General features: G+C 35.1%; 4 protein-coding genes across 4 annotated transcripts; all 4 read left to right on the top strand.

The window, feature by feature from the left end:
- Positions 1 to 13,359: 13,359 nt before the first annotated feature.
- LOC131907788 (olfactory receptor 5D13-like) lies at positions 13,360 to 16,634 on the top strand. Its single transcript, XM_059258880.1, has 2 exons — positions 13,360 to 13,388; positions 15,707 to 16,634. The coding sequence occupies exons 1-2, from the start codon at positions 13,360 to 13,362 to the stop codon at positions 16,632 to 16,634; spliced, it is 957 nt and encodes a 318-aa protein (XP_059114863.1).
- A 15,573-nt stretch (positions 16,635 to 32,207) lies between these two features.
- Positions 32,208 to 35,474, top strand: LOC131907787 (olfactory receptor 5D13-like). Its single transcript, XM_059258879.1, is given in 3 exon segments — positions 32,208 to 32,236; positions 34,555 to 34,698; positions 34,700 to 35,474. Coding segments are annotated over 3 exon segments (948 nt in total).
- Positions 35,475 to 49,869: 14,395 nt separating this feature from the next.
- LOC131907785 (olfactory receptor 5D13-like) lies at positions 49,870 to 53,317 on the top strand. Its single transcript, XM_059258878.1, has 2 exons — positions 49,870 to 49,898; positions 52,384 to 53,317. Exons 1-2 carry the CDS (start codon positions 49,870 to 49,872, stop codon positions 53,315 to 53,317), a joined length of 963 nt encoding a protein of 320 aa, XP_059114861.1.
- Positions 53,318 to 62,271: 8,954 nt separating this feature from the next.
- On the top strand, positions 62,272 to 63,222 carry LOC131908288 (olfactory receptor 1165-like). Its single transcript, XM_059259339.1, has one exon. It carries the CDS (start codon positions 62,272 to 62,274, stop codon positions 63,220 to 63,222), a length of 951 nt encoding a protein of 316 aa, XP_059115322.1.
- The last annotated feature ends 8,867 nt before the right edge of the window (positions 63,223 to 72,089 follow it).

The following is a 72,089-nucleotide window of genomic DNA, read 5'->3' as shown; positions in this document are numbered from 1 at the left end:
TATGGAGCCACCCTAGGTGTCCAGCAACAGGTATATAGATAAAGAAATTGTAGTGCATATATACAATTAAATTTGATTCATCTGTGAATAATAAATTTATGGAACTAACAGAAAAGTGGGTGAAATTCAAAACAGCATACTGAGAGAAGTGACGTAGGTCCAGATTAACAAAGGTTGGGTGTTCTCCAGAGTATAAACATCCTTTCTTTCTTCCAATGTTTAGACTAATTTTTAAAATTTGGAGTGCCTATAAAGTCTAGGAAAAGAAACAGAGGTCCCTAGATGAAGAAGGGTAGAACTGGCTTAAAGGTAGGGGGATAGCAAACCACATGTGATATGAAAGTAGTGGGGAAGAATCCCAGGATTAGAAGGCTTAGCTGGGCATGGTCTGGGCAGGAAGGAGAGGGTCAAGTGTGGAGTTAGAATTTACCAAAGCTAAGAACATAGGAAAAGGCTTGTGGAAACCTATTTTATAATATATTTAAACATCAATAAAAACGCTGATTTACTAAAATGATTTTAAGGGGAGGCACAATAAATGGCTAAGTAACATGATGGCCAGAAGCCAATAGTTATTAAATGAAAATTTCAGGATCAAATGTTGGATACCTGTATGTGAGCTTGTGGTCAGGAAGGATCACACAGGGTCCCCCTCAGTAGCACAGCATTTGGTTCCCACCAAAAATACATCTTAGGATGCTATTGCTAAAGATACCAGACATGTGGGTTTTAGGACAGTGAGAAATCAAGCTGTTACTTTGCACTTTCCACAGTCCTGGCTGATTTTCACATGCTGGAAATCTCTAAGCAGACAGGGAGAAAAGTCATCGGGGCTCTTACACAACTGTGGACCACATGAGGCAAAATAATGACTTTCCTCACAAGATGTGTTCACTAGTACAACACGAACATGGTGCTTATGGTGTGAACCAAGAATGTTCTGCTTTGTTTTAAAAACTGCTTTACAGAAGAAATTCATGGTTAATTTTGGAAAATGAGTCAGGAGTATATGGTTGGCGAGATCATGAGCCAGAGAGAAGAATTTAGTACTTTTTTTTTTTTTGCTAAATAATCATGTTGTTGTATCCTCTTAGAATATGTATCCTTATACCAGTAGATTAGTGTGACTCTCAGCCTTTATAAGTGAAGAGTCTTTTGGGAGTGGGTAACAGTGATTACAAAAACTCCTGTGTAAATGTAGATAATGTAACTGTGGACTAGTCATCACTAAACAGGACATCATCCCTCCCAAGGCACAAGGAACATTTTGGAAGAAGAATCAGGAAGAATGTAAAGCTGAGAGTTTTTGAGAAGAATCCTGTGATCCCATGCCTTCTGGACATGATGTAGAATTTGTACTCATGAACACACTGTATCTTTGTTTATCTGAGAAGACCAGTATTAGATTTAAACCTTCACTCTTTAAGTATGCAAGAGTGAAAATCTCATGAGACCCACCCCTTAGTGCAGGATCATAGATAGATAAAGGATACTGAGGTGAAATACATCATTTTCTTCAATACAGTGCCCGTGATCCACTAAATAATTGCTCACTGTTGCTCCCACAAGTGGCTGTAATTTAGCTCAGAGAGTCAAAAAAAAAAAAAAAAAAAAAAAAAAGGAATCCAAGTAGGAGTTGGTTAAGAACATGTTTTTAGTAGACATGCTCTTTGACTTTTGTCAGCTTGACACATGAAGTCACATTGGAAGAGGGAACCTCCCTAACGAGTTGTTGCCATTCGATTTGCCAAAAGCACTTTAAACTATTGATTGATGTGGGACAGCCCAGCCCACTGTGGAGGAAACCACACTTGGTTATGTGGTATTGACTGGTATAAGAGAGCAGGCTGAGTGTGCCAGTAAGCATAGTAAGCAGCCTTTCTCCTTGGCCTCTGCTGCAGCACTTGCCTCCAGATCCCTGTCTGATTCAGTATGTAGATAGACATGAAATTTACCAACAACAACAACAACAAAGAATGTTTCTTATTGTAAATTTCAATAAAATATGTAAATTGGTGTTTTCAAATATATGACAAGATTCTCGATATTTAGATACAATATGGGAATAATAATGAGGAATGTATTTTACCTAATTAATAATGGTAATATTTTCAAATTTTAATTTTTAAATTAAATTAGTTACACTTAATGTTTACTACAATATATTACACACATAGTGACAGGTTTCTTTATGACAGTTTGAGCGTGCAGATAACATATTTTGATATATTAACACTCTATTACTTCCCTTCTTGCTTTTTCAATCAAACTGATTCCCTCCTTTTTTTCAAAATAATTTGCCATTCACATCTTATTTGGTAGTCACATCCTTTCAATTATAGTCAAACCCATATCCTAAATGATGGCATATGTTTTACTTTAAAATAAATGAAAACAATGTTTTCAGGTTTTGTTCTACATGCTTTTAGATTAAACTTGGGGACTGAAAAAATCATAAAATATCTTTACAAAACTATTTTCTTATGTAACAGCATTATTTTCTGTTTTCTCCTTAAAAGCTTTTGACAGTAAACACAAATTACATAAACAATTGCATTTTCTTTTGTTTTATGACTGAAATCATTTGATGGCTTTCTTTAAAACAGTTTTAATTGTCTTTGTTGAAGTTTTTGGACCATTATATTTGATTCAAGGTCACATGAGATCAAGAATTATGATCTTTCTTATTTGAAGTTCTCTTTATAATTGAGATATACAATGAAGTAAGTAGGATCAAATCTACCTCCCATTGCACCCTAAACATACCACTTCCAAACTTCACCTCTTTGTATTACAAACTCCCAAGTTCAGTTAGTACTATTCCTTACCTACATACCATGGGACTTTTTCCCGAACATAGGAACCCTAGCTAATAAAAGTACTCTTGATATATTGCTCTGATTTTGTCTTGTATTTAAACAATTGTTAATTTATTATTTTTTCAGGAATATAAATCTTGTTGACATAACTTCTGTGTATGAGACCCTGAGGGGAACACAGTAATTTATTGGAATGGTGTGTATTCTAAAAACAAAAGAATTTTCTTCGAATAACCTGTTTGTAGTCCAAGAAACTCATCAATGAGGATTCTCTAGGACATGTTTCCCAAAGACATGATGTTGGCTCATCATAAATAATGCCATCATAGAATACAGATTGAAAACCCAAATCCTTTTCAAGATTTTCTATGTTTCATCCAAGAAAGTTTTGCTCTTCCCTCCTTTATTTAATTCCATTTTGAAATGATTTGAGACACTTAAAATATTTTAATTTTGTAGGATGTTGTACATCTTTATTAACAAGAAATTACGTCATCTCAAATGCATAGTAGAAAAACCTTGCTTTTGGTTAGTTAGTTGCTTGGCATCTTTTGAGTATATATCTTTTAAGAAGATATATAAAAATTCTTAATAATGACCATATCTCCTGTGGATCCCAAAGCTCATCCCCTTCCAAGCTCCCTCCACTCACACATTGCTATCTCTCAGCCTCCATATCCAGCAGGCACCTCCTGCTCACCACAGACCTTGTCTGACAGAAAGCCAGCCTTCAACACCAACAGCATTCCCTGTATACAAAAGAGCTGAGAAAACCAGGAAAACAGGTAACACACAACCATTATGCTCTCTGAAAATACAGGGAGTAAACAGGAATCTGGGAAGAAACTAGAGGAACTTTAGAAATGCAAAATTTAGCAATTTCAGCAGGAACAACAAAGTCAATATTCAATGACAGATTAAAAGGGATGGATGATAGACTCTCAGGTACTGAAAATATGACAGAATAAGTGGATACACAAGTCAAAGAAAATGTTAAATTTAAAATATTCCTGACACAAAAAAAAAACCATCAAGGCAATGTGGATCTTTATTAAAATATCAAACCTAAAACTAGTAGGGATAGAGGAAGGAGAAGAATCAAAGCTTAAAAGCCCATAATGTTTTCAACAAAAGCATAGAAAAATTTACCTAAACTAAAGAAAGAGTGTGATTGTGAGTCTAGCCTTTAATAGGTCAGCCATTTCTCCATCTTCAGCTGAGAGGTATTGCATGAGAGAAGAATAAACATAGCTCAGGGAATCCTGCGCAAAAGGGTCAGGAAGTGTTGTAGGAGACAGAGAGGTCAAGGATTCCACAAGAAACCCCACAAGACCTAGGTCTTTAGGGGCACACAGAGACTGAATGGACAACCAGGGAACCTACATGGAACCACTCTAGGTCCTCTGCATATGTATTACAGCTGTGTAGAATGTTCTTCTTGTAGGACTCCTAACGATGGGAACAGGGGCTATCTCTGACTGTTTTGACACTTTTGGGACCTTTTTCATTATACTAGGTTGCCTCATCCAGACTTAATATAAGGAAAAGTGCCTAGTCTTACTGCAACTTGATATGTCATGCTTGGTTGGTATCCACTTGAGGCCTGAACTTTTCTGAAGAGAAATGGAGGAGGAGGAGATGGAGGCAGGAGGAGACATGGAGGGAGAAAATGGGAGGGAAAATTCCAGTTTGATGCAATATATGAGAGAGTAAACTTTAAAAAATTAAAAATAAAAAGAAGATGCCTATACAGATATAAGAATCGTACAGAATACCAATAGATGGAACTAGAGTAGAAAGTAATCTTGCCACACTATAATCAAAACACTAAACATAGAGAACAGAAAAATAATATAAACAGCTTCAAGGGAAGAAGATCAAGTAACATATAAAGGCAGCCCTATTAGAATTATGTCTGGTTTCCCAATGGAGAGTCTAAAGCCAGATGTACTGCAGACTCTAGGAGACCATAGAATCGAAGCCAGACACTATACCCATCAAAATTTTAATAACCAAAGGTGAAAAAAATATAATATTCCATGAAAAATTAAAATTTAAACACTAAGTATCTGAATAAATCCAGCCCTCCAGAAAGTGTTAGTAGGAAAACTCCAACCTAAGGAGGTTAATTACTCCCACACAAACATAGGAAATAATTTCATAGTAGCAAGACCAAAAGAAAGGAAATGAATCTCCCCTGCAAGCACAAGCGCTCTCTCTCTCTCTCTCTCTCTCTCTCTCTCTCTCTCTCTCTCTCTCACACACACACACACACACACACACACACACACACCCCACTACCACAACCACCACCACCAACACCAACAACAACAACAACAAATAACAGCTATAAACTATCCTTTGTCATTGATATATCTCAATATCGAAGGTCTCAATTACCCTGAAAAATACTCCAGGATCCGTCATTCTGCTGCTTTCACAAAACACACCTCCACATCAAGGGTAGACCTCAGGATAAAGTGTTGGAAAAAATATAGCAAACAAATGGACCTAAAAGGAAAGTAGTGTAGCCACCTTAATATATAACAAAACAGATTTTAGACCAAAACTAATCAAAGAAGATGAGGGAGGGGTTGCTACATACTCATCAATGGAAAAATCCAGCGATATGACATTTCAATTCTTAACATCTATGCACCAAACATATTCTGTGAAATAAACTTTTCGAATACTGTAAAGATTTGTCACTCAGATGGGTTTAATAAAAAGCTAAATGGCCAATAGCTAGGTAGGATTTTTAGAGCAGAGAGGATGCTGGAAAGAAGAAAGTTGGAGATGAGAGATCACCAACCAGATGCAGAGGATACAGGAGATAAACATGTAGTGCTGAAAAAAATGTACTGCCAGGTGGTAGAGGCTAGACTAGAAATATGGGTTAATTTAAAATGAAAGACCTAGTTAGTAACAACCCCAAGCTATTGACTGAGCATTTATAATTAATAATAAGTCTTTGTGTAGGTATATGGGGAATTAGCTGGCAGGACAGAGCTGACTGGCAGTCCTGATGAAATACCCGACCTATACATATGGACACCAAGGTTTGTAAAAGAAACACTTCTGCAGCTTAAATCACAAATCGACCTTCACACATTGATAGTAGAAGACTTTAAAAGTATGCTACTCTCACCAATGGACTAGTCATCCAGACAAAAACTAAACAGAAATACTGGAGCAAACAGATACTATAAAGCAAATGATCCTAAAAGTTTACAGAACATTTCATTTAAACACAAAATAATATACCACATATTCAAACATGAAGTAAGTTTCAATAAATACAAGAAAATTGAAATAACTCCCTGTTTATTATCAGGCCATCATGGATTAATGCAGGCTAATCATCAAAAGAGGCAACAGATTACAAACTCATGGAAACTGAACAACTGTGTACTATAAAAAGTATATCAAGGGGTTGAGGATTTAACTCAGTGGTAGAGAGCTTGCCTAGCAAGTGCAAGGCCCTGGGTTTGGTCATCATCTCCGGAAAAAAAAAATGTATCAAGACAGAAATAAAGAAAAACATTAAAGACTGTTTAGAATTACAGAAAAATGAATAGAATGCCTACCCAAAATTATGCTACACAATGATAAAGGTGCTAAGAGGAATTTTCATAGCACTACTTGCCTACATAAAGAAATTGGAGTCATCTGATACTAGCAACATAACAGCATATCTGAATGCTCTAGAACAAAAAGAAGTAAGCACACCCAAGAGGAGTAGATGGCAAAAAAAAATCAAACTGAGATATGAAGTCAATAAAATAGAAACAAAAGAATAATACAAAAAAATCAATGAAACAAATAGTTGACACTTTGAGAGAAAAAACAAACACACAAGTTACCAAACTTTTATCAAACAAAGTAAAAGAATGAAAGAGAATATCCAAATTAATAAAATCAGAAACAAAAAGGGGACATAATGACAAATATCAATGAAATCTAGAGAATAATGAGGCCATACTTCAAAAACCCTGTCCTCCACACAATCAAAAAATCTAGAAGAAATGGATAATTTTCTCAAAAAAAAAGTACTACCAGGTGGTAGAGGCTAGATTAGAAATATGGGTTAATTTAAAATGTAAGAGCTACTTAGTAACAACCCCAAGCTATTGACTGAGGATTTATAATTAATAATAAGTCTCTGTGTGGGTATATGGGGCGTCAGCTGGCAGGACAGAGCTGACTGGCAGTCCTGATGAAATAACTGACCTACACCAAGGTTGGTAAAGGAAACACTTCTGCAGCTTAAATCAAAAAATTGACACCCCCCCCCCACACTGATAGTAAAAGACTTTGATATGCTACTCTCACCAATGGACTAGTCCTCCAGCAAAAACTAAACAGAAATACTGAAGCTAACAGATGCTGTAAAGCATATGATTCTAAAAGTTTACAGAACATTTCACCTAAACACAAAATAATATACCTTCACACCTTATGGAAGTCTCTCCAATATTGACCACATATTCAAACATGAAGAAAGTCTCAATAAATACAAGAAAATTGAAATAACTCCCTGCATGTTGTCAGGCCACCATAGATTCATGAAGGCTAATCATCAAAAAAGGAAACAACAGACAGATTACAAACTCACAGAAGCTGAACAACTCTCTCCTATAAAAAGTGCCACAAGACAGAAATAAAGAAAAACACTAAAGGCTCTTTAGAATTTCAGAAAAAAATGAATAGACTGCCTAACTAAAAGAAGAATCAAGAAAGAAAGAGAAGTACAGACAATTTTCCCTTATGAATATAAGTGTAAAGATTCTTAATAGAATATATGTAAAATGATTCCAATAACACACCAAAATTATCATCCACTGTAATTGATGTTTTCCTGTGTTCACCAGGCTCCTGCAGCCACTCAGACCCAAGTAAACATACCAAGACTTATATTACTTATAAAGTGTATGGCCATGGCAGACTTCTTGCTGTATCTAGTTCTTACATCTTAAATTAACCCATTGTTAATATACAAGTTGCCATGTGGCTTGTGGCTTACCAGTACTTTACATCTTGCTTCTCATGGCAGTGGCCTCTGGCAGTGTCTCCTGACTCAGCCTTTCTGTACCCAGAATTCTCCTCTCTGCTTGTGCCGCCTATACTATACTTCCTGCTTGGCTACTGGACAATCAGCTGTTTATTTATCAATCAATAAGAGCAACACATTCACAGCATACAGAAAGACTTCCCCAGCAATCCGCCATACTCAAGTAGGTTTCATCCCACAGATACAGGATTGGTTCAACATAAGAAAATCAATGTACTCCAAAATATAAACAAATTGAAGAAAATAACCATGGTTATCTGATGAAATACAGAAAAGGCCTTTCACAATATTCAATGCTCATAATATTATAAAAGTCCTGGGTAGGTCTGGGGTATAAGGGACATACCTAAACATAATAAAGGGAATTTACAGAAAGCTTATAGCAAACAACAAACTGAGTGAGAAAAACTTAAAACAATTCTACTAAAATCAGGAATAAGACAAGGTTGTTCACTCTATCCATTTCTATTTACTATTGCATTGTATTTTAGCTAGAGAATTAAGACAACTGAAGGAGATCAAAGGCCTAGAAATTGGATAGGGAGAAATCAAAGTATTGTTATTTGAGGATGATACAATAGTATCATAAGTGAACATAAAAAATCCACCAGAGAACTACAGCAGATAAATACTCTCAGCAAAATGGGTGGATGCATGATTAACCTGGAAACAATTAGTAGTTGCTCATTTTACAAATGACTAATGGGCTGAGAAAGAACTCAGAGTAACAACACCATTCAGAATAGCCTCAAATAACACAAAATATCTTTGGGTAATTCTAACCCAGAAAGTGAAAGATTTCTATGATTAAAAACTTCAAGTCTCTGAAGAAAGAATTTGAAGAAGATTTCAGAAGATGGAAAGATCTCCAGTGCCCATGGATCAGTAGAATTTACAGAGTAAGGAATGACCATTTTATCAAAACAATCTACCGATTCAGTTCAATCTGTTGTGTGATATTTTGTTTGTGTTCTGACAAATAAAGCTTACTTAGAGTCAGAAGGCAGAACTAGCCACTAATTGACTGTGGATGTCTGGGGGTATGTCCAGACAGGAGACAGGAAGGGATAAGTTAGGACAGAGAGAGGATCTTGGCCTCTTTTGGTTGAAAGATTTGGAGAGGTAAGAAGTCACTGGTGGCTGCCCCTCTGCTTCTCTGATCTTTCCACTTTCACCCCAATATCTGACTCCTGATTTTTATTGATAAGACTAATTAGGATCATGCTTCATCTGGCATGATAAGACTAATTAGGATCACACTTCATCAAAATTCCAACACAATTCTTTAAAGACATTGCAAAAACAATTCTCAACTTCATATAGTTAAACAAAAGAACAACAACAAAAACAGGATAGTTAAAACAATCCTGAACAATGAAAGATTAAATACTGAAGGTTTGACCATTCCTGATTCAGAGCTATAGTAATAAAAACTGACTGGTATTGGCTAAACATAGACACATTGATTAATGGAATTAAACTGAAGACCCAAACATAAATCCAAACATATATGAACACCTGATCTTTGACCAATATTTTTTTTTAGTTTCCATGTTTGTGTACTTTGACATAATACTTCCCAGGAAAATGTTTAGCTCAAGTTATATATTAAAAATATGGTACTTTTATGATGATCTGAAGTTACTTATTAATGAAAGTGGTGTAATTATTTGAAAGCATATATTTAGAACTATTAAATAAGAAATAATAAAAAAGAATGAAATGTTTATATTTAATTCTTCAACAGCTATATTTACATTGGACATTTTACTCAACACCAAATACAAAATATAAATCTTAAAAATCACCTTTAACATACTTAGAATCATTAGATTTAAACTTTATTTGCTATTACAAATTGTGACCCTTTTTTAAAGGATTTTTGTTGTATTTTTGTTAGGTGTGTCTATTTGTTCTGTGGCCATTTACTTGTATTCTTGAAGTCAATGGAGGGTTTAAATGTCCCCTTAAGCTTGATACTATATATATATATATATATATATATATATATATATATATATATATATATATACCAGTATGGATGTTAGGAACCAAACCTAAGAAACCAATGTAAAGTACATGCTGGTAGACACTGAGTAAACTCTTCAAACCACATTTTAAGTATTTCATATAGTTTTGTGAATATGTATATAGCTGTAATGTCATAGATTTCAAAGTAGTTGTTTATTTGAAGTTATTTATTAAAATTTTATTTGGATACTTTTAAGTACATATGTATTTCTTACTAATGTACATTGTTCTTTTAGTCATTGCTACTTTTTAAATTTAATTTTTAATTGAAACTAGACACTTCTCTCATGCAATATTTCCCAAACACAGTTTTATCTCTCCCCACTCCTCCTTGGATTCACAACTATTAAAAAATTGCTACTTTAATGTTATTTGTCCATATATAATTTTTATGTGTTTAAATTATTCATTTTCTGTAGGTGGGAGTTTTCCTGTGTCCTGCCCAGTTCGCAGCTGCTCAGAGCCAAGTAAACACACAGAGGTTTATATTAATTAAAACTGCTCAGTCATTGGCTCAGGCTTACTACTGACTAGCTCTTACACTTAAACTCAACCCATTTCTGTTAATCTATATGACACCATGTTTTCCACGGCTTTACTTTTGTGCCATTACATGCTGTGTCTCCTGACTCAGCCTTTCTCTTCCCAGAATTTTCCTCTCTGCTTGCTCTGCCTATTTCTCCTGCCTAGCTACTGGCCAATAAGCATTTTATTTATCAACCAATCATAACAACACATATTCATAGTGTACAGAAAGACATCCACAGCAATTTTCTTTAGCTTTTCATATATATGTATATAATTATACATATATATATATATATATATATATATATAAAAATATATATATACACACACACACATACATCTGTGATTTTTTTCTTATATAGATATTAATTGTAGTTAGATGATATGCCATTGTGGTTTTTACCTATGCATTTATCTAGATAATCCATACTACATAGTAAGTTTAAAAGGGTTTAACCTGTAGATATATGAGGGGAATATCTAGACAAGATATTTTTGCTATTCTAGTTACTAAAGACAGTGGTTCTTATCTACAAAAATGTAGAAATACTAATAAAAATCACATATTGTAAAATGATACACATATTTTTCTTAGGATTTTAAAGTTGCCTTGTTGAACTTCACTCTTGTGTACAAACATTTATAATACAAGGTAATACTCTTAGAACTATTTGGACCTGGTGAGAGTTTTAATTGTTTTCTACAGTCAGTTACAGCCAATGTTGTATGTATCACTCTACATATCACAAATATCCATCAAAATATAATTTTATGGTGAGATTTAACAATGATATCAGGGGACAAGAAAGATGGCTCAGTGGTTGATTGCACATCTTATTCTTCCAAAAGTCCCAAGTAGTGTCTATCTGTATCTACACCTCCAGAATAAGACACTGCTGGCCTATGCGGGCACCAGGAAATATTGTGTGTACTTTACCTCTCAAACATAAACACACATAAAAGGGTGGGAGGAGGGACTGGAGAGATGGCTCAGAGGTTAAGAGCACTGCTTGTTCTTCCAAAGGTCCTGAGTTCAATTCCCAGCAACCACATGGTGGCTCACAACCATCTGTAATGAGATCTGGTGCCCTCTTCTGGCCTGCAAGCATACATGCAGGCAAAACACTGTGTACATAATAAATGAATAAATCTTAAAAAAAAAAAAAAAAATGAAAAAAAAAAAAAAAACCTCTTTCCAAGAAAGACACAGGGATCGCCCAATGACAGAGAAATGGAATGAGATCTACATGAACAGCCTGGACATGAGTGGGGGTAGTGAAGGGCGAGGGTGGAGGGAAAGAGAGCTTGGGTGAGTGGGAGATCCCAGCTGGGAGGGAGAACAAGGAATAGGAGACCATGGTAAATGAAGACCACATGAGAATAGGAAGAAACAAAGTGCTAGAGAGGCCCACAGAAATCCACAAAGATACCCCCACAACAGACTGCTGGCAATGGTCGAGAGACAGTCCGAATTGACCTACTCTGGTGATGGGATGGCCAAACACCCTGATTGTCATGCTAGAAACCTCATCCCACTACTGAGGGATCTGGATGCAGAGATCCATGACTAGGCCCCAGGTGGATCTCTGGGAGTCCAATTAGCGAGAATGAGGAGGGTTTATATGAGAGAGAATTGTTGAGACCAAGGTCGGAAAAAGCACAGAGACAAATAGCCAAACAAATGGAAACACATGAATTATGAACCAATGGCTGAGGGGTCACCAACTGGATCAGGCCCTCTGAGTGGGTGAGACAGTTGATTAGCCTGATCTGTTTGGGAGGCATCCAGGCAGTGGCACTGGGTCCTGTGCTCATTGCATGAGTCGGCTGTTTGAAACCTGGGGCCTATGCAGGGTCGCTTGGCTTGGCCTGGGAGGAGGGGACTGGACCTACCTGGACTGAGTCCACCAGGTTGATCTCAGTCTGCGGGGGAAGGCTCTGCCCTGGAGGAGATTGGAATGGGAGACGGGCTGGGGGAAAGGTGAGGGGGGCGGGAGGGGGGAGAACAAGGGAATCTGTGGCTGATATGTAGAACTGAATTGTATTGCAAAATAAAAATTTAAAAAAAAAATTAAAATAAAAAAAAATTAAAAAAAAAAAAGGGTGGGAGGAGGCTTGAGTGATGGCTCAGTGACTAAAAGCACTAGCTGCTCTTACTGAGGACCCAGATTCAATTCACAGCTACTACATGGTGCTCACAGTCATCATTCCAGTTCAAGGGAATCTGTAGATCTATTCTGACCTCCTTAAGTACCAGTCATGTATAGGGTTCACTGATATACATGTGAGCAAAACACTCATACACATAAAAGAGAAACAAATGAAGAAAAATTTAAAAAGCTTGTCATTATATCATCATGTCATTATAGATTTGATATTTATTTGATATGTATTGATATCTGCATATATGAACAGATTAAAAAAGTCCATGTCCAAGATAGCTAAGGGTATATTTTTTCCCCTGAACTATCATGAGGACCTCTTTTCTCTGTATTCATTGTATATCCATTAAAGGCAATACATACTCATTATGGTTACAGGGTAAAGTTGATACTACAAATTCCCCAGGGCTTTAGAGATGTAACATAAAATCACAAGAGAGAGTGTTAAATCTAATTGTTCAAATCTTAGCCTCCCCAGCAATTTTGTTAGTGATAGTCCCTAATGTCCTGGTCCCCAAAGCCTTGATAATACTTATTTGTAACAAAGTTTGGAACCGGTATTTAATTTTTAGTTGCAATGTTTGGTCTGCTATTTTTGAGTTTGCCTCATAAAGTGGCTAAACTTCATTTAAAACACTCACTAAAATATAATGCTGAAGGAACTCTTCCAGGGATATTTCTATTTATTAACTAGTGTGTAAGAAGATTTTTTGTAGCTTATTAGTCATAACAAAGAATTCTTAAGTAAATGCACCACTCGGGAACCTCTGTATTTAGGTGAGTTTATTCCATTCTGTTATTTTATTTTAATGAAGAACCTTAGTATTCTTTACAAGGGAAAACCAGATTAATGGATCCCAGCAACCTGATATCCAACTTTCTTCCCCTTGGAAGAATCCTTACTACTATAGGATAATTCTTCATCATTCTCTCATGGATATTTTCAATCAAGGAAGAAAATATACTGGCAAAAAATAATAAAATCCAATTTATTGTAAGTCTATATAGGTAAGTGAGAACAATAACACTCTTTGTAAAAAGATGTCAAGGACAGTATGGTGGCAGAGGACAATATTTTCAGACCTTAGTAGGTAGAGTCTGGAAGTTCCCGAAGATTACAAAGCCAATCTTAGTTGCCTCCTATGTTTCCTGCAAGCCAAGGCTACATAGTTATTTTAAGGCCAGACTGGGCTAAATAAGATCTGGTGTCAGAAACACTAAAAGGAAATAAATACAGTATCTTCCAGTAATGGAGAAGTAGCAAACATTTTACCTGATTATATATGGAGGAGATGAATTCACTGGATAATACTTATCACAGAGTGTGATTCAATAATGAATGAGAATAAGCAGACCAGAGGAGACAACTAAATTTGTTCAGATACATATGTTCATTACAACATGTTGTGAAATATTGCAGGGTTTGGTAAGAATGTGTCAGTTAAATTGAGAAAGAAAAACAATGTAGACTTCATGTTATGGGATCCTTAAAATCATGACTGCCAGGCTAGCATGATTAGGTATATTATTCTCAGAATGTCACATAAGCTATTTTTTTCTAGTCAAGGTTGTTCTTTGACAATATCAGCCATGAGTCGTGCATTCTGCTTACTCTCACCATCTGTCCTTTCTGGTCTTATTCTCATCACCATCATCACCAGTTTTGCAGAAATTACTGTCCCACATTATTAGGTTTTTTAAATTTAGTTTGCTTTCTGTCCTTTTGATTTTAAAACATCCTGTATAGCCATGCATTTGGAACTGTGCAGTGGAGCCTGATGTGCTTGTTATTTGGTATCCAACAGAAGCTGATGATTATCTTTACCCCAGAATCCAACACTTGTTTAAAATCATTCAAGGAGTTGAGCCCTCTGAACCCTTCTCTGATCCAGGAGTATTGACAGCTGCAGTTAATGCAAACCAGCACAAACAACTGTAGCATGCTTTCCAGAGATGTGCCGTGCCTGGAAGATAGCATTCCCACCCCTAAATCTGTCTTTGAGATCTTACTGTCTTTGTGTTTCTTCTTCCACAGTGTTTCCTGATCCTTCTAGGATATACTATCAATTACATGCTTTTAAGTTTCATGTTAGTAAACTGTATTTGTACTGTTGAAGAAATGACTAATAATATTTAGGAGTATTAAACACATTTCGAGTAGTTCTCTGCTTTGACAATTTTCTTGGGAAATTCTTTAAACATTATTAAGACGCTAAAATGTTTTTGGGGGTCATATTTGATGTTATGTCTATGTTATTCATATCCTAATCACATTGTACTGAAAAAAGGAAAACTTTCAATTCACTGTTGCTTTTAAAGCATTTCTCCACTGCAGGCACAGCATACTGTTTTCTCTGATCACATTATCATGAATAATATAATATTAATCAAAGAATATATCTTTAAAATTGAAATCAGTTCAAAATGAATAAAAATACTTTATACACTGTAATAATATAGGTCCATATTATGCTTTGAAATTATGTTATTGAAGTGTAAATACATTTATAAGGTAAATACATATCAGAAGAGAAGGCAAATATCAAATTTAGCATTATGCAAAATGCTAACATTTACTTTCTGTCTCCTTTTTCTTTAAGACACCTTATCCTGTAGTTCAGTCTTGAAACACACTTGTGATCTGAATTCCAAAAGGAACACTTTCATCATATTTTCACTTTAAGCTCTGATTACTAGGGGTGGCACAAACATAAATAAAATGCAGATAGTGCCATTGTCTGTTTACTGTTAAGAACAATTTTTCTAGCTTTTAAATCCCTGCCTTTGGTTAGTGGGGCCATTCTCAGGAATCAGGTATTTAGGCTAGTAGGGGCCCTGTCCCTTTGAAATATAGCTTGGTAAATTCTGACTTCTCTATTCCTGCCTTAATGATCTTTCCAAACTTTTAAGCTGAAAATATTGTTCCCCGCAGGTGTGTTATATAAATAATATGTTAAATAATTAAAACACAACAGGTATTATGTTTATTCATGTTCTATAGAACCATTCCAACGGTTCTGTATTTTTTCTTATTCTTCTCTATACAAATACTAGTTCTTAAATTGACAGATGGCCCTTTCCTCCTTTCTCTATAGTATACCTGAAAACGAGACTTCTGCAGTGACCTTCATTCTCATGGGCTTCTCAGAATTCCCAGACCTCCAGATCCCCCTCTTCCTCCTCTTCCTGATCATATACACAGTCACTGTGCTGGGAAACCTGGGCATGATTGCCGTCATCAGGCTCAACCCCAAGCTCCACACCCCCATGTACTTTTTTCTTAGTCACCTGTCCTTTGTGGATTTCTGTTACTCTACTGTTGTGACTCCCAAACTCTTAGAAAACTTGATTGTGGAAGACAGAAGGATCTCCTTTACAGGCTGTGTCATGCAGTTCTTCTTCATATGCCTATTTGTGGTGACAGAAACCTTCATGTTGGCAGTGATGGCCTATGACAGGTTTGTGGCAGTGTGCAATCCCCTCCTCTACACAGTGGCTATGTCTCCAAAGTTCTGCTGCTCACTAGTCGCTGCATCATATTCCTGGGGTATAACCTGTTCCTTTGTATTCAACCACTTTATTTTGGTCTTATTCTTCTGTGGGACCAAGTTCATAAATAACATTGCATGTGAGCATGATGCTGTTGTTGCTGCAGCCTGCTCTGACCCCTACATTAGTCAGAAGTTCATGTTCATCTTGGCCACTTTCAATGAGCTAAGCAGTCTGATGATCATTCTCACCTCTTATGTCTTCATTGTCATCACTGTCATGAAAATGCCTGCAACAGGGGGACGCTACAAAGTCTTCTCCACCTGTGCTTCCCACCTCTTTACCATCACCATTTTCCATAGCATGATTATTTCTCTTTACTGTATTCCCACTACCAAAAGTTCCTGGCTTCTGGTCAAGGTGGCCTCAGTATTCTACGAAGTAATCATCCCCATGCTGAACCCATTCATATACAGCCTCAGGAACAAGGATGTGAAGGATGCAGTTAGGAAGCTAATTAACTCTCATTTGTAATCATAAAATGTGGTTCCTGAGCAAGTAGGCTTTCTTTCTGAACAACAAAAGACTCCTTTCTTATTTTCTTTTCATAAGTCAATTCAATGACAGCTCACTCCCATATTTAGTATCATGAATTATAAACTGTAAATATTATTTCAAATTGATACTTTTACTATTTAAATTAAAATGTCATGGATTCACTTTCATGAATTGTTTAAATATATGTACTGAGCATTATTTGGTATTTTTGGTGTTTTTGAGCCAGGGTTTTTCTGTGTAGCCCTGGGTATCCTGAAACTTGCTTTTGTAGACCAGGCTGACCTTGAACTCACATAGATCCACCTGTCTCTGCCTCCTGAGTGCTGGGATTAATGGCATGGGACACCACAGCCAGGATTTAGTATACTTTTGAATTTCAAAATTTGTGTGGATTTTTAGATGATCTGTATGATTTCATCAAGAAAATTTCTCCGAAGTTTCTCCTTGAGAAATACTAAATAGAAAATGCTGAGTATAGTTTTCTTTCTTATTTTTAACTCTACATGGACTATTTTTGCATTGGAAATCCTTTTTTAAATAAACACAAAAATATATTTCCCAATATTCCCTCTGATTTTCCTATTTTGAATAGCATCTCAATAGAAACAAGGTTGTGAAGGATGTAGTTTGGATGACATTAAGCTCTCATTTGTCATCATAAAATGTGGTTCCTGAGCAAGTGGGTATTTATTTTATAGTACTTGTTTTCTCTCAAATTTACAAAAATGCATATTTGTTAGTAGTTTCTAACAAATATGTATTATTGTAAAAAATGCATATAATTGTTTTGCCAATATTTCAATGTAGCCTTACATCTGTAATTCTTTATTAATCTTTTTATTTGGATAGTTCATAATAAATATATGGGTAATTATAGATCATTTCTACACCAGTAAAATATACAAAGAAAACAGTGTTTAGCTATATCAAAATCTCATGCATCTCTTAGTCACTGAAATGAACTATGTATAACATCAACAGAGCAATTATTCATAACCACTGAGATTGCTGGGGTGTCTCTGTTGTTGTCCTTTGAGATGCTTGGACTTCATAATGGAGCCCTTTGGATCAAGTATTCTTTGGTTTTAGGACTTCCCTGAGCCATGTGTTTGTTGGATGCAGAATCACATTAATAAGATGCATTCTAAAAGCATACTCCAATTTCCTGTTAGATTTTTGAGAGTTAACATTTTAGTACTCAAAGTGAATTGTGCAGCTGGGTTAGGATAAGAATATTATCTACAACTTGTAGTATTACAGAATTCTGATCAGCAGCTGAGAAGAGTGAGCAGAATATCACTAAAAATGACAACTTTCTAAGATTAATAAAATACTTTTTTCCTTAAACGTTTTCTTCACTAAAAATCTCATAACTTTATAATATATAACATAGAATTCACAATGGTCAATGAGTTTACTGAACCTTTTAACTGACTGACATTTATTTGAATGCTTTAAACCTTTGTGTGGCTGTGGTTTAATGTAAAACTTTCCCAAAGGAGATTTGCATCTTGCTAATCATCACTAAATTTACTAATTGATTCTACAGAGATTTCAAATATTCTATGTTTTTTAAAAATAAATTTTATGTATATGCTCATGCCCAGATTTATTTCTACTTTTACAAACAAAAGCAAATTTCAAATGAAGTTATGGTCTTAGATAGCTTGTTCCTTCACTGTCTACTATACTCTAGTAAGGGAGGGCCCCTGGCATTAAAGGCTTACCAATAGTTCACTAGTTTTTGACAAATAGACATCTGGTAGAAGATTAAATCCAGATATACAATGAATTGAGAAAAACCCTTCAATATAAAGTTCTCAAAAATAAATACAAATTACTTATAAGCATTTTTAACATGGTCAACACTCTTAGGCATCAGAAAAAAAAAAGGGGGAAATTAAACCACTTTTAGATTCTCTCTTTCTCTAGGCAGAATAAATAATATCAAGAAAACAAATGAAAATCAGTACTGGTGTGATCCTGGGAAAAGTGCAAATTTGTTCATTGTTTCGGTGCCTATACACTTGTAGAGACACTTCCATGTGGAATTTTATAGTAAAACTAGAAATAGGACTTACCCAAATATGTCAGTCCTGAGTGTGCTTTAAATATTCCTTATCCCCGCTGCAGAGAACATTACTTATCTGTTATCATTGCTCTTCAAGTTGAAAGAGCCGGTTTATGGAGCCACCCTAGGTGTCCAGCAACGGGTATATAGATAAAGAAATTGTAGTGCATATATACAATTAAATTTGATTCATCTGTGAATAATAAATTTATGGAACTAACAGAAAAGTGGGTGAAATTCAAAACAGCATACTGAGAGAAGTGACGTAGGTCCAGATTAACAAAGTTTGGGTGTTCTCCAGAGTATAAACATCCTTTCTTTCTTCCAATGTTTAGACTAATTTTTAAAATTTGGAGTGCCTATAAAGTCTAGGAAAAGAAACAGAGGTCCCTAGATGAAGAAGGGTAGAACTGGCTTAAAGGTAGGGGGATAGCAAACCACATGTGATATGAAAGTAGTGGGGAAGAATCCCAGGATTAGAAGGCTTAGCTGGGCATGGTCTGGGCAGGAAGGAGAGGGTCAAGTGTGGAGTTAGAATTTACCAAAGCTAAGAACATAGGAAAAGGCTTGTGGAAACCTATTTTATAATATATTTAAACATCAATAAAACGCTGATTTACTAAAATGATTTTAAGGGGAGGCACAATAAATGGCTAAGTAACATGATGGCCAGAAGCCAATAGTTATTAAATGAAAATTTCAGGATCAAATGTTGGATACCTGTATGTGAGCTTGTGGTCAGGAAGGATCACACAGGGTCCCCCTCAGTAGCACAGCATTTGGTTCCCACCAAAAATACATCTTAGGATGCTATTGCTAAAGATACCAGACATGTGGGTTTTAGGACAGTGAGAAATCAAGCTGTTACTTTGCACTTTCCACAGTCCTGGCTGATTTTCACATGCTGGAAATCTCTAAGCAGACAGGGAGAAAAGTCATCGGGGCTCTTACACAACTGTGGACCACATGAGGCAAAATAATGACTTTCCTCACAAGATGTGTTCACTAGTACAACACGAACATGGTGCTTATGGTGTGAACCAAGAATGTTCTGCTTTGTTTTAAAAACTGCTTTACAGAAGAAATTCATGGTTAATTTTGGAAAATGAGTCAGGAGTATATGGTTGGCGAGATCATGAGCCAGAGAGAAGAATTTAGTACTTTTTTTTTTTTTTTTGCTAAATAATCATGTTGTTGTATCCTCTTAGAATATGTATCCTTATACCAGTAGATTAGTGTGACTCTCAGCCTTTATAAGTGAAGAGTCTTTTGGGAGTGGGTAACAGTGATTACAAAAACTCCTGTGTAAATGTAGATAATGTAACTGTGGACTAGTCATCACTAAACAGGACATCATCCCTCCCAAGGCACAAGGAACATTTTGGAAGAAGAATCAGGAAGAATGTAAGGCTGAGAGTTTTTGAGAAGAATCCTGTGATCCCATGCCTTCTGGACATAATGTAGAATTTGTACTCATGAACACACTGTATCTTTGTTTATCTGAGAAGACCAGTATTAGATTTAAACCTTCACTCTTTAAGTATGCAAGAGTGAAAATCTCATGAGACCCACCCCTTAGTGCAGGATCATAGATAGATAAAGTATACTGAGGTGAAATACATCATTTTCTTCAATACAGTGCCCGTGATCCACTAAATAATTGCTCACTGTTGCTCCCACAAGTGGCTGTAATTTAGCTCAGAGAGTCAAAAAAAAAAAAAAAAAAAAAAAAAAAGGAATCCAAGTAGGAGTTGGTTAAGAACATGTTTTTAGTAGACATGCTCTTTGACTTTTGTCAGCTTGACACATGAAGTCACATTGGAAGAGGGAACCTCCCTAACGAGTTGTTTCCATTCGATTTGCCAAAAGCACTTTAAACTATTGATTGATGTGGGACAGCCCAGTCCACTGTGGAGGAAACCACACTTGGTTATGTGGTATTGACTGGTATAAGAGAGCAGGCTGAGTGTGCCAGTAAGCATAGTAAGCAGCCTTTCTCCTTGGCCTCTGCTGCAGCACTTGCCTCCAGATCCCTGTCTGATTCAGTATGTAGATAGACATGAAATTTACCAACAACAACAACAACAAAGAATGTTTCTTATTGTAAATTTCAATAAAATATGTAAATTGGTGTTTTCAAATATATGACAAGATTCTCGATATTTAGATACAATATGGGAATAATAATGAGGAATGTATTTTACCTAATTAATAATGGTAATATTTTCAAATTTTAATTTTTAAATTAAATTAGTTACACTTAATGTTTACTACAATATATTACACACATAGTGACAGGTTTCTTTATGACAGTTTGAGCGTGCAGATAACATATTTTGATATATTAACACTCTATTACTTCCCTTCTTGCTTTTTCAATCAAACTGATTCCCTCCTTTTTTTCAAAATAATTTGCCATTCACATCTTATTTGGTAGTCACATCCTTTCAATTATAGTCAAACCCATATCCTAAATGATGACATATGTTTTACTTTAAAATAAATGAAAACAATGTTTTCAGGTTTTGTTCTACATGCTTTTAGATTAAACTTGGGGACTGAAAAAATCATAAAATATCTTTACAAAACTATTTTCTTATGTAACAGCATTATTTTCTGTTTTCTCCTTAAAAGCTTTTGACAGTAAACACAAATTACATAAACAATTGCATTTTCTTTTGTTTTATGACTGAAATCATTTGATGGCTTTCTTTAAAACAGTTTTAATTGTCTTTGTTGAAGTTTTTGGACCAGTATATTTGATTCAAGGTCACTTGAGATCAAGAATTATGATCTTTCTTATATGAAGTTCTCTTTATAATTGAGATATACAATGAAGTAAGTAGGATCAAATCTACCTCCCATTGCACCCTAAACATACCACTTCCAAACTTCACCTCTTTGTATTACAAACTCCCAAGTTCAGTTAGTACTATTCCTTACCTACATACCATGGGACTTTTTCCCGAACATAGGAACCCTAGCTAATAAAAGTACTCTTGATATATTGCTCTGATTTTGTCTTGTATTTAAACAATTGTTAATTTATTATTTTTTCAGGAATATAAATCTTGTTGACATAACTTCTGTGTATGAGACCCTGAGGGGAACACAGTAATTTATTGGAATGGTGTGTATTCTAAAAACAAAAGAATTTTCTTCGAATAACCTGTTTGTAGTCCAAGAAACTCATCAATGAGGATTCTCTAGGACATGTTTCCCAAAGACATGATGTTGGCTCATCATAAATAATGCCATCATAGAATACAGATTGAAAACCCAAATCCTTTTCAAGATTTTCTATGTTTCATCCAAGAAAGTTTTGCTCTTCCCTCCTTTATTTAATTCCATTTTGAAATGATTTGAGACACTTAAAATATTTTAATTTTGTAGGATGTTGTACATCTTTATTAACAAGAAATTACGTAATCTCAAATGCATAGTAGAAAAACCTTGCTTTTGGTTAGTTAGTTGCTTGGCATCTTTTGAGTATATATCTTTTAAGAAGATATATAAAAATTCTTAATAATGACCATATCTCCTGTGGATCCCAAAGCTCATCCCCTTCCAAGCTCCCTCCACTCACACATTGCTATCTCTCAGCCTCCATATCCAGCAGGCACCTCCTGCTCACCACAGACCTTGTCTGACAGAAAGCCAGCCTTCAACACCAACAGCATTCCCTGTATACAAAAGAGTTGAGAAAACCAGGAAAACAGGTAACACACAACCATTATGCTCTCTGAAAATACAGGGAGTAAACAGGAATCTGGGAAGAAACTAGAGGAACTTTAGAAATGCAAAATTTAGCAATTTCAGCAGGAACAACAAAGTCAATATTCAATGACAGATTAAAAGGGATGGATGATAGACTCTCAGGTACTGAAAATATGACAGAATAAGTGGATACACAAGTCAAAGAAAATGCTAAATTTAAAATATTCCTGACACAAAAAAAACCCATCAAGGCAATGTGGATCTTTATTAAAATATCAAACCTAAAACTAGTAGGGATAGAGGAAGGAGAAGAATCAAAGCTTAAAAGCCCATAATGTTTTCAACAAAAGCATAGAAAAATTTACCTAAACTAAAGAAAGAGTGTGATTGTGAGTCTAGCCTTTAATAGATCAGCCATTTCTCCATCTTCAGCTGAGAGGTATTGCATGAGAGAAGAATAAACATAGCTCAGGGAATCCTGTGCAAAAGGGTCAGGAAGTGTTGTAGGAGACAGAGAGGTCAAGGATTCCACAAGAAACCCCACAAGACCTAGGTCTTTAGGGGCACACAGAGACTGAATGGACAACCAGGGAACCTACATGGAACCACTCTAGGTCCTCTGCATATGTATTACAGCTGTGTAGAATGTTCTTCTTGTAGGACTCCTAACAATGGGAACAGGGGCTATCTCTGACTGTTTTGACACTTTTGGGACCTTTTTCATTATACTAGGTTGCCTCATCCAGACTTAATATAAGGAAAAGTGCCTAGTCTTACTGCAACTTGATATGTCATGCTTGGTTGGTATCCACTTGAGGCCTGAACTTTTCTGAAGAGAAATGGAGGAGGAGGAGATGGAGGCAGGAGGAGACATGGAGGGAGAAAATGGGAGGGAAAATTCCAGTTTGATGCAATATATGAGAGAGTAAATTTTAAAAAATTAAAAATAAAAAGAAGATGCCTATACAGATATAAGAATCGTACAGAATACCAATAGATGGAACTAGAGTAGAAAGTAATCTTGCCACACTATAATCAAAACACTAAACATAGAGAACAGAAAAATAATATAAACAGCTTCAAGGGAAGAAGATCAAGTAACATATAAAGGCAGCCCTATTAGAATTATGTCTGGTTTCCCAATGGAGAGTCTAAAGCCAGATGTACTGCAGACTCTAGGAGACCATAGAATCGAAGCCAGACACTATACCCATCAAAATTTTAATAACCAAAGGTGAAAAAAATATAATATTCCATGAAAAATTAAAATTTAAACACTAAGTATCTGAATAAATCCAGCCCTCCAGAAAGTGTTAGTAGGAAAACTCCAACCTAAGGAGGTTAATTACTCCCACACAAACATAGGAAATAATTTCATAGTAGCAAGACCAAAAGAAAGGAAATGAATCTCCCCTGCAAGCACAAGCGCTCTCTCTCTCTCTCTCTCTCTCTCTCTCTCTCACACACACACACACACACACACACACACACACACACACACACACCCCACTACCACAACCACCACCACCACTACCACCACCACCAACAACAAATAACAGCTATAAACTATCCTTTGTCATTGATATATCTCAATATCGAAGGTCTCAATTACCCTGAAAAATACTCCAGGATCCGTCCTTCTGCTGCTTTCACAAAACACACCTCCACATCAAGGGTAGACCTCAGGATAAAGTGTTGGAAAAAATATAGCAAACAAATGGACCTAAAAGGAAAGTAGTGTAGCCACCTTAATATATAACAAAACAGATTTTAGACCAAAACTAATCAAAGAAGATGAGGGAGGGGTTGCTACATACTCATCAATGGAAAAATCCAGCAATATGACATTTCAATTCTTAACATCTATGCACCAAACATATTCTGTGAAATAAACTTTTCGAATACTGTAAAGATTTGTCACTCAGATGGGTTTAATAAAAAGCTAAATGGCCAATAGCTAGGTAGGATTTTTAGAGCAGAGAGGATGCTGGAAAGAAGAAAGTTGGAGATGAGAGATCACCAACCAGATGCAGAGGATACAGGAGATAAACATGTAGTGCTGAAAAAAATGTACTGCCAGGTGGTAGAGGCTAGACTAGAAATATGGGTTAATTTAAAATGAAAGACCTAGTTAGTAACAACCCCAAGCTATTGACTGAGCATTTATAATTAATAATAAGTCTTTGTGTAGGTATATGGGGAATTAGCTGGCAGGACAGAGCTGACTGGCAGTCCTGATGAAATACCCGACCTATACATATGGACACCAAGGTTTGTAAAAGAAACACTTCTGCAGCTTAAATCACAAATCGACCTTCACACATTGATAGTAGAAGACTTTAAAAGTATGCTACTCTCACCAATGGACTAGTCATCCAGACAAAAACTAAACAGAAATACTGGAGCAAACAGATACTATAAAGCAAATGATCCTAAAAGTTTACAGAACATTTCATTTAAACACAAAATAATATACCACATATTCAAACATGAAGTAAGTTTCAATAAATACAAGAAAATTGAAATAACTCCCTGTTTATTATCAGGCCATCATGGATTAATGCAGGCTAATCATCAAAAGAGGCAACAGATTACAAACTCATGGAAACTGAACAACTGTGTACTATAAAAAGTATATCAAGGGGTTGAGGATTTAACTCAGTGGTAGAGAGCTTGCCTAGCAAGTGCAAGGCCCTGGGTTTGGTCATCATCTCCGGAAAAAAAAAAATGTATCAAGACAGAAATAAAGAAAAACATTAAAGACTGTTTAGAATTACAGAAAAATGAATAGAATGCCTACCCAAAATTATGCTACACAATGATAAAGGTGCTAAGAGGAATTTTCATAGCACTACTTGCCTACATAAAGAAATTGGAGTCATCTGATACTAGCAACATAACAGCATATCTGAATGCTCTAGAACAAAAAGAAGTAAGCACACCCAAGAGGAGTAGATGGCAAAAAAAAATCAAACTGAGATATGAAGTCAATAAAATAGAAACAAAAGAATAATACAAAAAAATCAATGAAACAAATAGTTGACACTTTGAGAGAAAAAACAAACACACAAGTTACCAAACTTTTATCAAACAAAGTAAAAGAATGAAAGAGAATATCCAAATTAATAAAATCAGAAACAAAAAGGGGACATAATGACAAATATCAATGAAATCTAGAGAATAATGAGGCCATACTTCAAAAACCCTGTCCTCCACACAATCAAAAAATCTAGAAGAAATGGATAATTTTCTCAAAAAAAAAGTACTACCAGGTGGTAGAGGCTAGATTAGAAATATGGGTTAATTTAAAATGTAAGAGCTACTTAGTAACAACCCCAAGCTATTGACTGAGGATTTATAATTAATAATAAGTCTCTGTGTGGGTATATGGGGCGTCAGCTGGCAGGACAGAGCTGACTGGCAGTCCTGATGAAATAACTGACCTACACCAAGGTTGGTAAAGGAAACACTTCTGCAGCTTAAATCAAAAAATTGACACCCCCCCCCCACACTGATAGTAAAAGACTTTGATATGCTACTCTCACCAATGGACTAGTCCTCCAGCAAAAACTAAACAGAAATACTGAAGCTAACAGATGCTGTAAAGCATATGATTCTAAAAGTTTACAGAACATTTCACCTAAACACAAAATAATATACCTTCACACCTTATGGAAGTCTCTCCAATATTGACCACATATTCAAACATGAAGAAAGTCTCAATAAATACAAGAAAATTGAAATAACTCCCTGCATGTTGTCAGGCCACCATAGATTCATGAAGGCTAATCATCAAAAAAGGAAACAACAGACAGATTACAAACTCACAGAAGCTGAACAACTCTCTCCTATAAAAAGTGCCACAAGACAGAAATAAAGAAAAACACTAAAGGCTCTTTAGAATTTCAGAAAAAAATGAATAGACTGCCTAACTAAAAGAAGAATCAAGAAAGAAAGAGAAGTACAGACAATTTTCCCTTATGAATATAAGTGTAAAGATTCTTAATAGAATATATGTAAAATGATTCCAATAACACACCAAAATTATCATCCACTGTAATTGATGTTTTCCTGTGTTCACCAGGCTCCTGCAGCCACTCAGACCCAAGTAAACATACCAAGACTTATATTACTTATAAAGTGTATGGCCATGGCAGACTTCTTGCTGTATCTAGTTCTTACATCTTAAATTAACCCATTGTTAATATACAAGTTGCCATGTGGCTTGTGGCTTACCAGTACTTTACATCTTGCTTCTCATGGCAGTGGCCTCTGGCAGTGTCTCCTGACTCAGCCTTTCTGTACCCAGAATTCTCCTCTCTGCTTGTGCCGCCTATACTATACTTCCTGCTTGGCTACTGGACAATCAGCTGTTTATTTATCAATCAATAAGAGCAACACATTCACAGCATACAGAAAGACTTCCCCAGCAATCCGCCATACTCAAGTAGGTTTCATCCCACAGATACAGGATTGGTTCAACATAAGAAAATCAATGTACTCCAAAATATAAACAAATTGAAGAAAATAACCATGGTTATCTGATGAAATACAGAAAAGGCCTTTCACAATATTCAATGCTCATAATATTATAAAAGTCCTGGGTAGGTCTGGGGTATAAGGGACATACCTAAACATAATAAAGGGAATTTACAGAAAGCTTATAGCAAACATCAAACTGAGTGAGAAAAACTTAAAACAATTCTACTAAAATCAGGAATAAGACAAGGTTGTTCACTCTATCCATTTCTATTTACTATTGCATTGTATTTTAGCTAGAGAATTAAGACAACTGAAGGAGATCAAAGGCCTAGAAATTGGATAGGGAGAAATCAAAGTATTGTTATTTGAGGATGATACAATAGTATCATAAGTGAACATAAAAAATCCACCAGAGAACTACAGCAGATAAATACTCTCAGCAAAATGGGTGGATGCATGATTAACCTGGAAACAATTAGTAGTTGCTCATTTTACAAATGACTAATGGGCTGAGAAAGAACTCAGAGTAACAACACCATTCAGAATAGCCTCAAATAACACAAAATATCTTTGGGTAATTCTAACCCAGGAAGTGAAAGATTTCTATGATTAAAAACTTCAAGTCTCTGAAGAAAGAATTTGAAGAAGATTTCAGAAGATGGAAAGATCTCCAGTGCCCATGGATCAGTAGAATTTACAGAGTAAGGAATGACCATCTTATCAAAACAATCTACCGATTCAGTTCAATCTGTTGTGTGATATTTTGTTTGTGTTCTGACAAATAAAGCTTACTTAGAGTCAGAAGGCAGAACTAGCCACTAATTGACTGTGGATGTCTGGGGGTATGTCCAGACAGGAGACAGGAAGGGATAAGTTAGGACAGAGAGAGGATCTTGGCCTCTTTTGGTTGAAAGATTTGGAGAGGTAAGAAGTCACTGGTGGCTGCCCCTCTGCTTCTCTGATCTTTCCACTTTCACCCCAATATCTGACTCCTGATTTTTATTGATAAGACTAATTAGGATCATGCTTCATCTGGCATGATAAGACTAATTAGGATCACACTTCATCAAAATTCCAACACAATTCTTTAAAGACATTGCAAAAACAATTCTCAACTTCATATAGTTAAACAAAAGAACAACAACAAAAACAGGATAGTTAAAACAATCCTGAACAATGAAAGATTAAATACTGAAGGTTTGACCATTCCTGATTCAGAGCTATAGTAATAAAAACTGACTGGTATTGGCTAAACATAGACACATTGATTAATGGAATTAAACTGAAGACCCAAACATAAATCCAAACATATATGAACACCTGATCTTTGACCAATATTTTTTTTTAGTTTCCATGTTTGTGTACTTTGACATAATACTTCCCAGGAAAATGTTTAGCTCAAGTTATATATTAAAAATATGGTACTTTTATGATGATCTGAAGTTACTTATTAATGAAAGTGGTGTAATTATTTGAAAGCATATATTTAGAACTATTAAATAAGAAATAATAAAAAAGAATGAAATGTTTATATTTAATTCTTCAACAGCTATATTTACATTGGACATTTTACTCAACACCAAATACAAAATATAAATCTTAAAAATCACCTTTAACATACTTAGAATCATTAGATTTAAACTTTATTTGCTATTACAAATTGTGACCCTTTTTTAAAGGATTTTTGTTGTATTTTTGTTAGGTGTGTCTATTTGTTCTGTGGCCATTTACTTGTATTCTTGAAGTCAATGGAGGGTTTAAATGTCCCCTTAAGCTTGATACCATATATATATATATATATATATATATATATATATATATATATATATATACCAGTATGGATGTTAGGAACCAAACCTAAGAAACCAATGTAAAGTACATGCTGGTAGACACTGAGTAAACTCTTCAAACCACATTTTAAGTATTTCATATAGTTTTGTGAATATGTATATAGCTGTAATGTCATAGATTTCAAAGTAGTTGTTTATTTGAAGTTATTTATTAAAATTTTATTTGGATACTTTTAAGTACATATGTATTTCTTACTAATGTACATTGTTCTTTTAGTCATTGCTACTTTTTAAATTTAATTTTTAATTGAAACTAGACACTTCTCTCATGCAATATTTCCCAAACACAGTTTTATCTCTCCCCACTCCTCCTTGGATTCACAACTATTAAAAAATTGCTACTTTAATGTTATTTGTCCATATATAATTTTTATGTGTTTAAATTATTCATTTTCTGTAGGTGGGAGTTTTCCTGTGTCCTGCCCAGTTCGCAGCTGCTCAGAGCCAAGTAAACACACAGAGGTTTATATTAATTAAAACTGCTCAGTCATTGGCTCAGGCTTACTACTGACTAGCTCTTACACTTAAACTCAACCCATTTCTGTTAATCTATATGACACCATGTTTTCCACGGCTTTACTTTTGTGCCATTACATGCTGTGTCTCCTGACTCAGCCTTTCTCTTCCCAGAATTTTCCTCTCTGCTTGCTCTGCCTATTTCTCCTGCCTAGCTACTGGCCAATAAGCATTTTATTTATCAACCAATCATAACAACACATATTCATAGTGTACAGAAAGACATCCACAGCAATTTTCTTTAGCTTTTCATATATATGTATATAATTATACATATATATATATATATTTATATATATATATATAAATATATATATACACACACACACATACATCTGTGATTTTTTTCTTATATAGATATTAATTGTAGTTAGATGATATGCCATTGTGGTTTTTACCTATGCATTTATCTAGATAATCCATACTACATAGTAAGTTTAAAAGGGTTTAACCTGTAGATATATGAGGGGAATATCTAGACAAGATATTTTTGCTATTCTAGTTACTAAAGACAGTGGTTCTTATCTACAAAAATGTAGAAATACTAATAAAAATCACATATTGTAAAATGATACACATATTTTTCTTAGGATTTTAAAGTTGCCTTGTTGAACTTCACTCTTGTGTACAAACATTTATAATACAAGGTAATACTCTTAGAACTATTTGGACCTGGTGAGAGTTTTAATTGTTTTCTACAGTCAGTTACAGCCAATGTTGTATGTATCACTCTACATATCACAAATATCCATCAAAATATAATTTTATGGTGAGATTTAACAATGATATCAGGGGACAAGAAAGATGGCTCAGTGGTTGATTGCACATCTTATTCTTCCAAAAGTCCCAAGTAGTGTCTATCTGTATCTACACCTCCAGAATAAGACACTGCTGGCCTATGCGGGCACCAGGAAATATTGTGTGTACTTTACCTCTCAAACATAAACACACATAAAAGGGTGAAAGGAGGGGCTGGAGAGATGGCTCAGAGGTTAAGAGCACTGCTTGTTCTTCCAAAGGTCCTGAGTTCAATTCCCAGCAACCACATGGTGGCTCACAACCATCTGTAATGAGATCTGGTGCCCTCTTCTGGCCTGCAAGCATACATGCAGGCAAAACACTGTGTACATAATAAATGAATAAATCTTAAAAAAAAAAAAAAATGAAAAAAAAAAAAAACCTCTTTCCAAGAAAGACACAGGGATCGCCCAATGACAGAGAAATGGAATGAGATCTACATGAACAGCCTGGACATGAGTGGGGGTAGTGAAGGGCGAGGGTTGAGGGAAAGAGAGCTTGGGTGAGTGGGAGATCCCAGCTGGATCAACAACAGAGAGGGAGAACAAGGAATAGGAGACCATGGTAAATGAAGACCACATGAGAATAGGAAGAAACAAAGTGCTAGAGAGGCCCACAGAAATCCACAAAGATACCCCCACAACAGACTGCTGGCAATGGTCGAGAGACAGTCCGAATTGACCTACTCTGGTGATGGGATGGCCAAACACCCTGATTGTCGTGCTAGAAACCTCATCCCACTACTGAGGGATCTGGATGCAGAGATCCATGACTAGGCCCCAGGTGAATCTCTGGGAGTCCAATTAGAGAGAATGAGGAGGGTTTATATGAGAGAGAATTGTTGAGACCAAGGTCGGAAAAAGCACAGAGACAAATAGCCAAACAAATGGAAACACATGAATTATGAACCAATGGCTGAGGGGTCACCAACTGGATCAGGCCCTCTGAGTGGGTGAGACAGTTGATTAGCCTGATCTGTTTGGGAGGCATCCAGGCAGTGACACTGGGTCCTGTGCTCATTGCATGAGTCGGCTGTTTGAAACCTGGGGCCTATGCAGGGTCGCTTGGCTTGGCCTGGGAGGAGGGGACTGGACCTACCTGGACTGAGTCCACCAGATTGATCTCAGTCTGCGGGGGAAGGCTCTGCCCTGGAGGAGATTGGAATGGGAGACGGGCTGGGGGAAAGGTGAGGGGGGCGGGAGGGGGGAGAACAAGGGAATCTGTGGCTGATATGTAGAACTGAATTGTATTGCAAAATAAAAATTTAAAAAAAAAATTAAAATAAAAAAAAATTAAAAAAAAAAAAGGGTGGGAGGAGGCTTGAGTGATGGCTCAGTGACTAAAAGCACTAGCTGCTCTTACTGAGGACCCAGATTCAATTCACAGCTACTACATGGTGCTCACAGTCATCATTCCAGTTCAAGGGAATCTGTAGATCTATTCTGACCTCCTTAAGTACCAGTCATGTATAGGGTTCACTGATATACATGTGAGCAAAACACTCATACACATAAAAGAGAAACAAATGAAGAAAAATTTAAAAAGCTTGTCATTATATCATCATGTCATTATAGATTTGATATTTATTTGATATGTATTGATATCTGCATATATGAACAGATTAAAAAAGTCCATGTCCAAGATAGCTAAGGGTATATTTTTTCCCCTGAACTATCATGAGGACCTCTTTTCTCTGTATTCATTGTATATCCATTAAAGGCAATACATACTCATTATGGTTACAGGGTAAAGTTGATACTACAAATTCCCCAGGGCTTTAGAGATGTAACATAAAATCACAAGAGAGAGTGTTAAATCTAATTGTTCAAATCTTAGCCTCCCCAGCAATTTTGTTAGTGATAGTCCCTAATGTCCTGGTCCCCAAAGCCTTGATAATACTTATTTGTAACAAAGTTTGGAACCGGTATTTAATTTTTAGATGCAATGTTTGGTCTGCTATTTTTGAGTTTGCCTCATAAAGTGGCTAAACTTCATTTAAAACACTCACTAAAATATAATGCTGAAGGAACTCTTCCAGGGATATTTCTATTTATTAACTAGTGTGTAAGAAGATTTTTTGTAGCTTATTAGTCATAACAAAGAATTCTTAAGTAAATGCACCACTCGGGAACCTCTGTATTTAGGTGAGTTTATTCCATTCTGTTATTTTATTTTAATGAAGAACCTTAGTATTCTTTACAAGGGAAAACCAGATTAATGGATCCCAGCAACCTGATATCCAACTTTCTTCCCCTTGGAAGAATCCTTACTACTATAGGATAATTCTTCATCATTCTCTCATGGATATTTTCAATCAAGGAAGAAAATATACTGGCAAAAAATAATAAAATCCAATTTATTGTAAGTCTATATAGGTAAGTGAGAACAATAACACTCTTTGTAAAAAGATGTCAAGGACAGTATGGTGGCAGAGGACAATATTTTCAGACCTTAGTAGGTAGAGTCTGGAAGTTCCCGAAGATTACAAAGCCAATCTTAGTTGCCTCCTATGTTTCCTGCAAGCCAAGGCTACATAGTTATTTTAAGGCCAGACTGGGCTAAATAAGATCTGGTGTCAGAAACACTAAAAGGAAATAAATACAGTATCTTCCAGTAATGGAGAAATAGCAAACATTTTACCTGATTATATATGGAGGAGATGAATTCACTGGATAATACTTATCACAGAGTGTGATTCAATAATGAATGAGAATAAGCAGACCAGAGGAGACAACTAAATTTGTTCAGATACATATGTTCATTACAACATGTTGTGAAATATTGCAGGGTTTGGTTAGAATGTGTCAGTTAAATTGAGAAAGAAAAACAATGTAGACTTCATGTTATGGGATCCTTAAAATCATGACTGCCAGGCTAGCATGATTAGGTATATTATTCTCAGAATGTCACATAAGCTATTTTTTTCTAGTCAAGGTTGTTCTTTGACAATATCAGCCATGAGTCGTGCATTCTGTTTACTCTCACCATCTGTCCTTTCTGGTCTTATTCTCATCACCATCATCACCAGTTTTGCAGAAATTACTGTCCCACATTATTAGGTTTTTTAAATTTAGTTTGCTTTCTGTCCTTTTGATTTTAAAACATCCTGTATAGCCATGCATTTGGAACTGTGCAGTGGAGCCTGATGTGCTTGTTATTTGGTATCCAACAGAAGCTGATGATTATCTTTACCCCAGAATCCAACACTTGTTTAAAATCATTCAAGGAGTTGAGCCCTCTGAACCCTTCTCTGATCCAGGAGTATTGACAGCTGCAGTTAATGCAAACCAGCACAAACAACTGTAGCATGCTTTCCAGAGATGTGCCGTGCCTGGAAGATAGCATTCCCACCCCTAAATCTGTCTTTGAGATCTTACTGTCTTTGTGTTTCTTCTTCCACAGTGTTTCCTGATCCTTCTAGGATATACTATCAATTACATGCTTTTAAGTTTCATGTTAGTAAACTGTATTTGTACTGTTGAAGAAATGACTAATAATATTTAGGAGTATTAAACACATTTCGAGTAGTTCTCTGCTTTGACAATTTTCTTGGGAAATTCTTTAAACATTATTAAGACGCTAAAATGTTTTTGGGGGTCATATTTGATGTTATGTCTATGTTATTCATATCCTAATCACATTGTACTGAAAAAAGGAAAACTTTCAATTCACTGTTGCTTTTAAAGCATTTCTCCACTGCAGGCACAGCATACTGTTTTCTCTGATCACATTATCATGAATAATATAATATTAATCAAAGAATATATCTTTAAAATTGAAATCAGTTCAAAATGAATAAAAATACTTTATACACTGTAATAATATAGGTCCATATTATGCTTTGAAATTATGTTATTGAAGTGTAAATACATTTATAAGGTAAATACATATCAGAAGAGAAGGCAAATATCAAATTTAGCATTATGCAAAATGCTAACATTTACTTTCTGTCTCCTTTTTCTTTAAGACACCTTATCCTGTAGTTCAGTCTTGAAACACACTTGTGATCTGAATTCCAAAAGGAACACTTTCATCATATTTTCACTTTAAGCTCTGATTACTAGGGGTGGCACAAACATAAATAAAATGCAGATAGTGCCATTGTCTGTTTACTGTTAAGAACAATTTTTCTAGCTTTTAAATCCCTGCCTTTGGTTAGTGGGGCCATTCTCAGGAATCAGGTATTTAGGCTAGTAGGGGCCCTGTCCCTTTGAAATATAGCTTGGTAAATTCTGACTTCTCTATTCCTGCCTTAATGATCTTTCCAAACTTTTAAGCTGAAAATATTGTTCCCCGCAGGTGTGTTATATAAATAATATGTTAAATAATTAAAACACAACAGGTATTATGTTTATTCATGTTCTATAGAACCATTCCAACGGTTCTGTATTTTTTCTTATTCTTCTCTATACAAATACTAGTTCTTAAATTGACAGATGGCCCTTTCCTCTTTTCTCTATAGTATACCTGAAAACGAGACTTCTGCAGTGACCTTCATTCTCATGGGCTTCTCAGAATTCCCAGACCTCCAGATCCCCCTCTTCCTCCTCTTCCTGATCATATACACAGTCACTGTGCTGGGAAACCTGGGCATGATTGCCGTCATCCCCCAAGCTCCACACCCCCATGTACTTTTTTCTTAGTCACCTGTCCTTTGTGGATTTCTGTTACTCTACTGTTGTGACTCCCAAACTCTTAGAAAACTTGATTGTGGAAGACAGAAGGATCTCCTTTACAGGCTGTGTCATGCAGTTCTTCTTCATATGCCTATTTGTGGTGACAGAAACCTTCATGTTGGCAGTGATGGCCTATGACAGGTTTGTGGCAGTGTGCAATCCCCTCCTCTACACAGTGGCTATGTCTCCAAAGTTCTGCTGCTCACTAGTCGCTGCATCATATTCCTGGGGTATAACCTGTTCCTTTGTATTCAACCACTTTATTTTGGTCTTATTCTTCTGTGGGACCAAGTTCATAAATAACATTGCATGTGAGCATGATGCTGTTGTTGCTGCAGCCTGCTCTGACCCCTACATTAGTCAGAAGTTCATGTTCATCTTGGCCACTTTCAATGAGCTAAGCAGTCTGATGATCATTCTCACCTCTTATGTCTTCATTGTCATCACTGTCATGAAAATGCCTGCAACAGGGGGACGCTACAAAGTCTTCTCCACCTGTGCTTCCCACCTCTTTACCATCACCATTTTCCATAGCATGATTATTTCTCTTTACTGTATTCCCACTACCAAAAGTTCCTGGCTTCTGGTCAAGGTGGCCTCAGTATTCTACGAAGTAATCATCCCCATGCTGAACCCATTCATATACAGCCTCAGGAACAAGGATGTGAAGGATGCAGTTAGGAAGCTAATTAACTCTCATTTGTAATCATAAAATGTGGTTCCTGAGCAAGTAGGCTTTCTTTCTGAACAACAAAAGACTCCTTTCTTATTTTCTTTTCATAAGTCAATTCAATGACAGCTCACTCCCATATTTAGTATCATGAATTATAAACTGTAAATATTATTTCAAATTGATACTTTTACTATTTAAATTAAAATGTCATGGATTCACTTTCATGAATTGTTTAAATATATGTACTGAGCATTATTTGGTATTTTTGGTGTTTTTGAGCCAGGGTTTTTCTGTGTAGCCCTGGGTATCCTGAAACTTGCTTTTGTAGACCAGGCTGACCTTGAACTCACATAGATCCACCTGTCTCTGCCTCCTGAGTGCTGGGATTAATGGCATGGGACACCACAGCCAGGATTTAGTATACTTTTGAATTTCAAAATTTGTGTGGATTTTTAGATGATCTGTATGATTTCATCAAGAAAATTTCTCCGAAGTTTCTCCTTGAGAAATACTAAATAGAAAATGCTGAGTATAGTTTTCTTTCTTATTTTTAACTCTACATGGACTATTTTTGCATTGGAAATCCTTTTTTAAATAAACACAAAAATATATTTCCCAATATTCCCTCTGATTTTCCTATTTTGAATAGCATCTCAATAGAAACAAGGTTGTGAAGGATGTAGTTTGGATGACATTAAGCTCTCATTTGTCATCATAAAATGTGGTTCCTGAGCAAGTGGGTATTTATTTTATAGTACTTGTTTTCTCTCAAATTTACAAAAATGCATATTTGTTAGTAGTTTCTAACAAATATGTATTATTGTAAAAAATGCATATAATTGTTTTGCCAATATTTCAATGTAGCCTTACATCTGTAATTCTTTATTAATCTTTTTATTTGGATAGTTCATAATAAATATATGGGTAATTATAGATCATTTCTACACCAGTAAAATATACAAAGAAAACAGTGTTTAGCTATATCAAAATCTCATGCATCTCTTAGTCACTGAAATGAACTATGTATAACATCAACAGAGCAATTATTCATAACCACTGAGATTGCTGGGGTGTCTCTGTTGTTGTCCTTTGAGATGCTTGGACTTCATAATGGAGCCCTTTGGATCAAGTATTCTTTGGTTTTAGGACTTCCCTGAGCCATGTGTTTGTTGGATGCAGAATCACATTAATAAGATGCATTCTAAAAGCATACTCCAATTTCCTGTTAGATTTTTGAGAGTTAACATTTTAGTACTCAAAGTGAATTGTGCAGCTGGGTTAGGATAAGAATATTATCTACAACTTGTAGTATTACAGAATTCTGATCAGCAGCTGAGAAGAGTGAGCAGAATATCACTAAAAATGACAACTTTCTAAGATTAATAAAATACTTTTTTCCTTAAACGTTTTCTTCACTAAAAATCTCATAACTTTATAATATATAACATAGAATTCACAATGGTCAATGAGTTTACTGAACCTTTTAACTGACTGACATTTATTTGAATGCTTTAAACCTTTGTGTGGCTGTGGTTTAATGTAAAACTTTCCCAAAGGAGATTTGCATCTTGCTAATCATCACTAAATTTACTAATTGATTCTACAGAGATTTCAAATATTCTATGTTTTTTAAAAATAAATTTTATGTATATGCTCATGCCCAGATTTATTTCTACTTTTACAAACAAAAGCAAATTTCAAATGAAGTTATGGTCTTAGATAGCTTGTTCCTTCACTGTCTACTATACTCTAGTAAGGGAGGGCCCCTGGCATTAAAGGCTTACCAATAGTTCACTAGTTTTTGACAAATAGACATCTGGTAGAAGATTAAATCCAGATATACAATGAATTGAGAAAAACCCTTCAATATAAAGTTCTCAAAAATAAATACAAATTACTTATAAGCATTTTTAACATGGTCAACACTCTTAGGCATCAGAAAAAAAAAAGGGGGAAATTAAACCACTTTTAGATTCTCTCTTTCTCTAGGCAGAATAAATAATATCAAGAAAACAAATGAAAATCAGTACTGGTGTGATCCTGGGAAAAGTGCAAATTTGTTCATTGTTTCGGTGCCTATACACTTGTAGAGACACTTCCATGTGGAATTTTATAGTAAAACTAGAAATAGGACTTACCCAAATATGTCAGTCCTGAGTGTGCTTTAAATATTCCTTATCCCCGCTGCAGAGAACATTACTTATCTGTTATCATTGCTCTTCAAGTTGAAAGAGCCGGTTTATGGAGCCACCCTAGGTGTCCAGCAACGGGTATATAGATAAAGAAATTGTAGTGCATATATACAATTAAATTTGATTCATCTGTGAATAATAAATTTATGGAACTAACAGAAAAGTGGGTGAAATTCAAAACAGCATACTGAGAGAAGTGACGTAGGTCCAGATTAACAAAGTTTGGGTGTTCTCCAGAGTATAAACATCCTTTCTTTCTTCCAATGTTTAGACTAATTTTTAAAATTTGGAGTGCCTATAAAGTCTAGGAAAAGAAACAGAGGTCCCTAGATGAAGAAGGGTAGAACTGGCTTAAAGGTAGGGGGATAGCAAACCACATGTGATATGAAAGTAGTGGGGAAGAATCCCAGGATTAGAAGGCTTAGCTGGGCATGGTCTGGGCAGGAAGGAGAGGGTCAAGTGTGGAGTTAGAATTTACCAAAGCTAAGAACATAGGAAAAGGCTTGTGGAAACCTATTTTATAATATATTTAAACATCAATAAAACGCTGATTTACTAAAATGATTTTAAGGGGAGGCACAATAAATGGCTAAGTAACATGATGGCCAGAAGCCAATAGTTATTAAATGAAAATTTCAGGATCAAATGTTGGATACCTGTATGTGAGCTTGTGGTCAGGAAGGATCACACAGGGTCCCCCTCAGTAGCACAGCATTTGGTTCCCACCAAAAATACATCTTAGGATGCTATTGCTAAAGATACCAGACATGTGGGTTTTAGGACAGTGAGAAATCAAGCTGTTACTTTGCACTTTCCACAGTCCTGGCTGATTTTCACATGCTGGAAATCTCTAAGCAGACAGGGAGAAAAGTCATCGGGGCTCTTACACAACTGTGGACCACATGAGGCAAAATAATGACTTTCCTCACAAGATGTGTTCACTAGTACAACACGAACATGGTGCTTATGGTGTGAACCAAGAATGTTCTGCTTTGTTTTAAAAACTGCTTTACAGAAGAAATTCATGGTTAATTTTGGAAAATGAGTCAGGAGTATATGGTTGGCGAGATCATGAGCCAGAGAGAAGAATTTAGTACTTTTTTTTTTTTTTTTGCTAAATAATCATGTTGTTGTATCCTCTTAGAATATGTATCCTTATACCAGTAGATTAGTGTGACTCTCAGCCTTTATAAGTGAAGAGTCTTTTGGGAGTGGGTAACAGTGATTACAAAAACTCCTGTGTAAATGTAGATAATGTAACTGTGGACTAGTCATCACTAAACAGGACATCATCCCTCCCAAGGCACAAGGAACATTTTGGAAGAAGAATCAGGAAGAATGTAAGGCTGAGAGTTTTTGAGAAGAATCCTGTGATCCCATGCCTTCTGGACATAATGTAGAATTTGTACTCATGAACACACTGTATCTTTGTTTATCTGAGAAGACCAGTATTAGATTTAAACCTTCACTCTTTAAGTATGCAAGAGTGAAAATCTCATGAGACCCACCCCTTAGTGCAGGATCATAGATAGATAAAGTATACTGAGGTGAAATACATCATTTTCTTCAATACAGTGCCCGTGATCCACTAAATAATTGCTCACTGTTGCTCCCACAAGTGGCTGTAATTTAGCTCAGAGAGTCAAAAAAAAAAAAAAAAAAAAAAAAAAAGGAATCCAAGTAGGAGTTGGTTAAGAACATGTTTTTAGTAGACATGCTCTTTGACTTTTGTCAGCTTGACACATGAAGTCACATTGGAAGAGGGAACCTCCCTAACGAGTTGTTTCCATTCGATTTGCCAAAAGCACTTTAAACTATTGATTGATGTGGGACAGCCCAGTCCACTGTGGAGGAAACCACACTTGGTTATGTGGTATTGACTGGTATAAGAGAGCAGGCTGAGTGTGCCAGTAAGCATAGTAAGCAGCCTTTCTCCTTGGCCTCTGCTGCAGCACTTGCCTCCAGATCCCTGTCTGATTCAGTATGTAGATAGACATGAAATTTACCAACAACAACAACAACAAAGAATGTTTCTTATTGTAAATTTCAATAAAATATGTAAATTGGTGTTTTCAAATATATGACAAGATTCTCGATATTTAGATACAATATGGGAATAATAATGAGGAATGTATTTTACCTAATTAATAATGGTAATATTTTCAAATTTTAATTTTTAAATTAAATTAGTTACACTTAATGTTTACTACAATATATTACACACATAGTGACAGGTTTCTTTATGACAGTTTGAGCGTGCAGATAACATATTTTGATATATTAACACTCTATTACTTCCCTTCTTGCTTTTTCAATCAAACTGATTCCCTCCTTTTTTTCAAAATAATTTGCCATTCACATCTTATTTGGTAGTCACATCCTTTCAATTATAGTCAAACCCATATCCTAAATGATGACATATGTTTTACTTTAAAATAAATGAAAACAATGTTTTCAGGTTTTGTTCTACATGCTTTTAGATTAAACTTGGGGACTGAAAAAATCATAAAATATCTTTACAAAACTATTTTCTTATGTAACAGCATTATTTTCTGTTTTCTCCTTAAAAGCTTTTGACAGTAAACACAAATTACATAAACAATTGCATTTTCTTTTGTTTTATGACTGAAATCATTTGATGGCTTTCTTTAAAACAGTTTTAATTGTCTTTGTTGAAGTTTTTGGACCAGTATATTTGATTCAAGGTCACTTGAGATCAAGAATTATGATCTTTCTTATATGAAGTTCTCTTTATAATTGAGATATACAATGAAGTAAGTAGGATCAAATCTACCTCCCATTGCACCCTAAACATACCACTTCCAAACTTCACCTCTTTGTATTACAAACTCCCAAGTTCAGTTAGTACTATTCCTTACCTACATACCATGGGACTTTTTCCCGAACATAGGAACCCTAGCTAATAAAAGTACTCTTGATATATTGCTCTGATTTTGTCTTGTATTTAAACAATTGTTAATTTATTATTTTTTCAGGAATATAAATCTTGTTGACATAACTTCTGTGTATGAGACCCTGAGGGGAACACAGTAATTTATTGGAATGGTGTGTATTCTAAAAACAAAAGAATTTTCTTCGAATAACCTGTTTGTAGTCCAAGAAACTCATCAATGAGGATTCTCTAGGACATGTTTCCCAAAGACATGATGTTGGCTCATCATAAATAATGCCATCATAGAATACAGATTGAAAACCCAAATCCTTTTCAAGATTTTCTATGTTTCATCCAAGAAAGTTTTGCTCTTCCCTCCTTTATTTAATTCCATTTTGAAATGATTTGAGACACTTAAAATATTTTAATTTTGTAGGATGTTGTACATCTTTATTAACAAGAAATTACGTAATCTCAAATGCATAGTAGAAAAACCTTGCTTTTGGTTAGTTAGTTGCTTGGCATCTTTTGAGTATATATCTTTTAAGAAGATATATAAAAATTCTTAATAATGACCATATCTCCTGTGGATCCCAAAGCTCATCCCCTTCCAAGCTCCCTCCACTCACACATTGCTATCTCTCAGCCTCCATATCCAGCAGGCACCTCCTGCTCACCACAGACCTTGTCTGACAGAAAGCCAGCCTTCAACACCAACAGCATTCCCTGTATACAAAAGAGTTGAGAAAACCAGGAAAACAGGTAACACACAACCATTATGCTCTCTGAAAATACAGGGAGTAAACAGGAATCTGGGAAGAAACTAGAGGAACTTTAGAAATGCAAAATTTAGCAATTTCAGCAGGAACAACAAAGTCAATATTCAATGACAGATTAAAAGGGATGGATGATAGACTCTCAGGTACTGAAAATATGACAGAATAAGTGGATACACAAGTCAAAGAAAATGCTAAATTTAAAATATTCCTGACACAAAAAAAACCCATCAAGGCAATGTGGATCTTTATTAAAATATCAAACCTAAAACTAGTAGGGATAGAGGAAGGAGAAGAATCAAAGCTTAAAAGCCCATAATGTTTTCAACAAAAGCATAGAAAAATTTACCTAAACTAAAGAAAGAGTGTGATTGTGAGTCTAGCCTTTAATAGATCAGCCATTTCTCCATCTTCAGCTGAGAGGTATTGCATGAGAGAAGAATAAACATAGCTCAGGGAATCCTGTGCAAAAGGGTCAGGAAGTGTTGTAGGAGACAGAGAGGTCAAGGATTCCACAAGAAACCCCACAAGACCTAGGTCTTTAGGGGCACACAGAGACTGAATGGACAACCAGGGAACCTACATGGAACCACTCTAGGTCCTCTGCATATGTATTACAGCTGTGTAGAATGTTCTTCTTGTAGGACTCCTAACAATGGGAACAGGGGCTATCTCTGACTGTTTTGACACTTTTGGGACCTTTTTCATTATACTAGGTTGCCTCATCCAGACTTAATATAAGGAAAAGTGCCTAGTCTTACTGCAACTTGATATGTCATGCTTGGTTGGTATCCACTTGAGGCCTGAACTTTTCTGAAGAGAAATGGAGGAGGAGGAGATGGAGGCAGGAGGAGACATGGAGGGAGAAAATGGGAGGGAAAATTCCAGTTTGATGCAATATATGAGAGAGTAAATTTTAAAAAATTAAAAATAAAAAGAAGATGCCTATACAGATATAAGAATCGTACAGAATACCAATAGATGGAACTAGAGTAGAAAGTAATCTTGCCACACTATAATCAAAACACTAAACATAGAGAACAGAAAAATAATATAAACAGCTTCAAGGGAAGAAGATCAAGTAACATATAAAGGCAGCCCTATTAGAATTATGTCTGGTTTCCCAATGGAGAGTCTAAAGCCAGATGTACTGCAGACTCTAGGAGACCATAGAATCGAAGCCAGACACTATACCCATCAAAATTTTAATAACCAAAGGTGAAAAAAATATAATATTCCATGAAAAATTAAAATTTAAACACTAAGTATCTGAATAAATCCAGCCCTCCAGAAAGTGTTAGTAGGAAAACTCCAACCTAAGGAGGTTAATTACTCCCACACAAACATAGGAAATAATTTCATAGTAGCAAGACCAAAAGAAAGGAAATGAATCTCCCCTGCAAGCACAAGCGCTCTCTCTCTCTCTCTCTCTCTCTCTCTCTCTCACACACACACACACACACACACACACACACACACACACACACCCCACTACCACAACCACCACCACCACTACCACCACCAACAACAACAAATAACAGCTATAAACTATCCTTTGTCATTGATATATCTCAATATCGAAGGTCTCAATTACCCTGAAAAATACTCCAGGATCTGTCCTTCTGCTGCTTTCACAAAACACACCTCCACATCAAGGGTAGACCTCAGGATAAAGTGTTGGAAAAAATATAGCAAACAAATGGACCTAAAAGGAAAGTAGTGTAGCCACCTTAATATATAACAAAACAGATTTTAGACCAAAACTAATCAAAGAAGATGAGGGAGGGGTTGCTACATACTCATCAATGGAAAAATCCAGCAATATGACATTTCAATTCTTAACATCTATGCACCAAACATATTCTGTGAAATAAACTTTTCGAATACTGTAAAGATTTGTCACTCAGATGGGTTTAATAAAAAGCTAAATGGCCAATAGCTAGGTAGGATTTTTAGAGCAGAGAGGATGCTGGAAAGAAGAAAGTTGGAGATGAGAGATCACCAACCAGATGCAGAGGATACAGGAGATAAACATGTAGTGCTGAAAAAAATGTACTGCCAGGTGGTAGAGGCTAGACTAGAAATATGGGTTAATTTAAAATGAAAGACCTAGTTAGTAACAACCCCAAGCTATTGACTGAGCATTTATAATTAATAATAAGTCTTTGTGTAGGTATATGGGGAATTAGCTGGCAGGACAGAGCTGACTGGCAGTCCTGATGAAATACCCGACCTATACATATGGACACCAAGGTTTGTAAAAGAAACACTTCTGCAGCTTAAATCACAAATCGACCTTCACACATTGATAGTAGAAGACTTTAAAAGTATGCTACTCTCACCAATGGACTAGTCATCCAGACAAAAACTAAACAGAAATACTGGAGCAAACAGATACTATAAAGCAAATGATCCTAAAAGTTTACAGAACATTTCATTTAAACACAAAATAATATACCACATATTCAAACATGAAGTAAGTTTCAATAAATACAAGAAAATTGAAATAACTCCCTGTTTATTATCAGGCCATCATGGATTAATGCAGGCTAATCATCAAAAGAGGCAACAGATTACAAACTCATGGAAACTGAACAACTGTGTACTATAAAAAGTATATCAAGGGGTTGAGGATTTAACTCAGTGGTAGAGAGCTTGCCTAGCAAGTGCAAGGCCCTGGGTTTGGTCATCATCTCCGGAAAAAAAAAAATGTATCAAGACAGAAATAAAGAAAAACATTAAAGACTGTTTAGAATTACAGAAAAATGAATAGAATGCCTACCCAAAATTATGCTACACAATGATAAAGGTGCTAAGAGGAATTTTCATAGCACTACTTGCCTACATAAAGAAATTGGAGTCATCTGATACTAGCAACATAACAGCATATCTGAATGCTCTAGAACAAAAAGAAGTAAGCACACCCAAGAGGAGTAGATGGCAAAAAAAAAATCAAACTGAGATATGAAGTCAATAAAATAGAAACAAAAGAATAATACAAAAAAATCAATGAAACAAATAGTTGACACTTTGAGAGAAAAAACAAACACACAAGTTACCAAACTTTTATCAAACAAAGTAAAAGAATGAAAGAGAATATCCAAATTAATAAAATCAGAAACAAAAAGGGGACATAATGACAAATATCAATGAAATCTAGAGAATAATGAGGCCATACTTCAAAAACCCTGTCCTCCACACAATCAAAAAATCTAGAAGAAATGGATAATTTTCTCAAAAAAAAAGTACTACCAGGTGGTAGAGGCTAGATTAGAAATATGGGTTAATTTAAAATGTAAGAGCTACTTAGTAACAACCCCAAGCTATTGACTGAGGATTTATAATTAATAATAAGTCTCTGTGTGGGTATATGGGGCGTCAGCTGGCAGGACAGAGCTGACTGGCAGTCCTGATGAAATAACTGACCTACACCAAGGTTGGTAAAGGAAACACTTCTGCAGCTTAAATCAAAAAATTGACACCCCCCCCCCACACTGATAGTAAAAGACTTTGATATGCTACTCTCACCAATGGACTAGTCCTCCAGCAAAAACTAAACAGAAATACTGAAGCTAACAGATGCTGTAAAGCATATGATTCTAAAAGTTTACAGAACATTTCACCTAAACACAAAATAATATACCTTCACACCTTATGGAAGTCTCTCCAATATTGACCACATATTCAAACATGAAGAAAGTCTCAATAAATACAAGAAAATTGAAATAACTCCCTGCATGTTGTCAGGCCACCATAGATTCATGAAGGCTAATCATCAAAAAAGGAAACAACAGACAGATTACAAACTCACAGAAGCTGAACAACTCTCTCCTATAAAAAGTGCCACAAGACAGAAATAAAGAAAAACACTAAAGGCTCTTTAGAATTTCAGAAAAAAATGAATAGACTGCCTAACTAAAAGAAGAATCAAGAAAGAAAGAGAAGTACAGACAATTTTCCCTTATGAATATAAGTGTAAAGATTCTTAATAGAATATATGTAAAATGATTCCAATAACACACCAAAATTATCATCCACTGTAATTGATGTTTTCCTGTGTTCACCAGGCTCCTGCAGCCACTCAGACCCAAGTAAACATACCAAGACTTATATTACTTATAAAGTGTATGGCCATGGCAGACTTCTTGCTGTATCTAGTTCTTACATCTTAAATTAACCCATTGTTAATATACAAGTTGCCATGTGGCTTGTGGCTTACCAGTACTTTACATCTTGCTTCTCATGGCAGTGGCCTCTGGCAGTGTCTCCTGACTCAGCCTTTCTGTACCCAGAATTCTCCTCTCTGCTTGTGCCGCCTATACTATACTTCCTGCTTGGCTACTGGACAATCAGCTGTTTATTTATCAATCAATAAGAGCAACACATTCACAGCATACAGAAAGACTTCCCCAGCAATCCGCCATACTCAAGTAGGTTTCATCCCACAGATACAGGATTGGTTCAACATAAGAAAATCAATGTACTCCAAAATATAAACAAATTGAAGAAAATAACCATGGTTATCTGATGAAATACAGAAAAGGCCTTTCACAATATTCAATGCTCATAATATTATAAAAGTCCTGGGTAGGTCTGGGGTATAAGGGACATACCTAAACATAATAAAGGGAATTTACAGAAAGCTTATAGCAAACATCAAACTGAGTGAGAAAAACTTAAAACAATTCTACTAAAATCAGGAATAAGACAAGGTTGTTCACTCTATCCATTTCTATTTACTATTGCATTGTATTTTAGCTAGAGAATTAAGACAACTGAAGGAGATCAAAGGCCTAGAAATTGGATAGGGAGAAATCAAAGTATTGTTATTTGAGGATGATACAATAGTATCATAAGTGAACATAAAAAATCCACCAGAGAACTACAGCAGATAAATACTCTCAGCAAAATGGGTGGATGCATGATTAACCTGGAAACAATTAGTAGTTGCTCATTTTACAAATGACTAATGGGCTGAGAAAGAACTCAGAGTAACAACACCATTCAGAATAGCCTCAAATAACACAAAATATCTTTGGGTAATTCTAACCCAGGAAGTGAAAGATTTCTATGATTAAAAACTTCAAGTCTCTGAAGAAAGAATTTGAAGAAGATTTCAGAAGATGGAAAGATCTCCAGTGCCCATGGATCAGTAGAATTTACAGAGTAAGGAATGACCATCTTATCAAAACAATCTACCGATTCAGTTCAATCTGTTGTGTGATATTTTGTTTGTGTTCTGACAAATAAAGTTTACTTAGAGTCAGAAGGCAGAACTAGCCACTAATTGACTGTGGATGTCTGGGGGTATGTCCAGACAGGAGACAGGAAGGGATAAGTTAGGACAGAGAGAGGATCTTGGCCTCTTTTGGTTGAAAGATTTGGAGAGGTAAGAAGTCACTGGTGGCTGCCCCTCTGCTTCTCTGATCTTTCCACTTTCACCCCAATATCTGACTCCTGATTTTTATTGATAAGACTAATTAGGATCATGCTTCATCTGGCATGATAAGACTAATTAGGATCACACTTCATCAAAATTCCAACACAATTCTTTAAAGACATTGCAAAAACAATTCTCAACTTCATATAGTTAAACAAAAGAACAACAACAAAAACAGGATAGTTAAAACAATCCTGAACAATGAAAGATTAAATACTGAAGGTTTGACCATTCCTGATTCAGAGCTATAGTAATAAAAACTGACTGGTATTGGCTAAACATAGACACATTGATTAATGGAATTAAACTGAAGACCCAAACATAAATCCAAACATATATGAACACCTGATCTTTGACCAATATTTTTTTTTAGTTTCCATGTTTGTGTACTTTGACATAATACTTCCCAGGAAAATGTTTAGCTCAAGTTATATATTAAAAATATGGTACTTTTATGATGATCTGAAGTTACTTATTAATGAAAGTGGTGTAATTATTTGAAAGCATATATTTAGAACTATTAAATAAGAAATAATAAAAAAGAATGAAATGTTTATATTTAATTCTTCAACAGCTATATTTACATTGGACATTTTACTCAACACCAAATACAAAATATAAATCTTAAAAATCACCTTTAACATACTTAGAATCATTAGATTTAAACTTTATTTGCTATTACAAATTGTGACCCTTTTTTAAAGGATTTTTGTTGTATTTTTGTTAGGTGTGTCTATTTGTTCTGTGGCCATTTACTTGTATTCTTGAAGTCAATGGAGGGTTTAAATGTCCCCTTAAGCTTGATACCATATATATATATATATATATATATATATATATATATATATATACCAGTATGGATGTTAGGAACCAAACCTAAGAAACCAATGTAAAGTACATGCTGGTAGACACTGAGTAAACTCTTCAAACCACATTTTAAGTATTTCATATAGTTTTGTGAATATGTATATAGCTGTAATGTCATAGATTTCAAAGTAGTTGTTTATTTGAAGTTATTTATTAAAATTTTATTTGGATACTTTTAAGTACATATGTATTTCTTGCTAATGTACATTGTTCTTTTAGTCATTGCTACTTTTTAAATTTAATTTTTAATTGAAACTAGATACTTCTCTCATGCAATATTTCCCAAACACAGTTTTACCTCTCCCCACTCCTCCTTGGATTCACAACTATTAAAGAATTGCTACTTTAATGTTATTTGTCCATATATAATTTTTATGTGTTTAAATTATTCATTTTCTGTAGGTGGGAGTTTTCCTGTGTCCTGCCCAGTTCGCAGCTGCTCAGAGCCAAGTAAACACACAGAGGTTTATATTAATTAAAACTGCTCAGTCATTGGCTCAGGCTTACTACTGACTAGCTCTTACACTTAAACTCAACCCATTTCTGTTAATCTATATGACACCATGTTTTCCACGGCTTTACTTTTGTGCCATTACATGCTGTGTCTCCTGACTCAGCCTTTCTCTTCCCAGAATTTTCCTCTCTGCTTGCTCTGCCTATTTCTCCTGCCTAGCTACTGGCCAATAAGCATTTTATTTATCAACCAATCATAACAACACATATTCATAGTGTACAGAAAGACATCCACAGCAATTTTCTTTAGCTTTTCATATATATGTATATAATTATATATATATAATTTTATATATATATATATACACACATACATCTGTGCTTTTTTCTTATATAGATATTAATTGTAGTTAGATGATATGCCATTGTGGTTTTTACCTATGCATTTATCTAGATAATCCATACTACATAGTAAGTTTAAAAGGGTTTAACCTGTAGATATATGAGGGGAATATCTAGACAAGATATTTTTGCTATTCTAGTTACTAAAGACAGTGGTTCTTATCTACAAAAATGTAGAAATACTAATAAAAATCACATATTGTAAAATGATACACATATTTTTCTTAGGATTTTAAAGTTGCCTTGTTGAACTTCACTCTTGTGTACAAACATTTATAATACAAGGTAATACTCTTAGAACTATTTGGACCTGGTGAGAGTTTTAATTGTTTTCTACAGTCAGTTACAGCCAATGTTGTATGTATCACTCTACATATCACAAATATCCATCAAAATATAATTTTATGGTGAGATTTAACAATGATATCAGGGGACAAGAAAGATGGCTCAGTGGTTGATTGCACATCTTATTCTTCCAAAAGTCCCAAGTAGTGTCTATCTGTATCTACACCTCCAGAATAAGACACTGCTGGCCTATGCGGGCACCAAGAAATATTGTGTGTACTTTACCTCTCAAACATAAACACACATAAAAGGGTGGGAGGAGGCTTGAGTGATGGCTCAGTGACTAAAAGCACTAGCTGCTCTTACTGAGGACCCAGATTCAATTCACAGCTACTACATGGTGCTCACAGTCACCATTCCAGTGCAAGGGAATCTGTAGATCTATTCTGACCTCCTTAAGTACCAGTCATGTATAGGGTTCACTGATATACATGTGAGCAAAACACTCATACACATAAAAGAGAAACAAATGAAGAAAAATTTAAAAAGCTTGTCATTATATCATCATGTCATTATAGATTTGATATTTATTTGATATGTATTGATATCTGCATACATGAACAGATTAAAAAAGTCCATGTCCAAGATAGCTAAGGGTATATTTTTTTCCCCTGAACTATCATGAGGACCTCTTTTCTCTGTATTCATTGTATATCCATTAAAGGCAATACATACTCATTATGGTTACAGGGTAAAGTTGATACTACAAATTCCCCAGGGCTTTAGAGATGTAACATAAAATCACAAGAGAGAGTGTTAAATCTAATTGTTCAAATCTTAGCCTCCCCAGCAATTTTGTTAATGATAGTCCCTAATGTCCTGGTCCCCAAAGCCTTGATAATACTTATTTGTAACAAAGTTTGGAACCGGTATTTAATTTTTAGTTGCAATGTTTGGTCTGCTATTTTTGAGTTTGCCTCATAAAGTGGCTAAATTTCATTTAAAACACTCACTAAAATATAATGCTGAAGGAACTCTTCCAGGGATATTTCTATTTATTAACTAGTATGTAAGAAGATTTTTTGTAGCTTATTAGTCATAACAAAGAATTCTTAAGTAAATGCACCACTCGGGAACCTCTGTATTTAGGTGAGTTTATTCCATTCTGTTATTTTATTTTAATGAAGAACCTTAGTATTCTTTACAAGGGAAAACCAGATTAATGGATCCCAGCAACCTGATATCCAACTTTCTTCCCCTTGGAAGAATCCTTACTACTATAGGATAATTCTTCATCATTCTCTCATGGATATTTTCAATCAAGGAAGAAAATATACTGGCAAAAAATAATAAAATCCAATTTATTGTAAGTCTATATAGGTAAGTGAGAACAATAACACTCTTTGTAAAAAGATGTCAAGGACAGTATGGTGGCAGAGGACAATAATTTCAGCCCTTAGAAGGTGGAGACTGGAAGAACAGGAAGAATACAAAGCCAATCTTAGTTGCCTCCTATGTTTACTGCAAACCATGGCTACATAGTTATTTTAAGGCCAGACTGGGCTACATAAGTTCTGGTGTCAGAAACACTAAAAGGAAATAAATACAGTATCTTCCAGTAATGGAGAAATAGGAAACATTTTACCTGACTATATATGGAGGAGATTAATTCACTGGATAATACTTATCACAGAGAGTGATTCAATAATGAATGAGAATAAGCCGACCAGAGGAGAAAACTAAATTTGTTTAGATACATATGTTCATTACAACAGGTTGTTAAATATTGCAGGATTTGATAAGAATGTGTCAGTTAAAATGAAAAAGAAAAACAATGTAGATTTCATGTTTTGTTCCTACAACATATGGGATCCTTAAAATCATGACTGCCAGGCTAGCATGATTAGGTATATTACTCTCAAAATGTCACATAAGCTATTTTTTCTAGTAAAGGTTGTTTTTTTGACAATATTAGCCATGAGGGGTGCATTCTGTTTACTCTCACCATCCGTCCTTTCTGGTCTTATTCTGGTCCCCATCATCACCAGTTTTGCAGAAATTACTGTCCCACATTATTAGGTTTTTTTGAAATTTATTTTGCTTTCTGTCCTTCTGTTTTAAAACATTCTGTAAAGCCATGCATTTGGAACTGTGCAGTGGAGCCTGATGTGCTTGTTATTTGGTATCCAACAGAAGCTGATGATTATCTTTACCCCAGAATCCAACACTTGTTTAAAATCATGCAAGGAGTTGAGCCCTCTGAACCCTTCTCTGATCCAGGAGTATTGACAGTTTTAGTTAATGTAAACCAGCACAAACAACTGTAGCATGCTTTCCAGAGATGTGCCGTGCCTGGAAGATAGCATTCCCACCTCTAAATCTATTTTTGTGATCTCACAGTCTTTCTGTTTCTTCTTCCACAGTGTTTCCTGATCCTTCCAGGATATACTATCAATTATATGTTTTTGAAATTTCATGTCAATAAACTGTATTTATATTGTTGAAGAAATGACTAATAATATTTAGGAGTATTAAGCACATTTCGAGTAGTTTTCTCTTTTGCCAATTTTCTTGGGAAAATCTTTAAACATTATTAAGACGCTAAAATGCTGTTTTGGGGGTCATATTTGATGTTATGTCTATGTTATTCATATCCTAACCACATTGTACTAAAAAAAATGAAAACTTTCCATTCACTATTGCTTTTAAACCATTTCTCTACTGCAGGCATAGTATATTGTTTTCTCTGATCATATTATCATGAATAATATAATATTAATCAAAGAACATATCTTTAAAATTCAAATCAGTTCAAAATGAATAAAAATACTTTGTACATTGTCATAATATAGGTCCATATTACCCTTTGAAATTATGTTATTGAAGTGTAAATGCATTTATAGGGTAAATAAATATAAGAATAGAAGGAAAATACCAAATTTAGCATATTGCAAAATGCTAACATTTACTTTCTATCTTCTTTTCTTTAAGACACCTTATCCTATAGAATAGTCTTGACACCCATATGTGATCTGAATTCCAAGAGGAACACTTTAATATTTTCACTTTAAGCTCTGATTACTGGGGGTGGCACAAACACAAATAAAATGCAGATAATGCCAGTGTCTATTTACTGTTAAAGAACAATTTTTCTAGCTTTTAAATCCCTGCAATTGGTTAAAGGGGCCATTCTCAGGAATCCAGCTATCTAGGTTAGTAGGGGCCCTGTTCGTTTGAAATATAGCTTGGTAAATTCTTACTTCTCTATTCTTGTCTTAATGATCTTTACAAACTTTTAAGCTGAAAATATTGTTCACTGCATATGTGTTGTATAAATAATGTTAAAATATAAAAAATAAAACAACCATTCCAACTCTTCTCTGTTTTTTTTTTTTTTTTTTTTTTTTTTTTTGGTTTTTCGAGACAGGGTTTCTCTGTGTAGCTTTGTGCCTTTCCTGGAACTCACTTGGTAGTCCAGGCTGGCCTCGAACTCACAGAGATCCTCCTGGCTCTGCCTCCTGAGTGCTGGGATTAAAGGCGTGCGCCACCACCGCCCGGCCCTCTGTTTTTTCTTATTCTCTGTTACAAATACTAGTTCTTAAATTGACAGATGGCCCTTTTCTTTTTTCTATAGTATTCCTGAAAATGAGACTTCTGCAGTGACCTTCATTCTCATGGGCTTCTCAGAATACCCAGACCTCCAGATCCCCCTCTTCCTCCTCTTCCTGACTATATACACAGTTACTGTGCTGGGAAATCTGGGCATGATTGCCATCATCAGGCTCAACCCCAAGCTCCACACCCCTATGTACTTTTTTCTTAGTCACCTGTCCTTTGTGGATTTCTGTTACTCTACTGTCGTGACTCCCAAACTCTTAGAAAACTTGATTGTGGAAGACAGAAGCATCTCCTTTACAGGCTGTGTCATGCAGTTCTTCTTTATATGCATATTTGTGGTGACAGAAACCTTCATGTTGGCAGTGATGGCCTATGACAGGTTTGTGGCAGTGTGCAACCCCCTCCTCTACACAGTGGCTATGTCTCCAAAGCTCTGTTGCTCACTGGTTGCTGCATCATACTCCTGGGGTATAACCTGTTCCTTTGTATTCATACACTTTATGTTGACCTTAGTCTTCTGTGGGACCAAAATCATAAATAACTTTGTGTGTGAGCATGATGCCATTGTTGCTGTAGCCTGCTCTGACCCCTACATTAGCCAGAAGGTCATTTTCATCTTTGCCACGTTTAATGAGCTAAGCAGTCTGATGATCATTCTCACCTCTTATGTCTTCATTGTCATCACTGTCATGAAAATGCCTGCAACAGGGAGACGCTACAAAGTCTTCTCCACCTGTGCCTCCCACCTCACTACCATCACCATTTTCCATAGCATTATTATCTGTCTCTACTGTATTCCCACTACCAAAAGTTCCTGGCTTCTGGTCAAGGTGGCCTCGGTCTTCTATGCAATCATCATCCCTATGCTGAACCCATTGATTTATAGCCTCAGGAACAAGGATGTGAAGGATGCAGTTAGGAAGCTATTAAGCTCTCATTTGTCATCATAAAATGTGGTTCCTAAGACAGTCAGTATTTATTTTATAGTACTGGTTTTCACTCTGAAAAGTAAACAGGCCCATATCTTATTTTCTTTTTGTAAATCATTCTAGTTACAGCTCATTCCAATATTTATTATTATAACTTGTGAACTGTAAATATTATTATGTATTGATACTCATACTATTTGAATTAAATATTTAATGCAATTATTTTCATGAAAATGCTTAAGTACAAGTGCTGAGGAAGATTTTAGTATACTGTATATATCAAAATTTGTGTGTTTTTAGATAATTTGCATAAGTTCATCAAGGCAATTATTCTGAAGTTTTTTCTTGAGAATTGTTAATTAGGAAATGCTGACTATGGACTAATTTTTACCTTTAACTCTACATGGACTGTATTTTCACTGGAAGTTTTTTAGTTTTACAAACATGATGGTATAATTCCCATCATTCTCTCTGTTTTTCCTGTTTAGGATAGCATCTCATTATTCAAAAGCTTGCTGTGTTGACCACTCTACCCTTTTGTCTATCTGTGCTTTATAGCTACTGGGATTAAAAGCACATACACTATACACAGCTTCATTCCCTCTTATAGAGGTTGGAATCTAATACAGGTAAATTATACTTCATGGTATAGTTTATATTTGTCTAATTTGTTGGTAACAAATATGTATTTTTAATAAATATGCATAAACATGTTTGCCAATATTTCAGTCTAGCTTTGCTTTTCTAGTTGCTTACTGAAATTTTTACTTGAAGAGTTCATAATAAGCATTTAGAGAGTATACATTATTTCTATCCCAGTAGACTATAGCAGCCAACATGTTGATAAACACACACCACACATACATCTCTTAATCATTGATGAAAAGGAATAGTCATGAACTATATATAAATATTAATAGAGCAGCTATACATAAGCAGTGAAATTGCTGGGTTAACTCCAATACTGTCTTTTGAGCTGCTTTATTTATTTCTGTGTCTTCCTTGAGCCATTTGCCTACTGGTCTTTGTTTGATGCAGTATCACATTAACTAGATGGATTCTAAAAGCATACTCCCATTTCCTGTTAGGTTTTTGTGAGTTACCATTTTAGTACTTTAAGTAAACTATGCAGCTGGGATAGGATAAGAATATTATCCACAATTTGTAGTGATACAGGTTCCAATCAGAAGCTGAGAAGAATGAGAAGTACATCATTAAATATGACTTCTTTCTAATAATTAATAAAAGCATTTGTTTCTTTAAACTTATTCTTTATTGACAATCACATAACTTTATAATATACAGCATAGAATTTACATTATTCAATGATTTTACTGAGCCTCTTAAATGATTAACATATATTTGAATGCTTTAAACCTTTTGATGTTTCTGATTAAATGTGAAACCTTCCAATTGGATCTTCTTCATCTTGCCTTTGATCGTGAAATATACAAACTGATTCTACAGAGATTTTTGAATATTATATTTTATTTCAATTTATCAAATATCACTTATTTAACACTCCAGATTATGTTCTAGTTTTACAAACAAAATAAAATTTTAAAAGGAGTTGGGACCCTACCACAGGTTATAGTCTTAAATAACTATGTCTCTCACTGCCTATTGTACTCTGATCAGGGAGGGCTCCTGAAATTAAAGGCCTACCAATAGTTTTTGACAGACATCTCACAGAAGATTAATATCTAGAATATACAATGAAGTAAAAAAATACACCATTTCAGTACTTAGTTCTCAAAAAGTTACTGATACTTTTAATATGTTCAGCACTCTTGGATATCAGAAAAAATTATGCCACTTTTAGATCTCCTCTATCTCCAAGCAGAATAACTAATATCAAGAAAACAAATAGCAATCAGTGCTGGTGTGGATACTTGGAAAAGGGAACAGCTATTCACTGTTGCAAGGCTTATAAACTGGTGAAGATACTTCAGTGTGATATTTTGTAGTAATGCTAAAATTAGACTTTTCTTATGGCCCAGAAATGCCACTCCTGAGTATATTCTAAATAGTCTATATTCTCCTAGAGAACATTACTTATCTGTTCTCATTGCTCCAATCGTTAAAAGAACCAGTTTATGGAGCATCTGGAGATGTCCAACAACTGGTTCAAAAATAAACAAATTGTGTTACATATATACAATTTAATTTCAGTCATCTGTAAAGAAAAGAGACATTATGAAATTAATAGGAAAGTGGGTGAAATTCAAAAAGACGTACTCAAAGAAGTGACTCAGGCCCAGAACAATAAATGTGTGTTCTCCAGAGTATGCAAAACCTTTCTTTCTTCCAATGTTTAGACTAATTTTTTAAAGTTTTGGAGTGCCTATCAAGCCTAGGTATTGAAAAAGAAGTCACTAGAAGAGGAGGGGTGAAATTGTCTAAAGGTAGGGATGTGATGTGAAAGTTGTGGGGAGGAATAACAGGTTTGGAAGGATTTGCTGGGCGTGGTCTGGCCAGGAAGGAGAGGGTAAAGTGAGGAGCTAAGGTTTACCAAACAAAGAATGTAGGAAAATGACAATGGAAACGTACTATTTTGTATGCATATTAAAACATCAAAAAAAAACTTAATTAATAAAACAGTAAGTTTAAATGGAGGCAAAATGCATTGCTAGATAACAAGAGTATCAGAAGTCAATAGTTATTAAATGAAAATCTCAGGATCAAATGTATGTGAGTTGGTGGTCAGGGAAGACCAAAAGGGATCCCACAATAGTACAGCCTATTGGTTTCTACTAGAAGTATATCTTTGGATGCTATTGCTAAAGACACATGAATTGTAGGACAGTGAGAAATGAAGCTGTCTGTTACTTGACATTTTCCACAGTGCTGGCTGGTTTTCAGCATGCTGGCGTTCTCTAAGCTGACAGGAAGAAAAGTCTCAGGGATCCTATACACTCATGGACCATATGATGTACAACAGTGACTTTCCTCACAAGATGTGTTCACTAGTACAACAGAAGCATGGTGCTCATGGGGTGAACCAAGCATGTTCTGCATGGATTTAAATTCTGCTTTACAGAAGGCAATTCATGGCTAATTCTGTAAACTGAGCCAGAAGCTTATGGTTGTTGAGGTCATGAGCCACAGAAAAGAATTTAGTACTGTTGTTTTTTGCTGAATAGACATGATGTCACACTCCTGTTGAATACCTATCCTTATACCCATAGACTAGTGAAGCTCTCCTCTCAGCCTTTATAAGTGAAGAGTCTTTTTGTCATGGGCAACAGTAATTGAAGAAACTCAATGTTGGTATAACTGTAGAGAATGTAAATGTGGACTAGTCATCACTAAATGGAACACTTTCCCTTCTAAGCCTCAAGGAACTTTGAAGGAAGAGTCAGAAATTATATTAGAAGTTTTGACGGAATGGTGTGAATCCATGCCTTCTGGATATAATGTAGTATTTGCACTTATGAACATAAGTGTTTATTTGAACAAAACCAGCACAAGATTTGAACTTTCACTCTTTCCGCATGAGGGAAAGTGGCTTATAGGCAGTTACTGGTACTAGGGGAAGGTATGTAATTTTCCTCAGCAGTGTAACTACTAAGTTGCCATGATCCACTAAATACTTATCCATTCATGCTAATTTGATCAGTTGTAATTAAGCTCAGCAAGTAAAAACTAATCGAGGTGAGTCTTTTGAGGTTTTTGGCGGGAGTGCTGGTTAGTTTTCTGTCAACTTGTCACATAGTAGAGTCAGTTTTGGAGAACTTCACTTGAAGAACTATTTCCGTTAGACTGGCCAAAGATCATCTCTTGATTAATGATTGATGTGAGAGGGCCCAGCCCACTGAGGGTGAGGCCACGCCTGGGCATGTGGTATTCATCTGTATGAGAAAGCAGGCTGAGAATCCCAGTAGGTAGCCTTTCCCTTTGGCCTCTGCTTCAGTGCTTGCCTCCTGGTTCCTGCTGTAGTTTGTGCCTTGCCTTTAGTGATGGACGATGAAAGAGAAGTGAAAGCCAAGCAAAGCCTTTCCTTGACAAACTTGGTTTGTGTTAGTGTTTAACAATATTATTAAAAAGTAAATTAGAATAATGGAGATGGGCCGGTGATGAGAGTAGATTGAGGGTTGAAAATGCCCAAATTTGAGTACGTAGATAGACATGAAAATTTCCAAATTCAAAAGTAAAATTGACTGTTGTAATGCTTTAACAAAATATATTCGTTAGTGTTTGGGAATGTAAGACAAGATTCCTAAAATTCAGGAATAATATGGGAATAATTAGGGATGTATTTTACCCTTTTAATGCCATTTATATATTCTAATTTCAATATTGAAATTAACTATTTGCATTTATGTTTTCTTAGCAAATGTTTTACATAGTAATGGGTTTCTTTATGTCATTTTCATGCATATATAGCATATTTTAGATCGCATTTTCCTCTTCTCCACATAATTTAGCATTTCCTTCTTATCTTCTAACAAAATCCTTTCGACTATGGTCAGAATCCATATCTTAAATAAAGATATAAGTTTTACTTTAAAATAAGTAAAAACAATGACAATTAGAATTGTTTTATATGCTTATAGACTAACATCAGAGCCTGCTAGATTATAAAATATCTTTTTAAAAATGTGTTCTTATGGGTCCACATTATTATCTCTCTTATCCTTATATACTTGTTGTTGTAGTAAAGCATAAATGTAATGAATAAATCCATTTTCCCATTTGTTATATGATTGATAGCATTTGACACCTTTCTTTAAAACAAATTTTTAATTGTTTTTGTTGAATGTAATTGTCTTTGTTTTTTGGACAAGTATATTTGACTCATTGTCACATGGAATCAATAATTATGATATCTTATATAAAGTTTGCTTTATAATTGAGAATTTCATACATGTATACAATGAATATAAAATGAAATCTACTTTCCACTGCACCCTAAAACACACTACTTCCAAACTTTTATTAAAAAACCACTACATTCAGTTAATGCTGTCCCATATGTACATATGATGGGACAATGTCCTGAGCACACAAATCCTAGCTGGTATTGCTACTCTTGGTGAATTGCACTAGATGCATCCATATATTCATACAATTGTTAATTATGATTTTCAGAAGTATAAATCATGTTGAGATAATCTTTGTTTATGAAGTCTGAAAAAGAACACAATAATGGCCTGGAAAAGTATGTGTTTTAAAAACAAAAGAGGAAGTTTCTTCTAGTTACATGTTTGTAGTCCAAGACAATCAACAATGAGGATTCTCTAGGGTGCATTTCCCCAAAGTCAAGGAGTTGGTTCATAATAAATAATGTTATCTTGAATACAGGTTAAAATCTTGTGTCTTCCTCAAGATATTTGTATGTTTCTTTCAAAATATTCTGATGGTTGCCTCCTTACTTAGTTTCATTTTACAAAGATCAATTGCTGTCTTTATTTGAGAAACTTAAAACATTTCCCTTTTGAATGATACTATCCATGTTTATTAATAAGAAAATGACATAATCTGAAAAACACATCAGGAAAATCTTGCTTTTGGTGAGTTTCTTGACACATTTTGAATCTTTCAGAAGGTAAATGAAAATCCTTAAAAACTGAGGGATGGTAGATAGAAATGTGAGCTGAGACAGTGGTATTGACTCACTGGAGTACATAGCATATATTAAAGTGCTAAATTCTATGCCCCTTGTTCCTACCAATGTTGTTCTTTGTTTGAGACTTTAAAATTAAATGTTAAATGTAAGTTGTGACAACATGCTATTTGATTAATTCAGTTACATGAAGATCAACATACATGTGAATATACACATAGCAGAGTAAAATATGCAATGCACTTTAGATATTAAGAAACTATAGTTGCAAGGGAAATAAAGTAGTGGGAACAAGTGATATCTGTAGAAAAACTTTTTTCCTGGAAGCCATATGGAAAATCATGACTGAAAGATAATATTAAAAATTAAGAGGAAGACTAAGGATTATTCTACATGATTAAAAAAGATTAAGTCTTGAGAATAAAAAAAAATCCCTGGATCATGTACTTCATTTTTTTTTCAGAAATCCAGCTAGAACATTTAATTTCATAAATTTTATAACAAATTGTAAAAATTAATTAAAGTGTTATATCAAATGTAAGTAAAAGTTTGATTATAGTTGGATAACTTAGCAAGGACTTTTCATTGTAAATGACTGATTGGAATGAAATAAATGGAGATTGAGTGGCATTCGCACACATTTCTGTGTAGTTTTCATTTGTGGTGATATATTGTGTACCCTAATAAAATGTGCCTGAACATCAGAGAACAGAACAAGCCACTGTATTAAACATAGAGGCCAGACAGTGGTGGCACACACCTGTAATCCCAGTACTTGGAAGCACACACACCTTTAATTCCAGGAAGAAATGACTGGGCAGAAAAATGTATATAAGGCAGAAGTATCCCTTTCACCTGGAGGCTTTTTCAGCTGGAGCCTTTCAGGTGAGGTCTCAGAGGATTTCAGTCAGAGGTTTCATGGAATTGGTGAGGTGAGACATGGCAGTGCCTTATTCCTTTGTCTCTCTGATCTTTCAGCATTTACCCCAATATCTGGTACCAGGTATTTTTTTTATTATAAGACCATTTTAGAATTTATGTTACATTCATTAATCCTGATTTATGCCTCCATAGCCACAAACTGAAACACTGAAAGATCCTAGTTTTCTCTGATGGTGAAGTAAAGCCCTAGGAAACTTCAGGTGATTTAGCCCAGAATCCTGGATAAGAAATCAGTAGGCATCAGCATTCAATGGTGGCGCACGCCTTTAATCCCAGCACTCGGGAGGCAGAGGCAGGCGGATCTTCGTGAGTTCGAGGCCAGCCTGGTCTACAGAGTGAGTTCCAGGAAAGGCGCAAAGCTACACAGAGAAACCCTGTCTCGAAAAACTAAAAAAAAAAAAAAAAAAAAAAAAGTGAATCTTGGTCACAAAATTACAAGAGTTTGTATATTTATTTGAAGCTCCCCTTTTATTTTTTCTATTTTGAATGTTATAAAAACTGGTTAAGCAGCTTTATTCCATGCAGTAATCCCAGAGGTAGGTAAGGTATTTAATTTAATTAGTTACAAAGAATATTTTATTTTCATAAAATTATTTCATTAACATTATATCTCAATTACTGTGCTCATAAATTTTCCTATAGTTTATTGATACAAAGTATTACACTGTAACTCAATCTAACCTACAACTCATTATTCCCTTGCTTGAGACTCCTGAGTCCTTGGGTCATGAATATCCAGGACTGTGCTCACCTCCTACTTTTTTTTTTTTAACCAAAGAAATAATGATAATGATGAAGATGATGACGATGTGTGTGTGTGTGTATCTTAAATTTCTACAGTGAGATGACAATTTAAAGAAAATAACACATTGTCCAACTTTCAATAGTATGTAGAAAGATAAGATAATCACAAATGTTTAGCATAATTTATGGAAACTAGAATTTTACTTTTGAAGGATTCTGTGTATTCAGGGAGTCAAGAATTAAGGCAAGTATGTGTCAGAGACTAAACAAGATATTATAAATATTGATAATGGTATGCAGATTAGAAATTAAGGTCAGAATGAATCTGGATTTACAATTTAACAATAAACTGATAATCTTCAATTTATCTAAAAATTCTTAGTGCAGACCAGTGAAATGAACGGGTTCAAATAGCTTTACATTCTAATTAAAAGTTATATGACAAGTCATAAATTCATAGTAGATGCTCTAATTTATGTTTTTGTTGGCTATGGCAGTTTTTTTCCCTAGTGTTGTGGATACAGATTTTTATATTTAGCCCAGGGCAATATTATAATGTGTTTAAAAAAAAAACACACCGAAGTTGTGAGGGCAAAATAATGGAGGTGCTATGTGAAGAATTGGAGGAGGAAAGAGATGGAATTGACCAATACCTATGTATATACAGAATTATCAAACAATGAAAATAATATTGCAGAGAGGTTCTGTCACTATGAGATATATATATATATATATATATATATATATATATATATATATATATAATTAGTCTAAGAAAGCAAATGAAAATATTACTACTACTAATAATAATAGTAAACATCAGTATTAACAAAGGCCTTCCTATGTTACACATTTGAATATGGAATTAATTTTGATGATCACTGTAATGATTATTGTTAAAGACAAACTAAAGAGGTTGTAGGTGTTAGCAGAGGAGCTTTAAGAAAAAGATGGGGAGACAATATTGTTAATGAAGATGGGAGTAAAGACTATAAACATCATTAACAATCACTTGGTTTTAAACTGTATCCGTGTGGCTTTGATCCTGGTGTAAATTGAGAAGTTAACAAGATTAAGGCCAGCCAGCTTAAACACACACATAAGACAATGTCTCAAATTTTTTTAAAAAGCAAAAAGAAGGTTGTGTAACTACATAGTCACATGCTTGTCTAGCATTCACAAGGCCCTAGGATGAATCGATAATAAAATAAACAAACAGGTGAACACAACACAACAAAACAAAACACCTTTATTATAAAGTATTGTGAATTTTATATGAATCATTTTTATGATCAGTTCCTGTTATTTCATTTTCCTTGTATATTATATGTATTTAACTTTCCTGGAGTCTTCTCAGGCATGAGAACATGAAAGCACTGATCTCATTGGTTTTCTGATTTAGCTGAATGTCCTATTTGCAATTATCTTCTATCATAGAACATTCCAAAACATGAGAAACAACCATAGGGGATTTATATGCAATTTATATGACGAATTATTTTTATTCCAGGTGAGAACATTACCGGACTAAAGAACAGATCTAACTTGTAGAACCATACAGAGTTTGAAGTAAAGAATATAAACTGAAGCAGAATACTAATGAGTTCAAGACCATCATCTTTTTCTTTGTTATTTATGTCAAGTGTCATCTAAGCTGTCAAGTTTTACTGATCAAATTTCTTTTTTTTTTCTTCCCGTTCTTTGCTTTTGTAACTGGTAACTTATGGCACATGCAATGATAAACCAGAGTTCTGTGACCACATTTATTCTTGTGGGCTTCTCAGAATACCCACACCTCCAGCCACCACTCTTCCTTATGATCATGGCCATATACACAGTCACCCTGGTAGGCAACACAGGCATAATCGTGGCCAAAAGGATCAATCCTAAGCTTCATACACCCATGTACTTTTTTCTGAGCCATCTTTCATTTTTGGATATATGTTATTCTAGTGTATTTACACCAAAATTACTGGAGATCTTGGTTGTAGAACAGAGAACTATCTCTTTAAAAGGTTGCATGGCTCAGTTTTTCTTTGGCTGTGCATGTGTGATTACAGAGATGTTCATGTTAGCGGTGATGGCCTATGACAGGTTTGTGGCTGTATGCAACCCCTTGCTCTACACTGTGGCTATGTCTCATCAACTGTGTGCTCTCCTAGTAGCTGGAAGCTACATGTGGGGTGGTCTGTGTGCTGTGATACTCACATACACTCTCTCAGAGCTATCTTACTGTGGACCTGGCATCATTGATCACTTTGGCTGTGAGTACTCTGCTATCATCTCTGTATCCTGTTCTGACTCCTCGTTCAGCCAGATGGCATGCTTAGTCATTTCTATATTAAGTGAAGGTAGTAGCCTTTTTATCACCATGGCCTCCTATGTCTTCATAGTCATTACTATCATCAAAATGCCTGCTAAAGGTGGACTCCAAAAGGCTTTCTCTACCTGTACTTCTCATCTGACAGCCATTAGCATCTTTCATGGAATCATCCTCCTTCTGTACTGTGTGCCTAATGCAAACAGCTCACGGCTCCTGGTTAAAGTGGCAACTGTTCTCTATACTGTCCTGATCCCCATGCTGAACCCCCTCATCTACAGCCTAAGGAACAAGGATGTGAAGGAGACAGTCAAGAGACTCATCAGCTCAAAGCTGCACTCTCACTCAATATAATACTGATAGAGTTAATTTTTAATTTAATATGTATCAATTCATAACCTAAATAAACATCTTTTTCGTGTACACTATCAGTGAAATATTAGTGTTTAGTAAATATGTAATTATGTTTTCAATCCTGTATTGGATTTTGAATTGTGGCATCCTGATTGGTTTTTCTATAGTTTTGTTACAAGTGTTCTGTACTCTGATTCACTTCCATTGAGCAGTTAAAGAAAAGACATTTCAAAATCTCCACAATTAGCCCTAGAGAACTAAGAATGAAGAAGAAAATCTCTCCTCAGAACTCTATACCTGTGATACCCTTGAAGTTTTCTTTAGACTCTTTTACTGCATCCACATTAAGTCTTCAAATTTAACCCTTACCTTTAACTTGGAAAAATCTATAAAACAGATACTTAGTGTTGGATTTGTTGTAAATTAATGACATAGATTTGTTTTATGAAAATACTCTATAAGGAAGCACATGTTGAAATACTAGCTATCACCCATGTGCATCTCTCATTTCATTTTGTTGTTTTTAATTTTGAGATTATAACTCCTTTTTCCATTGCCATTCCTAACTCCAAACCCTCCCATGTACCACTCCCCACTCTGCTTCAAATCCAAGACCTGTTTCCACTAATTGTTATTGCACACATAAATGGATATACAGACACACACAGACACACAGACACACACATATATATATATACATATATATATATATATGTATATATATATCCCCAAACATATTTTCAGTTTGTGTAATATACGTATCTTTATTTATTTATTTTTTTTTTAGGGAGAGCATGTGCCACTTTCAACAGATTATTGGTGTGCTCTTTCCTGGGGAGGATCATGTCTCCTGCTTTTGATTTTCTGAGTATTAAAAGATTCTATTTGATTCTGTCTTCCCTTATAACAAAGTTTCCCAGGAGTTTGAATTTTTCAATTGTGCCATTGATCACTTGCTTTTCCTAGGTTGTCAAATCATCAATGAACAACAGTAGCTGCCTACTTAGTTATTGAATCAATGAGAAAATAGTGTTTATTGTTATATAAAATGTCATGAGTTTATTTCAATAAGTCATAATGTTTACATTTTTTGAGCTTCATGTACTGAAATTTTTCTTGGTAGTTATACTTAAACCTCTTTCATTTTTCTCAACCTTATTTAAGTTATAAATCCAATTTATACATGTTGTTAGCTTGAAAGCATGCAATCTTCACTTTGGAACAAACTTTGTTCAAACGACTTTCATTGAACTAACGATGAAAATGAGTCTCCTTGTAAAGCCCTTCCACTTGTCTTAGCTTTGTAAATTGTTTTGAAAAAAATTTAGTACATGCCCATATTCTGGGAGAGAGAGATTTGCTATTCATTAAATTTGCAGGGCCTGGTAGAATGACCACGTTCTGGTAAATGTCATATATCCAAGAATATACAGGCAGCAGAAATTCATCTTTTTTTTTTGTTTTTGTTTTTGTTTTTGTTTTTCGAGACAGGGTTTCTCTGTGTAGCTTTGCGCCTTTCCTGGAATTCACTTGGTAGTCCAGGCTGGACTCGAACTCACAGAGATCCTCCTGACTCTGCCTTCCGAGTGCTGGGATTAAAGGCGTGCGCCACCACCGTCCGGCCCATCATTTTTTTTTAAAGGGGAACATGGAAATTTGAGTGAGTATAGAGGAGGAAGTAGATTTGAGAGACATAAGTGAGTGTATATGAACACATGTACACACACACACATAAACGCGCGCGCGCGCACACACACACACACACACACACACACACACACACACACACCACAGGAACAAAATAACAGGAATCAACAAACATATCTTATTGATATCTTTCAACATCAACAGTCATGATTCTCCAATAAAAAGACACAGACTAATAGAATGGATGTGAAAACAGGACCCATTCTCAAAAGAGATAAGTTTCAAATAGTACCATGGATCCTGTCTGACCACCATGGATTAAAGATGAAATCAATACCACAGAAATATTAAAAAGCTTACAAATTCATGGAAACTGAAAAACTTACTACTGAATGAAAAATAGGTCTAAGACAGAAATTTAGAAATAATTTAAATACTTTCCAGAACTGAATTAAAATGAAAATACAACATACCCAAATTCATGGGACACAGTGAAGGTATATATAAGAGACAAGTTCATAGCACTAAGTGCCTACCCCTAAAAATGTTCAGGACCAGATTGTTTTACTGCATATTTGTAACAGACTTTCAAAGAAATAAAGCCAACATTTCTAGGATTATCCCACAAAACAGAAACAGAAGGAATATGCCCAATTCACTCTATGAGGCTACAGTTACCCTGATACTCAAACCACATAATGACCCAAAACAGAAAGAGAATTGCAGACCAATTTTCCCTGTGAACATAAATACAAAAATATTAAATAAAATACTTGTAAACCAAATCCATGGACACATTAAAATGTCATTGACCATGATCAAATAGACTTCATCCCAAAGATGCAGAGATGGTTCAATATACAAAAATAAATAAATGTAATGTACCATATAAACAAAATGAAAAAAAGAAAAAAAATACATGACCATCTCATTAGAATCAGAAGAGACCTTTGACAATATCTAACACCCCTTCATGATAAAAGTCCTGGAGAGATTAGAGATACAAGGGAGATATGTAGCAATTTACAGAAAACCTATAGTCAACATCAAACTAAAAGGAGAGAAACTCAAAGCATTTCCACTAAAATCAGGAACAGGACAAAGTTTTCCAACTTCTTCATATTTATTCAATACAGTACTTGAAGTCGTAGCTAGAGCAGTAAGCAACTCAGAGATATCAAGGAGATAAAAATTGGAAAAAAATAAGTCAAAGTATTGTTATTTGTAGATAGATATTATAGTATACATAAGTTATCCTAAAAATTTGATCAGAGAACTTCTATAGCTGATAAACACTTTCAGCAAATGGCTGGATGATATATTACCTCAAAAAAAGCAATAGCTTTCCTATATATAAATGACAAACAGAGAAAGAAATCAGGGAAACTAAAACTTTCACAATAGAGTCAAATAATATGCCTTGGGTTAACTCTAACCAAGCAAATGAAAGCCTTGCATGATAAAAATCTTTAAGTATTGGAAGAAAGAACCTGAAAAAGATATCAGAAGATGAAAATATTTCCTATACTCATGGGTTGGCAGGATTAACACAGAAAAAATGGCAATCTTACCAAAACCACTCTAGGAATTCAATGAAATACCTATCAAAATTATAACTTGATTCTTTACAGAACTTGAACGAACAATTATCAACTTTTTACGGAGAATCTATGTTTAATAAAAGGTACAAAAATAAAAAATAAATGAAAAAAATTAAGGTTCTAAAACTTCTTATTAGTTGTTGGTATTACTGCATAGGTTTTACATTTTGCTGGGTTTTTCTTTGTTTTTTTTTTTTCTGGTTTTTTTGTTTGTTTGTTTGTTTTTGTTTTTGTTTCAAGACAAAGTTTTTTCATGTAGTCCTGACATTCTTGGAACTCACTCTGGCTCTTTCAAATTCATGACAAACTAATTTGGCCTCTAAATCATAGAGATCTGCCTGCCTCTGCCTTCCAAGTGATGGAATTAGAGATATGGGCCACCACCACCTAGGCTTTGACAGGGTTCATTGTCCAGTACATCACAATATATGTTTGAATTTACCTTTTGGTTTTCTTTTTTTTTAACATGAGAGACTATTGATATAATCAAGTTTAATGTAATAACATGGAATGCAAAATATTAGAAACATTGTTAATAAAATATCTAATTGTTCTATTATAAAAAATCATTTTTTGTTTTTTAAAATTTTTTTATTAAGAGATTTTCTATTCATTTTACATATCAGCCTCATATTCCCCTGTCCTCCCTCCTCCCACCCCCAGCCTTGCCCCCAACCTACCTCCCATTCCCACCTCCTCCAGGCAAAGTCTCCCATGGGGAGTTATCAGAGCCTGGTTCTTCCAGTAAAGGTAGGTCCAAGCCCCTCCTCCCTGCACCAAGGCTGTGCAAAGTGTCTCACCATAGGCACTAGGTTCCAAAAGGCCAGCTCATGCATTGGGGACAAGTCCTGGTCCCATTGCCTGGGGGTCCCCTAAACAGTTCAAGCTAAACAACTGTCTCACTTATCCAGAGGGCCTAGTCAGGTACCATGGGGGCTTCTCAGCTATTGGTCCACAGTTCATGTGTTTCCACTAGTTTGGCTAGTTGTCTGTGTACTTTTTCCAATCATGGTCTTGATATCTCTTCCTCATAGAATCCCTCCTCTCTCTCAATGACTCCTGGAGCTCTGCCTGGGATCTGGCCATGAATCTCTGCATCTGCTTCCATCAGTCACTGGATGAGGGTTCTATCATGACAGTTAGGGTGTTCGGCCATCCGATCACCTGAAGAATGGATAAAGAAAATGTGGTACATAGACACAATGGAGTACTACTCAGCAGAGAAAAACAATGACATCATGAGGTTTGCAGGCAAATGGATGGAACTAGAAAATATCATCCTGAGTGAGGTAACCCAGACTCAGAAAGACAAACATGATATGTACTCACTCATAAGTGGATACTAGATATAAAGCAAAGGATAATCAGACTGCAACCCACAGCTCCAGGGGGGCTAGCTAGTAAGGAGGACCCTAGGAAAGGCACAGGGATTGCCCAGCAATGGAGAAATGGATGAGATCTACAGGAGCAAACTGGGGGTGAGGGGAGTAATGGAGGGCAAGGGTCAGGGGAAAGAGAGTTTAGGGGAGTGGGAGGTTTGAGCTGGATTAGGAACAGAGTGGGAGAACAAGGAAAGAGATACCATGATAAATGAAGACACCATGGGAATAGGGAGAAGCAGAGTGCTATGGAGAACCCCAGGAATCCACAAAGATGACTCCACCATAGACTACTAGCAATGGTCAAGAGGGTGCCTGAGCTGACCTATACTGGAGATCGGATGGCTGAATACCCTAACTTTCATGATAAAAAATCATTATAATAAATAAAATAGGACAATGATCAGAATAATAGTACCATTATAATCACATTAAATAGACCTTGAATTTTCTTAATCACTATGGATGTCATGAATTTTCCCTTGTGTTAATATTTATTTGTATTAATATAGCTTTTGCTTAAAGCTTTGATTATTCCTACCAGGATGCTTACTTCTTTCATCTTATTTTTATTTTTAACTAATTTCATTTTTTTCATATTTATTATCTTCGCTTAATTAAAATAGAATTGTATCATTGTCCAGCCGTGTTGTGAAATATTATTTTAAGATGTGTTATATTTGTTTATGCTGTGGAATATTTGTTTAATGATACAAAGATGTGTTGCCCTCTTTTCTGTTGTATTTGTTTAGCTCTGTATAGCTGTGTTACTTTGCCTGTCTAAAACATCTGATTCATCTAATAAAGAGCTGAACAGCCAATATCTAGGCAGGGGAAAGAAATAGGTGGGGCTGCCAGGCAAAGAGAATAAATAGGAGGAGAAATCTAGGCTCAAAAGAAGAGAGAAGAGAGAGGAGAGAAAGGAGAGGAGAACACTAGGGGCCAGCTACCCAGCCACAAGGCCAGCCACAGAGTAAGAAGGAAAGAGAGGTACATGGAATAGAGAAAGATAAAAGCCCAGAGGCAAAAGGTAGATGGGATAATTTAAGAAAAGCTGGCTGTAAACAAGCCAAGCTAAGGATGGTCATTTGTAAGTAAGAATAAGTCTCCACATATTTCTTTGGGAGCTGGGTGGTGAGCCCCCAAAGAGTATAAAAAAAAGAACAACTACACATCCCTGGTTCCCTTTCAAATTCATGGTATCTTGGTCTTTAATTATATATTTGCAAATAGATAAATAGATGCAACCTGATGCATCAATTTAATGTTGATTCTCTGTATGATTTGTGGCTAACCACTTGTGATTGGAGAAATGGGTAGGAGGCTCATTTCTAGGGAAGACTGATTATCCCTCTCTTGGTAGTCTTTTATTGCCTATAGCTCTTCAACTAGCGTTGTGACCCAGTGAGATTTCCCCCTTTCAATATGATATGCTAACTGGTATTGTCATTATTTAGGTAATTTAAGCAAGCACATTGTTGAGATTTCGTGGGTATAGCTTACCTGTCATATCTGGAAGACATAATCTTATAATAGATTCCCTCATCTTCTCTTACATTTTTTTCATTTCACTTTTCAGTATGTTTCTTGAGCCTTAGATGTTGCGGTTGTGTTGTTGATGTATCCACAGGAGCAGGGTACTGTCACAGTCATTTGTTCTATGCATTTTCATTATTTACGGCTTCTGTAAGTCTTTTTCTGGTACAAATGCAGCTTCATTAATGAGAGGGAAGAACTACATTTACCTGTTAGTGTGAGCATTAGCATTGAGAATGCAGTTAATAATATTACTATTATAGGAAATTGGCATTAGTAGTTTCTCCTCTGAGATCCCTGACCCACTAACCTTGAGTGGTTGGATAGGTTTCCATATCAAGGCATGATTTCCTAGTAGTGTGAGGACTTAAGTCCAATCTGATAGCTGTTGGCTAATGCCAAGAAATAAGTGCAGGTATTGCATGCTTGCAGTGCTATGCTGGTCATTGTCGTGGTAAATAGGCATCTCAGCTATGCAGGACTTTTGACTGCATTTGTTCCTTGGCAGATTGCATAGAAGATTATGGTAATATGAAATCCTACCTCCTCCTCTTCAGGGAGGCATTTAGGTCATACCCAGCTATAGTCTTCTATGTCTTAAATCTTAAGTGTACCATGTATTCAGCAATAAAGACTTATCTCAAACGCTTAAAGGAAACTAAGGTCAACAGCAACAGCCTATATTTCTTGGAAGCCTCCTAGAATCTCCTGACCAATAACTCCAATAGAGTTTTCTCATGTCTTGTATACATATATCCGTACATATTATACATTGTATGTACAATTGGCTGACTACAAAATAAGATTCTTTATCAGTTTTCAGTCATCCTTAGTGTTATTGATTCATTACCCCTCCTTTTCCTTCTGTACTAACCACCTTCCCAGCAATAGTCAGGGATCTTTAGAGTAAAAATGTACGGAACATATACACATGTATATATAAATGGGATTTATTAGAATGATTTACAGATACTCTAACAAGATAGTCTACCAACAGAAGTTGAAGGATCCAGTAGTTTTTCAGCCACAGTACATGAAAGACTAACAGCAAAGACCTTGTGTAATATAATACTCTTTATGTCTGATATTATAAACAAATAAACAATATAAGTCATATACAAGTAAATGTATAATATATAGTTTATATAAAAATATAAACAAATTCCAAAGAATCAGAAAGTGTTTTCCAGCATTCTAGACACTGAGGGTAAATAATAAAATGCATTGTATATTTCATATTGAAGTAAAGCATGTTCTGGAAACACAGGGAAGTAAAAATAGAATTAGAGTAATGTAATAACCAAACTAGTGCTTATTTTCAAAACTGTATAAATTTCATTGTATATGAATTACATCTCAAAATTGCATCACTGAAAGTTTGAAATAATCCAATAAAGGATTTAACATAATGGTTCAAAATGAAATAAATACAGGAAGATTGTTAATAATGTTTAAGTATGAAAACATTTTAGTTCATTTCAGTTTGGAATACAGATAATATTTTATAGTACATATTACACTCATATCAATTATATTTTAGAGTATAAAATTAATTTTCAGTTTCTATCCTGACACAGATCAGCAGGATGACTGTCATCAAGACTTGAGCTTAAGCTTTGCCTATGATGTTCATGCATTCACTAGGGATATATAGAGTCAGATACATAATAAATTAAATGTGTTCATTACAACAAAGCCCTAGGGATGGTGCTTCAGAGATATAGACCCCAAATTTTCACTGGCACGAGAGAGCACCAGCTGCCTAATATTCACACACCATTGAACTGTTCATCTCAGGTAAGTTCCTGGGTTTCAACATTTAAAAGCATAAGGTTAAAATTATTGATCTTCTTTGGAAAACAATAAGAGCTGTATCCATGAATCAATTTCTCTGTTTATTTATATTAACACATTTTGAAGTGTAATGAATAGATGAAAGTTTTTCTCAAAACTAGAAGACTTTAAACAAAATTGTTAACACTTTCAAAATAATATTTTTTAAATGTATCTTAATCTAGCTTCATAAGAACCCTTTGTTTATTTGACCATCATGAAGATATGCACATTGATTGAAGTTTTTGCTGGTGTTCTTTGTTAATGATTCCTTTTTTACCAGGTTATGAAAGTACTACTTTATAAATTAAAACGTGATAATTCAACTTCATTTCAATACCATATAAGCCAGAAATAATACTTATTGAGACAAAAAAAAAATAAAAACAGTATTCAATGTATATCCATCCCTGTTTCCCACTCCCCATATTTCATTTAAGGGCCTAAATTTAAGGGTACAAATGTATCTCATACTAAAAGACAAGCATATACAGCTCTGGAAATTTCATATTTCCTTATTATCTTTTCAAATGCAAAATATAATTTTTTATTTAAGAACTTGACATAAAGCAAATATAAGTGTATTAAGTTATAGATTTTCCAATTTGCTTTTAATATGTCTCTCTGAGTGATCAGATACTAATAGTTTCTGTCTAGACCATTCTTTGAAGCAAACATGAACAAGTGAAAATAAAACATATTCTTCATTGAAAATCTGATTTGTTTCCTTTGTTATTGAATGTTGTAGGATTCATAGCATCAGAATAAAATAATTTTAATTTTTACCAGCCAGTGACATAAACTTTCATTGCTTTTTGAACTGACAAAAGTTTATTTCAGAATTTGGAGAATCTGTATGCTTATAATTAAT

Source organism: Peromyscus eremicus, chromosome 4, assembly GCF_949786415.1.
Source record: "Peromyscus eremicus chromosome 4, PerEre_H2_v1, whole genome shotgun sequence".
In the NCBI taxonomy this organism is placed as follows: Eukaryota; Metazoa; Chordata; class Mammalia; order Rodentia; family Cricetidae; genus Peromyscus; species Peromyscus eremicus.
This window is presented reverse-complemented; position numbering and strand designations above follow the sequence as displayed.

Coding starts and splice junctions, on each gene's coding strand:
- LOC131907788 (XM_059258880.1), top strand. CDS start 13,360: ATGCACCACTCGGGAACCTCTGTATTTAG. Junction 13,389..15,706: donor TCGGGAACCTCTGTATTTAG/GTGAGTTTATTC, acceptor CTTTCTCTATAG/TATACCTGAAAACGAGACTT.
- LOC131907785 (XM_059258878.1), top strand. CDS start 49,870: ATGCACCACTCGGGAACCTCTGTATTTAG. Junction 49,899..52,383: donor TCGGGAACCTCTGTATTTAG/GTGAGTTTATTC, acceptor TTTTTTCTATAG/TATTCCTGAAAATGAGACTT.
- LOC131908288 (XM_059259339.1), top strand. CDS start 62,272: ATGGCACATGCAATGATAAACCAGAGTTCTGTGACCACATTTATTCTT.